General features: G+C 42.3%; 4 protein-coding genes and 2 pseudogenes across 9 annotated transcripts in view; 3 read left to right on the forward strand and 3 right to left on the reverse strand.

Annotated features, from left to right (window-relative positions):
• LOC133884340 (F-box protein SKP2A-like) overlaps positions 1 to 1610 on the forward strand; it is a 5566-nt gene extending 3956 nt beyond the window's left edge. For all 5 annotated transcript variants that reach the window (XM_062323710.1, XM_062323707.1, XM_062323709.1 and 2 more), the window contains 2 exons: positions 47 to 188; positions 1004 to 1610. In XM_062323710.1, the coding sequence (XP_062179694.1) occupies positions 47 to 188; positions 1004 to 1368 (507 nt within the window). In that variant the 3' untranslated portion in view covers positions 1369 to 1610. The remainder of the gene's footprint in view (positions 1 to 46; positions 189 to 1003) is intronic.
• A 3214-nt stretch (positions 1611 to 4824) lies between these two features.
• LOC133884341 (scarecrow-like protein 1) lies at positions 4825 to 8705 on the forward strand. Its single transcript, XM_062323712.1, has 4 exons — positions 4825 to 5116; positions 6181 to 7686; positions 7890 to 8045; positions 8143 to 8705. Exons 2-4 carry the CDS (start codon positions 6293 to 6295, stop codon positions 8339 to 8341), a joined length of 1749 nt encoding a protein of 582 aa, XP_062179696.1. The 5' UTR covers positions 4825 to 5116; positions 6181 to 6292; the 3' UTR covers positions 8342 to 8705.
• Positions 8706 to 33589: 24884 nt separating this feature from the next.
• On the reverse strand, positions 33590 to 36890 carry LOC133885347 (bidirectional sugar transporter SWEET1b). Of its 2 annotated transcripts, none has more exons than XM_062325045.1 (6): positions 36606 to 36850; positions 36487 to 36523; positions 35929 to 36024; positions 35057 to 35339; positions 34836 to 34955; positions 33590 to 34059 (listed from the first exon to the last, which is right to left on the reverse strand). In XM_062325045.1, exons 1-6 carry the CDS (start codon positions 36640 to 36642, stop codon positions 33859 to 33861), a joined length of 774 nt encoding a protein of 257 aa, XP_062181029.1. In that variant the 5' UTR covers positions 36643 to 36850; the 3' UTR covers positions 33590 to 33858. The 2 variants fall into 2 exon arrangements, with proteins under 2 accessions (XP_062181029.1, XP_062181030.1); XM_062325046.1 differs by lacking the exon at positions 33590 to 34059 and adding an exon at positions 34512 to 34715 and having other exon boundaries at positions 36606 to 36890.
• Positions 36891 to 44735: 7845 nt separating this feature from the next.
• Positions 44736 to 46789, forward strand: LOC133884343 (putative clathrin assembly protein At4g02650; annotated as a pseudogene).
• A 326-nt stretch (positions 46790 to 47115) lies between these two features.
• Positions 47116 to 51236, reverse strand: LOC133884342 (NAC domain-containing protein 2-like). The gene is made up of 6 exons (XM_062323713.1): positions 51111 to 51236; positions 49535 to 50309; positions 49105 to 49382; positions 48173 to 48667; positions 47585 to 48055; positions 47116 to 47500 (listed from the first exon to the last, which is right to left on the reverse strand). The coding sequence occupies exons 2-5, from the start codon at positions 49689 to 49691 to the stop codon at positions 47603 to 47605; spliced, it is 1383 nt and encodes a 460-aa protein (XP_062179697.1). The 5' UTR covers positions 49692 to 50309; positions 51111 to 51236; the 3' UTR covers positions 47116 to 47500; positions 47585 to 47602.
• An 8198-nt stretch (positions 51237 to 59434) lies between these two features.
• On the reverse strand, positions 59435 to 60552 carry LOC133884259 (glutathione S-transferase T3-like; annotated as a pseudogene).
• Positions 60553 to 60948: the final 396 nt, after the last annotated feature.

Genomic DNA, 60948 nt, shown 5'->3' on the forward strand with positions numbered 1-60948 from the left:
GTTTTCTAGTATGAACTTCCACTTAGTTTCTATAATCTTGATGCAGGCCATTGCTCAGAATTGTGGGCAGCTGCAATCTTTAAACCTAGGCTGGTGTGAGGATGTCACAGATAAGGGAGTGACCAGCTTAGCATCGGGATGTCCTGATCTCAGAGCTTTAGACTTGTGCGGTTGTGTTCTTATAACAGGTATTTGATCCGATTCTTTAGTAAATTAGTTCTCTTTATTGATTGACAAATATATACAAAGTTCTTTGTATCCTTTTTTTATTGGTGGATACATGGGCAATAGCTATCTTTTGGTGAGCACTGACTTGCAGGTTGGTTTATACTAGAAACATAGAAGCCTTGTTCATTAGCTATCTCTGCGAGATCTTATGTAAGAAGCCTTGTTTTGAACTTGGAAGCTTCTGTACTATTTTGTCTTGTTGGTAGGACCACAGTTTGAGTAATCGGAGTCAGGCATACTGAAACACAGCACATCCCAACTTGATTTTTTTTCCATGTTACTTCAGTGGGTTGGTGATTTTGATTATATAATCAGTTTCTTATGAGAAAACAATACTTCAGTGATTTGATAAAAGAGTATGCATTTTGGTTGGGAACACCGTGTGCAATTAGACTCTTTCTCCAACAATCCATCATATGTCTCCAAGTCCAACACGTCCTTTCTGAAACATCAGTCCTGAGATATTTATCAAATTTATCCACCGAAATGTGATGGGCTATGTGTATGGGACACACACTCGTTACACCTTGACATGTGCAAACATCATAGAACGAGCATATTCATGTCAGTATGCTTGCTTATAGTCTCTGGGAACCTTGCATTTTTGGACATGGCAGTTGATCACTTTATATCACAGTACACTTGTTTGAGATGGCTATGCTTGCTGCCATCGTTTCACCCTTTTAGGTGAAGTCCAATAGGGCCTTTTTTTTCATGTAGCTTCTAGTGTGCCATGAGCATCTAAATCCTAATCTGTTACAATCCTTCATCACAGATGAGAGCGTGGTTGCTCTTGCCAACGGATGTCCTCACCTTCGATCTTTAGGCCTGTACTACTGCCAGAACATCACAGACCGTGCCATGTACTCCCTCGCAAACAGCCGTGTGAAGAGCAAGCGCGAGAGGTGGGATAAGGTGAAGGACGAAGACGGGCTCGCAAACCTCAACATCAGCCAATGCACGGCCCTGACGCCTCCGGCCGTGCAGGCGGTCTGCGACTCCTTCCCGGCGCTCCACACTTGCCCTGGGAGGCACTCCCTCATCATCAGCGGCTGCCTCAGCCTGACGTCCGTCCACTGCGCCTGCGCCCTCTACCGGCACCGTGCTGGAAGAGCCCTGTTGCCCAACCATGCTTACTAGGCGTGTTTGCGCACTTGGTTCTAGTGAGTCCCATTTGTCTGGTGGTGGTGGTGGTGTCGTCTTTCCGGCCTAGAGGAAGCTGTGTACATAATCTCGGGACATGGTGGTGTAATAAGACACTGCTATCTGTAGGACTTTGTGTGATAATCATGGAGTGTCGAGTGCCTGGAGAGTTGCATGTACACTCCCATGCCACCCAGGACATTGACTAGAAATGTTATGTTATAAAGTTGGTTCCTAAAGTGGATCTTGTGCGTATATTGTCATGGTTGGAAAATTGTAGTTGACTGATCAAAGCTCGGGGAAGCTAGAGTTGATGTCCCCATCAGGGTTTGCAAATACATCGGTTACCGCTCGAAAATCTTTGTAACGGAACTTACCGTTTCGCACCGATAATAGAAACCGTTTGGTAATCGAATTTGAAATAAAAAATCAAAAAATGCTGAAAAACTAGAGATAATTTTAGGATCTTATGTGATTTTTTTTCAAAAATAATGTCGTTTGTATCATATTTTATGAAGGAAGTTTGAATTTTTTTTTAAAGCGAGCAGCTCATTTATTAACTTATATTAAGAAAAAGCTTAATATGTAAATACATATTTTTTTACGTATGATATATATTAAGAGGATCTTTAAAATTGGTTTCACATCATTTAGAGTTTTATTAATTTCTCGATAATTTTTACAAAGTTTACGAGCATAAAGTAAATATGTTAAAAAATATCATTGTAATTAACTTTTTCATATCTACCATTATTTTTTCTACATAAAGAATAGTATAAGTAAACTAATAAAAGTGGTTTCACTAATTTTAGAGGTGTGATGGATTAGTTATAAATTAATCTAGTTGCAACACATTTACACAATTCTACATATAACAATAACTATTTTATGAGTTCATGTATTTTTAAAAGACATAGTATCATGTAAGAAGACTAATAAAATTGGTTTTATGATTTTTGGATTAGAAAAGAGTAAACTATGCATGTAACTTGGTTTAGCAAATATATTTTCTCAAAGAAAATATTCAACTTTTTTATAAGTATAAATACTTTTACCATGTAGATCATATTACAAGGAAACCAATAAAATTTGTTTCACTTGATTTGAAGCTTAGATGAATTAGTTATTGATTTTACAAGGTTGAGCTATTTTTTGATTTTTTTTTTGGGTTAAACTTCACTGAAATTCGAGAATACCGTTTGATAAATCGCTAAAACCAAACGGTTATTCAAGAATTCAAACGGTTACTGATAATTTGGAAAATGCGGAAAAATCGATCGATAAATCGCTAAATGCGGTTAGTAACCGTAGCAAACTGATCGGTTACCGTTTGGTCGATTCAGACCAAATTCTCGTCGAATTTCAAATTTAATCGAGTGAATTTTGAGTAAATTCTCTCTGAATTTGTACGGTTATCGTGACATCCGTGATTTTTCGGTAACCGCCGGTGAGCGGTTTTTATTGCCAAAACAAATTTGTGAACTTTGGTCCTCACTGATTGAGGGCAGATGATAAGGTTCCGTTCGGGTCACAACTCAAAAGTTCTTATGAAATCCCAACAAAATCCTTGCATTACAAGCATGCTCTGATTATTGGACTTGTGATCATTTGCAAACTTCGCACACGTCTTTTTTTTAGCAAAAGACTTGGCACACATATTAAACTGTGAAGATGGTCTCTGTTCAGCCCTGCTTGTCGCATTTCCAAGGCGTGCCGAGTTCCGCTTCCGCCGAACTTGGAGATGTCTCCGGTCTGGCAGGCGAACACTCACGCAGGCCCTAGTAATATTGTACAAAAACGCTCCTGCTTTGATGATTTGTTGTCCTACGTACATTTTTGTAGTCGTGATCATCTGAGCCGCAACCCTGGATAGAATCTGTGACCAGAAAATGTGTTTTTGAGGCGTGAGCTATGAGTTCTGGACCCCGTAGTTTGGGGTTCTTGAAATTAAGACTCGAGGAGAAGTTTTTTTTTTTTTTTTTTGAGAAGCGAGGAGAAGCTAGCTGGGTTACGTATACAATTTGCTGCAACCCTCGTCCTTGGTTTCCCGGTCGAACTGGGCTCGCCCAAACGGGAGGCTCTGAGGAGGCCGGGGCGGTCAGCGTATCCGGCCCCTCTGCGCCGGTCGAGCGAGCCAGTGGGGGGGGGGGGGTGCTCTGGACGCTTCTGGGCCAACACCTGAGTCTCCTCTATCGCATTGCGACGGGACATCCATGTGCTTGGAAAACTGCGCAAGCGAGCGGGCCTGTGGTGGACGGCGGCGCGTCCCGCCTGTGCATCCGACACCGCCGTCCGTGCGCTTCGCACCTTCGTCATCGCGCTCGCTGCTGCCGGTGCGCCACGCCACGCGGAGCGGAGCGGAGCCCCGCGCGCCGCGATTCGTGGCACGGCGAACCTGTGGGGTGTGCGTCGACGCGCGGCGGCATGGCACAGTGCAGCTAGCTAGCTATTCAGCGACGCGCCCCGTGCAGCTAGCTAGCTATTCAGCGGCTCGCCGACGTCCCTCCACTGCCCGGCCATCTCCATCCATCCCGCTGTTGGTTGCTACCGCGCCTGCTATTCAGCCAACGTGCGGCCGCTTTGCTGGTGCTGCTTTGTGCCTGACAGATCGGCGGCCGCGCCTGCCGCGCGGCGTCGCTTGTTGGCACGTCCTCCGGTCCGGCCCGACGATCAGCGTCGGGTCTTGGTTGGTGGCTCACCTACTGCCACGAAAAGCAACCCTTTTTCCGTATCAAATACTAGTAGCGTTGCTGTCCCGTGTGATCATAGTCTCCGATCCCCACTGATTGACAATTCCGGATAAGACCAATGCGCCGAACTGCCAACCAAGTCAACGATCAGCACTCGGCAGCACCCGGTTCCCAGGATCATTGTCCCAGGTTCTCTTTGTCTGTAACAGAGCATAACGCTACTATTCTAGTTCTACAGTATAACTAAACAATCAATGAAGGGCCATATCTAGTACTCCCCCATTTCCGTTTACATGGCGTATTAAGATACGAGCCAGTCTTTCAAAGTATTTATTGACGATTAATTTTTTATAATATATTATTAATTATTATGAAACTAATATCTTATCAGAATATATGTGAAACAAGAATTAATTGGTACATTTTTTTTTACACTAAACATGTGTATAATATTCATTTATTTCACGTACAAATTAAAGAATTATATAATTATTATGATACAGCTAAAAGACAATATATTATAGGAATTATCTGTTAAGTTGTCTTAAGACTAAGACAACGTATCAATACATAAGACGATCTATAAGATGATACTAATATATTTATCATAGTACACCCTGTATTTTGAAATGGAGTAGTCAATACGTTTCCTGATCCACTGTTGGGATATGTTCTCATTAAACCACTTCACGGGAATTCGTTTACGATTTAGTAAAGTTTTAGGCGGTTCCTGTTCAAAAGGAAAAGAGTTTGGAGCAATTCTGGGACGTGTTGAGAAGTTCGCCAGGTGGGGGGCGGGCCGCGTTGCACCCGCTCCCAACTAACCCACGCGCGGCGCCCACCGTTTCCTCCATTTCTCCCTCTCTCCCTCCCCTGCCTGCCTCGTCGTCTTCTCTTCTCCTGCCCAGCGCCGCGCCTTCCCCCATCCGCCCGCCCGCTCGCCCGCTCACCCGCCGCAGCTTGCTTATTCGCCTCTCGCCTCGCCCGTCTCCACCGGCTGGACCGCCGGCCGCCGCCGTTCGTCGTGCCCGATACCGGCCGATCTTCGATCGCAGGTACGTTCTCCTTGCCCCTTAGCTCTGCGAAGTCCTCTTGCTGCTTCCGTTGGAATCTCCCCGCTTTCTTGGGCCCCCTTTTAGGCTTCGAGTGTTAGGAGTGGACGGCATGATTGTGCCGCTCTTGGGTGCTCCGGGCGGGGGTGAGTTGCCGCTGCTTCCTGGGAGAGGAATAGTTGGGAGAGTTACGCTGAATCGAAGAAAGAAACTACGGGCGTTGCTAATAAGGATTGGAGAGTTTCAGGGTTCGATTGGTGTTAACGACCGGAGAATTCAGCTACGGGAAAAAATCATCATATTCTCTTTACTCTCTTGCTGCATGCGTGCTTGGTGACCAATTTCGTCAAAGTTAAAGGCTTTGTTTAGCTCTTTGGATTTATTTAGCTGTTTATACTTGTTTAATGCCAGCACATATAGAATTGTTGGAGAATACAAATATCTTGGTGCTCGGTGATCTTGTTTCTCATTTTTTTTTATTAATTATTCGTTATTTACTAGCTGGATTTTTGTTCCTTCTGCATTACTGCCTCAGGTCTGTAGTCTAGGTATGGACATGTATATTCCCAGTAAGATGTAAGCCTAGTTTTAGCCTTTCGGTACACCCCCTAACTTTGGTTTTCCTTGCAAGACCACAAGTTAGTCAACGTTGCAGGTTTGGTAATAAGGTTACCAGGTCTTACAAGCAACTCTTTCTGGGTGGGCTACCCTTTTTATTTGTTAAGAACATGTTGTAGGAAGCATGCTTTTCTTTAATGGACTGATGGATTTGATTAATTGACTTGCTTTACCGTGAAGACTTAGATCTGTGATTGCAACCGTCATACAAAAAGTCAAATGAATAAGACCTTGAGATGACAACGTGCAAGGATGTGTCTTTTGTTGAGCTTGTATGTATCACATACAGGGAGCAAAAAATTATACTTATCTTACTTTTAGTAAAGCATAAAGGATTATGCAGTATGATCTTGAAAATTTTGTGCAAATCATTAGTGCCTTTGTGTACTTCTGAAGAAACGCCAATGGACTTTAGCAAAGTATGCTGATTTGTTGTTCACTAACTGCAGGTGCTAGAAACTGTTCAGGCTGAACTCATCAGTGGAAGCTGCATTGAGTGTTTTATCGCAGACCTAAAAAGTGATTAACTGACCTATCAGGTTGAGAATTGTGAGAGACGTGATGTCTTTCGTTGCGCAAGCAGACCCATCAACTTCCTGTGCCGAGAGTCCTTACATCCATAAATTTGGGCCACAGGGCTCAGGTTTCTCTGCACAAAGATTTGCCTCTGGTACAGAATTGCCTCGTCATGGACCTCAACCATATAATGCTGAGGGCTACAGACAGTCTAGTTTCAATGGAGCACCGCCTCCTGTATTTCAGAACTCATTTTACAACGAACAAGTTGCACCAACTCCATATTGTGTAACTGCTAATGGCCAAACTCTTGCCACAACCCTGGATAGCCATTTTGAATCTCATTTTAATGCAGCAACATGTTCTCCAGCAATCTCTAATATATCTCAGCAGAACTCTCAATCCTTATCAGAGAATCAGAGCTCCGATCTTGAAGTAGAGTTTGATGAAGATGAGATCAGACTAAAGCTTCAGGAGCTTGAGCATGCTTTACTTGATGATGATGATGAGGTCTTTTCTGATTTGTCAGGAAGCATTAACGATGAGTGGAATGATAGCAAGAACAACAATGAATGGTCTAATACCATGAAGAATATCATGCATCTGGACTCTCCAAAAGAGTCATCACCGGAATCAAGCCTTAGTTGTCCAGACAGCAACAATGGAGAAGCGCGGGACCGAAAACAGTTGCTCTTTGACTGTGCTGAAGCAATATCTGAATATAGCATAGATGAAGCACAATCAATCATAAGAGAACTACGACAGAAGGTAGCAATTCAGGGAGATCCTTCTCAGAGAATTGCGGCCTATCTTGTGGAGAGCCTTGCTGCCACAATACAGTCTTCAGGAAAAGGAATCTACAGGGCCCTGAGGTGCAAGGAGGCCCCTACTCTGTACCAGCTTTCAGCGATGCAGATCCTGTTTGAAATCTGCCCATGCTTCAGGCTAGGTTTCATGGCCGCTAACTATGCTATTCTTGAAGCCTGCAAAGAAGATGAGATTGTTCACATCATTGACTTTGACATCAACCAGGGTAGCCAGTACATAACGCTGATACAGTTGCTACAAAATAACAGTAATAAGCCACTCCATTTGAGGATAACTGGTGTTGATGACCCAGAGTCAGTACACAGGACTGTTGGAGGACTGAAGGTTGTGGGGCAGCGACTAGAAAAGCTTGCAGAGGACTGTGAGGTATCATTTGAGTTTAGGGCAGTGGCTGCTGACATTGGGGATGTGACGCCCGGAATGCTGAATTGCCGTCCCGGAGAGGCCCTCATTGTTAACTTTGCATTCCTGCTGCATCACCTTCCCGATGAAAGTGTTTCCATTGTGAACGAAAGGGACCAGCTTCTCCGTTTGGTGAAGGGTCTCCAACCAAAACTAGTGATGTTGGTCGAGCAGGATGCAAATACTAATACTACCCCATTCCTTACAAGGTTGGTTCTCTTGTGAACATTTTTACCATATCTGGTACACAGAATTGTCTAAACCAAGGCTATACATGTTGTTCAATTACCCATTTGAGCAACATGCGTGCTTCAAAGTGCTAGTTTTGTGGAATAAATATGGCCTTTCAGCTTTGTATTTGCTCTACACACTTGTATCTGTGTCGTTCCTCATTTAGCCCTTTGATATGCAGGTTTCGTGAGGTCTACGACTATTACTCGGCACTTTTTGATTCACTGGATTCTACACTTCCAAGGGAAAGCCCAGATAGAATGAATGTGGAGAGGCAGTGCCTCGCACGAGAAATTGTCAACATCTTGGCCTGTGAAGGTCCTGACCGTGTGGAAAGGTAATATTTAAAATAATTCTTCATGGAGTCCTTGTCTCTTGCAGTTTGCAAACTCCGATATTTAAATACCAGCTTAAAAAACCACTGCTCATTGCAGGTATGAAGTGGCTGGGAAATGGAGAGCCAGAATGGCAATGGCCGGCTTTGTGCCCTCTCCTTTTAATAGCAATGTTATTGATGGTATAAGATCTCTACTGAAATCGTACTGTGATAAGTACAGATTCGAGAAGATCCACGATGGACTCCATTTTGGCTGGGGCGACAAGACACTTGTCGTCTCATCGGCATGGCAATAGAAGCTCGATTTAGCACTTCTGCATTTTTGGAGCTCCTGGTGTAAGGGCTGTAAAAAGGTGTCTATCACCGTATTTTTAACCTATGATATATTCATATCTAACATGCTACTTATAGACTTATTGAGATGTACCTAGTTTCTTAGGAGAAATATTTTGTGCTGTACACACTTATGTATTGTCATTGTGGTGTAGTTTTTCCCTTCTTTTAGAGGGGTAGATCACAACATATCGACATTGTTTAATGTATAAAGTTCTGTATGTTTGCTCTAGTAGCAGACAGGATAGGCAACAAAAATTGCGTCACTTTGGGGCATGGCTATGCCAATTGAATTGACGATGTATATGCACACAGAAGTATCAGCTATGAGATGGGAGTATGAATGCTTTTGTGGGTCAACATTTTGACATCTGAGGTTTTTTTTCAATGCAGCAGTTGGTCCATTCCTCTATACTTATGTGATACCTTCCAAAACTGGCATTCAGCCATCTATGCCAGATGTTCAACGAGTCACGAACAAGACTGACAGTTTACAAATTGTGAGATTATGTGATAAAAAATTGGTTTGAATGATGAAATTAGTAGAACAAAGTGATTTAGTATAATGACATTAAGATAATATTCATTAGTTGTTAAGATACTGCTTAGATATGCTTATATGCTGGTGTTAGTATGAAGATGATGCAATATACTCGTTTGCGTTATGTTGCATGAATTAATTTTAAGTCAAGTCGGAAGGACTTGTGTTGTACTAGTTTGTTGTTTGATTCATATGCAGGTGTTGTTTGAAGGAGAATGTGGTCGATAACGGATCGGTGAATTAAGTTTAGGGAGGAACTAAGGTTCGACGACTAGGATCAGGAGGAACTGAAGCCGTAGTGATCGAGGATGTTATACGGGACGTTTGGGCTAGATAACAGTATACGTGAAGACAAGGTTGTAGGTATGCGACTAGGTGCGTTGTGGGAGTGTAGACGAGCGCGAGGTCGTAAGCAACCATATGATGTGTTCGAAAGGTGGAGTCGTTCGAGTACATGGCTAGGTCGGTCTGCGGTCTGACATGTTGGAAAGTCTAGTCCCATAAAGAATCGAGTGAGAGTCGGAGTCTAACTCGAGCACGGGTTGGATTTGATTATGGGTGGACGTGTTTTGGTATGATTTGTGTCTAGGTAGGATACGACCAGGTTGTTTCCAAATCAAGGACGATTTGGAGAGTTATATATTGAGAGGGTCTCGATCAGGGTAAGGAGAACCAAGAACGAGAACATACTCAGAGAACTTAGACTTTGATCTAGGGAGTAAATCTATCTAGGGTTTGTGATTTTGTGAAAATCCTTGTTGAATGTTTTGGAAAGGCATCTTGTAAACTCATATGCAATGAAAATCAAGTTTCGTAAGTTGATGAGTTGCTGATTCAATTTTTTTTTATATTTTGCGTGTTTGGTTTTGGTTTTCGATTAATTTCATGTTTTTATTGAGTTTTATGTTGGTTTAATCCATCTAAAACTTTGCTAAAATATCTAGTGTTTGATTTGAGAAAATTTTGAGTGGATTTGGTTTGATCTCGAGTAGCTTTTTGTCAACTTGACTAGATTTTGATCTACTCGATTCTAGTTGATACAATCTGTTTCAACTAGGCATTATTCTTGATCCACATATTGACTCGATTCTTGTTGGGTTGGTTTTTTTATTTTAATCTAGTTTTAGCTTATCAAATTTGAGGAAAATCGGACCCGCAAATCTTTCTCTACATTATTTTTACTAGAGCATGTACCATCTGTTTTGAGTAGAATACCGAATTTAAATCGATTTTTGATTTGAGTGAATTAATCTTTGAATTTGGTTTCCACAATCATTCGCTCCCATCTGATTGCCTTATTAGAGTATAATCAATCCTACAATTGGTATCAGACTCTTAATACTTTTCTAATTGATCTTACTCGGTAATTATAAACATGACTTCAGATAGACATTTCACAAAATCTTATGTTTTTTATGGAGTTGATTTTCAGTTCTGGGAGACGAAGATTGAGGCCTACATTCAAGCTCAGGGCTTTGCAATTTGGGAAATGATCTACAATTCATAGGTGGTTCCAAAGAACAATGAGTTGATGACGTAGAACATGTCGGTCGTCGAGGCGAATAGTAAGGCAAGGAATCTGATCATCTAAGGATAGGAAGGAGCGACTTTGACCAAGTTGTACATCTCAAGTCAGCGCATGAGGTATGGAAAGCACTTTGTGATTAGCATGAGGTATGGAAAGCACTTTGTGATTAGCATGAGGGCTCAACTACTATATAAGAGAATGTGCGTATGAGGAAGAGAGAAAGTGGAGGTCCTCAAAGATGCTATGAATGTGGTGATCTCAACCATATTCGTTCCAATTATTCTAAGCTTACAGAGAATGCATCAAAAGAGGAGAAGAAGAAAAGAAGTGCTTGATCAATGACAAGAAGAAGAGCTTTCTCAACCGTAAGGTTGTACATCGAGTTCTTTCGACGCTCGAACAAGTCAACTTAAGTGATGTTGATTTGAAGAGTAGCGAGGATGACACAACATCTAAGAGCAAGACATGAATGATTTGATAGGGTTGTGTCTTATGGAAAGCAACAAAGAAAGCTCAACCGAGGATGAATTTGATGGCTGCGGTAATGAGGTATTACCTACTTATGATGATATATCTATTGCTGTTGTTCGTCTTGGTACATTTTTAGAGAAACGTAATAAAAAATTAAGAAACATGGTTCTGAGGAACCGTCCAAATATATTCTAATTAATCACTAGGAGGATCATTATTCATAATCACACCTCGATGATTAAACAGAATATCATCTCGGCACGCGTTTTGTGCCCAAGATCGGAACACATGCCTTTCCAACACAACACATCACAACATAACTTAATAAAGAGCGAGTAATTAACATTTATATTACAAGTCTTTAACATGCAACTATTTGCAACAATTTACATCAAAAGGTAACAACATCTGCGTAGCGAAAACTTAAACCTATACAACTAAAAGAGAGTGGAGCCACATGCCCTTAGGCTCCACCCCAAAAGCATGACCTCCGAGAGTAGGATGAACTACTCTTGCCCGCCATCCTGATCGGCAGGCACGAAGTGGCCAAACACTAGCTCTTTCTCACCAGCAGCACCTAAAAATGCAGGTATGAGTACGAAGGTACTCACAAGACTTAAACCATAAAGAGCACATATACATAGCTCGAGTCTAAGAATTATGCATTGAGTCATTAGTAAGGAAAAGCCATATAGTTAAGTTAAACATAAGCGGTAAACAACCTAGACACATATGTGTGAGCAACTAACTTAACCAACAACAACATAACTCTACCCTGCCATAACCAACTAAATATAAATAACTGGAACCATTATGAACATACATGTAACAAAGACCAACTCAACCATCTCCCACATATCCAATCATCAACCACAAGCGAAAACTCTACGATTGATGCAGATGAACAGAAGCATGCTCATGACCAAGAGCGCGATATTTCAAAATATTTTTACACTCTACAGGGGATACTCCTGGACCCACACGACTTGAGGACCATAGGCTTGCATGACCACACAGATCCATACAAGGGGTACTCATGTCAACCTTTCCCAATAAACCCTAACCATTTGGATCATGCATCGCTCGACGCAAAGGTACTAGAACTAGCACCTCTTACAAGCCCGCTCGCTCATACCGTCAATGTTCACGCCCAAATGATCATAGCTATAGAGGTATTCGGCTCGCCTTACCATTATATCGGTATGTGATGAGTAAGATAAGTGCTAAAGCCGACTACACTGACGATCGGTGCTTAAACGACGCAAGTGGTCTACGGTGTCCAGGTTCCTCTCCCAGCCTGCCCCTAGGACTTTCCTCTGGAGCAGATAACACCCCTACCACCGCCCACATCTCGTCTCATACTCACCACTCATACAACCATCATCAACCCATATCCAACATTGTGATCATTACAAAAGTAAATAACTCCTATGCTCACGAACGATGAAACAGTTCACTGCTCGACTTCTACCGAATGATCTATGCATTGCTAAGTATTTCGATTTAATTGTAATCTAGACATCAACAATATACTCAAGGCGACAAGAAAAGGATGAACAACAATTCAAGGTAGAAGTAATGCATTCAACATAGGATCTACCCATTTGTACCTGATCTCGACTCAACACATGCAAACATACATAGGCATAGTTCATCAATTTTAGACCTCATTCAATTGGACAAAGGTGCAATATGCTTAGTTGCTTGCCTTGCTGCTCTTAGGTTTGCCTGACACTCCCCGCACAAAATTCATAGAAATGCAGGAGCTTGCTAACGCCTTCGCTCACACCCGTGTCATGCTTCAGTTCTTCGTTCACTAAAGAAGAACGCATGCAATGATGAGTATGAATGAAGTGCAAATATGTATACCACAAAAATGCATATGATGAAATACCATTAAATTATGCCTTATAATGTATACAAATATTTTTTCTAGATAGAACAAGTCATAAGAAGACTAGCAAAATTGGTTTCACCCATTTTGGGCTTGCGATGAATTAACGGTGAATTAATGAAGCTTTAACCTAATTAATAAATCTCAGAAATGTAATTGATTATTTAATGTCTAGGGACATTTTTAATAGGTATATTAGGTTATTATGAAACAAAAAAAATTATTTCATAATGTTTGGAGCTACAAAGAATTTATTATGAATTTTACAATTTTCAGCCAACAGTAAACTGTGCTGAAAACGGTTCTGCTGAGTTGACCGCAGTCAAACCGCTGGGAGTCGCGGTCAGACCGCCAGCGAATAGAGAGGTTTGGGTTCTGGTAGTCAGAGCGGCCCAAGGGGCGGTCGGACTCCTGGAACGACGGTCAGACCACCAAGAAATGCGGTCAAACCGTTGTATGCGGCCGGAGGAACTTGGTGAGCTCGTCAGCGACCATTCCGACGATTTTGGTGGATTTTGGGGTGGGGATTTGGACCTAGAGCATCATCTTGACCTCCTCTATCGCATAGGATCACACACATAAGCTGAAATCGACAAAAACTTAGCTATTGCTACCAAAACATCAAGAATTCATGAACTTCAACCCTATCTCTAAATTCTTAAATTTTGACCAACCAATTCATGCATCCATACCATGGGAGCCTGGGAGACTCACCCACGGTGCTTATGGAGTTGGGTGACCATCGGATGACGAAGGAAACAGAGGAAATCGCTCGGGAGACGAAGAAATCTGATGTTCTTCACGTTTCAACCCTAAATACCAAAAGACATCAAATCCGGTCCAAATCCTTCGGGAAAGAGCAAACAAATTAGAGGGATAGGAAGCTTATGAGCTAAGGATCGCGTGATTACCACATGTATACCTCAAATCCTCCTCTTGAGGTCGGATTTTGGGAGAAAGGGAGAGAGGGAGAGAGTGCTTGAGAGGGAGAGAGGGGGCAGCTCCCCTGTGCTTGACCGGTGGAGAGGGAGCACGGGAGAGTGAGGGAGAGGGAGGGATGGTTGGCCAACTCCAGTGGGGCCCACGTGCTAGAGAAACAAAGTATTTTTAATGCGATTTCTATTCTTTTCTCTCTCGGATTAGTTTCTCTCATCCGAATGACTTTAAACGAATTGCTTTATAGTTACAAAACAAAAATCACACAAAATTAAAAATAATGCTTAAGAAGCATATTTATGCTTAATTATGTAATTATGGATTTTGGGACGTGACAATGATGTTTTAATTGAATCACTGAATTATGAAAATGCAAGACTTAATATTTTAATTTCTGATGATGATGCTTTCAAGTCGTGTGACTTAATTGATACTGAGTTCACTTCTCTTAGATATGTTCATGCTTCTACTCTTGAGAAACTCAAAGAAAAAAATTGAGAAGAATGAAAAACTTGTTGTGTTAAATTGCACACAAGTTAAAAATGCTAGTTGTTCAACGTCTGATTTGCTTGATTCAACTTTCTGTTCTGATTGCTCAATTCTAGAAATGAAGTTGCATGATGCTAATGTTAGAGTTTCTCAAATAGCTAATGACATGATTACTCAAGAGGTTCTTTTATGCTCTAATTGTTGTAAATAAAAGAAACCCATGATTAAGTGTCCAGCTCTTTCTAAACAAGTTGATTACTTGAAAAAAATCTAAACCTGATTTTAGATTCATCTAAATCAAACACATGTAAACAAGGTTTAGTTTTGATCCCTATGCTCATTCTAAGATAAATGTACCAAGTATTATCAGAACTCTTGGTAGTGGCAAATTTGAAACACTTGCTGAATCTAAACCTAAGAGGGTTGTTTCTAAGTATGCTGATTTTTTATCTTCTACAATGAATGAAAATGTAGCTTATTCTTCTAATTTTGCACATCAAGTTAAGTACAATTGCACTCATTGTGGTAGAGATAGATATTTAGTAGATTTTTACTTTAGACTAGCTAAACAATAAAGGAAAGAAAAGTTTAAGGCTAGGTTTAATTTTTGAAAGGCACGTGTTATCCCTCGTGAGGTTGTGCTACCTTATTTTGTGCTTCGGTTGAAACAGTCATCACCTTTTGCTACTCGTGTAACTTGTCATGGGCCTACTCGGGCTTCTTGAGTTGAGACTACTCAGGTTGCTTGTACTCGAGTTAAACCTACTCAAACTTCTCAAGTTGAGTCTACTTGGGTTACTTGTATTTTGCCTACTCATTGTTCTAGTTAGCTGACTGAGTATTGGATTTTTAAATGCTTTATTACTAACTTCAGTACTGAGATATCGACATCTTTTGTTGCTTTGTAGGTTTCTTAGCAAGGAAGAACATATGGTTAGTCGATTCCGAATGCTCATGCCATATGTCCGATGATAAAAATTAGTTCTCCTCTCTTGTATGTGCATCTTGTGTTGAGAGTGTTACATTTAGAGATGCTTCTTCTACTTCTGTTGTGGCAAAAGGTACAATGCAGGTTCACTTAGAGCTATTAGAAGTGATAATGGAATTGAATTTAAAAATTCTTCTTTTGATCATTTTTATGCCGAGAAAGGTATTGAACATCATTTTTATAACCTAGAGTACCTCAACAAAATGATATAGTTTAAAGGAAGAACATAACTCTAGTTGAGATGGCTAGAACCATGTTGGATGAGTTTTCTACTCCTAGAAAATTTTGGGCTGAAGCTAGATCTACTGCTTATTATATTTTAAACCGTATTTTCTTGACATTTAAATTGGGTAAAACTTGATATAAGCTACGGTTTGGATATAGGCCTAGTGTATCTCATTTTAGAATTTTTGGTTGTAAGTGCTTTGTGCTGAAATCTGAAAGTTTGGATAAGTTTGAGTCCAGATCAACTGATGAAGTTTCTTCTTGGATATCCTGCTCATGCTCGTGGCTATTGTGTGCTTGTTTTTGAGACTAACAAAATTGTTGAAGCCTATGAGGTTACTTTCGATGAGGCTAGTCCTGGAACTAGATCAAGTGATGCAGGTACATGTACACATATCCAGAGGGAGTTTGAGTGTATATTTGTGGATGATGATGAGGAGGAGGATGATGAAATTTTAATTCCTGTGACACAATTAGTTGAAGATCATTTGATGACTTCGACTACTTTGGCTACAGTTGGATATCCTTAAGCTACTACATCATATGTGTATGTTGTAGGAAAAGAAGAGATTGCTTATGGAGTCAATGCTCCTTTGCACATTCAGTGGAGTCATCCACTTGATCAGATGATTGAAGATTTGCATGAACGAGTCATATGTTCTAGATTTATTAATTCTAATTCTCATGCTCATTCAGCTTTTGTTGATTTTTTTGAACCCAAAAATGTTTCATATGCATTAACTGACGAATCTTGATCAATGCCATGCATGAGAAACTTGAAAATTTTGAACGCAAGAAAGTCTGGAAGCTTATCGCATCTCCTCCGGATCACACACTTATCAGTACTAGATGAGTTTTTAAAAATAAACAAAGTGAAGATGATGTTATTGTTAGAAACAAAGCTAGACTTGTTGTTCAAGATTTTACACAGGTAGAAGGGCTAGATTGAGGAAACTTTTGCTCTGGTTGCTAGACTAGAAGCCATTAGATTTTTTTTAGCTTTTGCAGCATCTAAATGTTATAGATTATATCAAATGGATGTCAAAAGAGCTTTTCTGAATGACTACATCAATGAAGAAATTTATGTTAAGTAGCCATTTGGTTTTGAAAATCCTAAATATCCAAATCATGTATACAAGTTGTCTAAAGCTTTGTATGGTTTTAAAACAAGCCCCTAGAGTACGGTATGATAGGCTTAAAACGTTCTTGCTTAAAAAAGGTTTTCTAATGGGAAAAGTGGACAAGATGTTGTTTGTGCTCAAGCATGGTAATGATCAACTATTTGTTCAAATTTATATAGATGATATCATATTTGGTTATACTTCTTATGCTTTGGTGTCCTAGTTTTAGAAACGATAAGCAGAGAATTTGAGATGAGTATGATATGTGAACTAACATACTTTTTGGGTCTTCAAATCAAACAAACCAAAAAAGGGATTTTTATTCAACAAAGTAAGTATACACAAGACCTGCTATGACGTTTTGAGATAGAAAATAGCAAGCCGATCATGACACCTATTGGAGCAACAACGATGCTTGATCCTGATGAAGATGGTGAGACAGCTGATAAAAAGAATATCTTCGTAGCTTTAAGGCCAGATATACAATTTGTTGTAGGCTTGTGTGCACGATTTCAAGCTTTTTTAGGTGCTTCACATCGACAAGCTGTCAAACCGATTCTCAGGTATCTTCATGGTACTCAGGATTTTGGCATATGGTTTTCTGCTTCTTCTTGTATTAGCTTAAGAGTTTTTTCTGATACTGATTTTAGAGGTTGTAGAATTGATATAAAAAGTTCATCTGATACATATTATTTCTTAGGTAATTCTCTTGTTGCATGATCATCTATGAAATAGTCTTGTGTTGCACAATCTACTGCTGAATCTAAATATGTAGCTGCTGCTAATTGTTGTTCACAAACTCTTTGGATAGTTGCTGCGTTCCACTTTTCTGTGATAACACTAGTGGTATAAATGTTGCTAAAAATCCAGTGTAACATTCTCGGACTAAATACATTGACATCCAATTTCATTTTCTTAGAGACAATATGGAAAAGGGGAATATTGAATTTCTCCATGTGGATACTGAACATCAGTTGACAGATATTTTCACAAAACATTTGGATTTTTCTCGTTTTACTTTTGTTCAGGGAGAACTTGGTGTTATTCATCATATGAGATTATTTTGAGGAGGAGTTTTTATATCTTGGAGCTTGGCAGAGTTTAAAAATGAGAAAATAATGAAATATGAGCATTATATTTGATATATATGTGACTTTTAAAGCCAATAGTTAAGCTATATGAGAGTTTTTGCACCTTCATATCTATATATGTAGGTTGTAGTTTTTATCATGACTTTCTAAATCGAATCACAACTTGAATTAAATCTTGTCATGGTTAAACCCTATTGATTACTTTAATCTTTGATAAAAATGCTATATGTGAAAGACTCAAAGAAATGAAAAAGTAACGAATAATAGTTGACAGGAAAAAAGATCAAGGAAGTATGTATTGTCGCATTTTTTCTTTACGAGACTGACTGCTTATCACTACACTTTGATATGAACTTAGAAGAAATCGTGTATGACCGTAACCATTGTCTTAAACTTACGATTGTCTTTTTGACATAAGCTTGATATGCTTGGATAGAATAATGTTGATGGTGCATATAATTCCTTACAAAATAATACGAGACGTTCTTGATAGCACAATTGGTACCTTATGACATATGATTTTAATCAAAACAATGACATATTTCTTTATCCATGTTTTTGATAGCATATAAATTGAGGATTTGAGTAGTTAAGATTGAGAGACTATGCCTTGCAAATAAATTGTTAATTATACTTGATGAGTTATGCTTATACTATATTTTTACATGTGTAGACGAGTTGGTGCAGATATTCTTGACAGTGCGGCTTGGTCGAGTATCTGTTATATATGTGACTGATCTACGATGCTCATTATTATAAAATATAATTCTCTCTTTAAATTTTTGATGAAATCATTGCCAAAAGGGGAGAGAGTTGTTTATTCGGGAGAAATTTTTGGTTTTTCACAAAAGGGGAGCGATTTTCAGTGTTAGAAATTTTTCTTAATTTTTATTTCACTTTGCATTTGGTTTTAAAATCAAATCATGTCTATTAAGAGGTTACCAATATTCACATGAGAGTTGCTAATATTTTCATCAAGAGGGAGATTGTGAGATTATGTGATGAAAAATTGGCTTGAATGATAAAATTGGTAGAGCAAAGTGATTTAGCATAATGTCATTAGGATAATGTTCATGAGTTTTTAAGATGCTACTTGGATATGCTTATGCGTTGGTGTTAGCGTATAGATGATGCAATATAATCGTTTGTGTCGTGTTGAGTGATTGATTTTGAGCCAAGTCGGAAAAGACTTGTGCTCGTACTAGTTTGTTGTTTGATTTATGTGCATGTGTTGCTCAAAGACAAACATGATCGATGATGGATCGACGGACTAAGTTCAGGTAGCAACAAAAGTTTGATTTAGAAGAAACTGAGGTTATAGTGATCGAGGATGTCATGTGAGGCGTTCCGGCTAGAGAACAGTGTACATAAAGATAAGATTGCAGGTGTGCGACTAGGTGCATTGTGGGAGTGCAGACATGCGCGAGGTCGTGGGCAATCAGATGATGTGTTTGAATGGTGAAGTCGTTCGAGTACATAGCTAGGTCAGGCTGCGGTCTGATAGGTTGGAAAGTCCAGTCCCATAAAGAATCGAGTGAGAGTTGGAGTTGGACTCGAGCACGAGTTAGATTCTGTTATGGGTGGACATGTTTTGATATGATTTGTGTTCAGGTAGGATACGATCAAGTTATTTCCAAACCAATGGCGGTTTGGAGGGCTATATATTGAAAAGGCCTTTATCAGGGTAAGGAGGACCAAGAACGAGAATATACTTAGAGAACTTAGACTTTGATATAGGGAGTAGATCTATCTAGGGTTTGGAATTTCATAGAAATTCTTGTTAGATACTTTTAAGAGGCATTTTGTAAACTCATCTATGCAATGAAAATTAAGTTTTGTAAGTTGATGTGTTACTAATTCAGAATTATTTTTCTATTCTATATTTTGTGTGTTTGGTTTTGATTTTTGATTAATTTTGGGTTTTATCAAGTTTTATCTTGGTTTAATTTATCCAAAACCTTGCTAGATTATCTGATATTTCATATGAGAAAATTTTAAGTGGATTTGGTTTGATCTTAGATAGCTTTTTTATCAACTCGATTAGGTTTTGATTACTCGATTTTGGTTGATACAGTCTGCTTTGACTAAGCATTATTCTTAATCTACGTAGCCGATTGACTCGATTTTTATTGGGTTACTTTCGTATTTGAATCTAGCTTCAGCCGATCAAATTTGAGATTAATCGGATTAGCGGATCTTTTCCTATATTGCTTTTACCAGAATATGAATAATCTGTTTTGAATAGAATATCGAGTTTAAATTGATTTTCGATTTAAGTAAATTAATTTTTGAATTTAGTTTTCACCATCATTCACTCTCTCTCATTGACTTATTAAAGTATAATGGATCCTACACAAGTGTTGGTCATCCATTTTGGAGCTGCGACCTGGCGAACGAGAGAAGCTTCAGCGGAATGCAGCACAGGTACCTACGAACCACTTCTTCCAACGCATGACTTTTTATGTGTTCTCTAGGATTCGAACCATTTCACGCAGAAAATCTTATGCAACTTTGCCTGCATTCACGTTTCTGGCAGGGCAGATTGCAAGCTAAGTAGAAGGGCCGGGACTGACAGGTTTAAAAATAAAAAATGTTGTATTCTCATACTGTTAAAATTTAAAATACTATTTCAAGATGCTGTTCTAGCTCTTCAAAATTTTCAACTCAAACAATTATTTTGCAACTAGAAACAAAAAAGTCAAATATCAGGATCCCTGAAATTTGTTTTTTTTTCATTGTATAAGTTATATTTTTGTCTGAATTTTTTGAAAAGCTATATGATAGCATACTCCGCACCATATATATATTTTTAGAATTTTTCATGATAATTTTGATAGTGTTTTGAATTTTGAAAATACTAGAACGCAATGTTTTTTATTTTAAACTTATCATCTGTAGAAAGGACGATAGGTAAATCTGTAATTTTTAGAAACAGGTGTATATTAAAAAATAAATAAATAAATTCTTTAGTTGTTACCCTCGCAACTAAAAAAAGAAAGAAAAACGCGCCAGCACCCCACGTGTACTAGTTTAGTTGCCCCTCCAGTCTCCACGGTGGCATTGCATCTCGTGGACACTGGATCGAAGAACAGTGGCTGGGAAGACCGAGGGTAGTGAGGCAAAACTGCTATTTGTTTTGTTATTATGATAGTGTTAGACGTATACCAGTGTATGTGCCCGTGGGGGATCTGTATGTATCACGGCAACTAGGATTACTTGCTTCTGTAGCGCAACGGTGATCACTTTCCTTATCTCCCCTAGTGCTAATCAGGCAACGCTAATCACCTTCCTAATCCCAGCCTCTGTTTCTATAACCGGTGAAGGTGATCAGCTATATATGTGTAATCCTTTGGCATATGTTAATCATTGCGTATTTGCCTTAAAAACACATCACGTTTTCATGGTATCAAGATGTGATGATCCTATTACCACGCGCTTTCGCTCACCCTAGTTGCCACCACCATGGCCGGCGCCCCTCCTACCCTTGAGCAGCATACCGCTGCTATTGATGCCCAACGCGCCACCCCAACGGTTGCTGGCGCCTCTGCTACCGATGCCGCTGCTGCCAACGTCCAGCGCACCGCCACAACAGCTTATGAAGATCAGCGCATTGAGGCCCTCATCACTGCTGCTGTCGATCATGCCAGCCGTGACATCCTCGCCACCGTCGTTGTTGAGCGTGCTGTGTCGACCTCCTTCACGACGGATCCTCCTCCTTCCGGCACCCCCACAACGAGCACTGCCATCACAGCCGCCTCCGGCATCAGCGACCCAATCGGCTGCACCTTCGCTAGCCTCCATGCCTACGTCGTCGGTGTCATCAACATCAAAGCCCTCGCCCCGGTGATCCTCAACCTCACGTCCTCCAACTACACCAAGTGGCGTGGGCTCTTCCTCACCACCCTCAGGAAGTATGCTTTGACATAGCACGTCCTCTTCGATGAACCACCATTGATGCATGGCGATTGGGCATACATGGATTGCATGGTGCTCTCCTGGTGCTACAGTACCATCACCCTCGACCTCCTCGAGATTGTCATGTCATCGAGCACCGTAGCCCGCGCTGTGTGGCTAGGTCTCGAGCACCAATTCCTCGGCAACAAAGAAACACGTGCTCTCTACATGGAGGCCGAGTTTCAGAATTTCCTTTAAGGTGACCAGTCCATTAATGATTATTGTCACAAACTCAAATTCATGGTAGATAATCTTGGTGATCTCGGTGAGCCCATCTTTGACCGAACACTCGTATTGTTCGTGCTTCGCGGTCTCAACGAGAAGTTCGCCCATATGGTCTCGATTCTCAAGATGCAACGCCTGTTCCCTGCCCGTTCCCTAGCTTTGTCGAAGTGTGCTCCTGTCTTCTCCTTGAGGAAATCTCCAAGAACCGCGCCGCCAACACACAAACTATCTTCCTCGCCTCCAACCAGGGACCGGCGCTCGGTCCTCGCCCGAACACCTCCACCATTGTCGCTGGGACGAGGGGATCTGGGTGTGGTAACAACAGGCGCCGCTGGCGCAACAAGGGCATACGGTAAAGCTCGAGTAGATCTCCAGGCGCTTCTTCTCCGACCACCGGCGTGCCTGGCAGCTCCCCTGGCGGCGCCCACGGTGTCCCATCGAACAATTGGCCCCTTGTCAATCCATGGTCAGTCACTGTCCAAGTGTGGCCTCACAGCTGCACTCCCGTACCTCCTCCGTCCAGGGCTACACCGCGCCTCGCTCCAATTCCTCAGCCGTTGCATGTGATGACCGCCACCGCACCTCCTGCCTTGGGCAGCACGTACGACCACGGCATGGAGCCCCATGACAGGGGAGCAACTCCGCAGTAGCCGGCCGCATGGAACCCCATGCTTGGCACTGGCTTTTAGGATCAATAACAACTTGCCAACGCTTTCAGCATAGTGACGCTTAACTCACCTCCCTCCAATACCGATTGCTATATGGACTCGGGTGCGTCCTCCCATATGGCTTTGGACACCGGTATCCTCTCCTCCCTCCATTCCCATATGACTCCCTATTCCCATGTCATTGTTGGTAATGGATCCCTTGTACCTGTTACTTTTATCGGTTTTGTCTCCTTTCCCACTTCTTCCCCTCGGTCTTTGCGCCATGCCCTGGTTACTCCTCAAATAATCAAAAACCTTATTTATGTTCGTCAGTTTACAATTGATAATAATTGCTCCATCAAATTTGACCAGTTTGGTTTCTCTGTGAAGGATCTTCGTACCAGGAACGTGGTTGTCAGGTGCATAGCTCCGAGGATCTCTACCCTTTTCATCCTCCAGCTCGACCCGCAGCTCTTGCCATCACTGCCTCCCTAACCCTGTGGCATCGTCATCTCGGGCATCTCGGTCATGATACTTTGTCTAAGCTCATTAGCTCGAATGCCCTCCCGTGCTCTGCTTCAACCACTACCCTTCTTTGTCATGCATGTCAGCTTGGATGACATGTCCATTTACCTTTCGGCACCTCATCAACTCGAGCTAGTCACAACTTTGATTTAACACATTGTGATCTTTGGACTTCACCTGTACCTAGTGTGTCCGGTTACAAATATTATCTCGTACTTTTGGATGACTGCTCGCATATCTTTTCCTTTGTCCATACCCAGTTTGGTGGGACAATCAAGGCTTTCCAATGTGACAATGGCCGTGAGTTCGACAACTCCACCGCCCGTACCTTCTTCCTCACTCACGGCATTGCACTTCGCATGCCGTGCCCATATACGTCCCAACAGAACTACAAGGGAACACATCATTCGCACCACTAACGATATAATGCGTTCTCTCATGTTCCAGGCCGGTCACCCGCCCTCCTTCTGGGTCGAGGCTCTTCATATAGCCACCTACTTGCTGAATCGTCACCCCACCAAACCTCTCAACTCTCAGACTTCGTGCTTTGCTCTCTACGTAGTTTCCCCCACATACTCCCATATGAGAGTCTTTGGATGTAAGTGCTACCCAAATCTCTCCTCTACCACCCATAACAAACTCTCCCAACGGTCTAACTTGTGCGCCTTTCTCGGCTATCCATCCGACCACAAGGGCTATCGTTGTCTCGATCTCTCCACAAACAAAATCATCATCTCCCGCCATGTCTTCTTTGATGAAACTTGTTTTCCCCTTGTCGAGGCTTCCTCTCTACCACCTAACCTTGATTTTTTAACAACTGGTGCTTCTTGTTCACTTGGTTCTCAGTCTTCTGCAGGCAATGATGCACTTGACATCGTCTTACTATAACCTGCGGTTCCTGGACCATGCACCATCGCTCCTGGAATGCCCACGACCGCACCAGCTCCAGGGTCCTCTCTCGGGCGGTCCTCCACATCTGGACCATCGTCTGCCGGGGCTTCTTCCGGGCGTGCACCCACCTTGGGACAATGGCACTTGGGCACGCCATAGACGCCCTCACCGGCTACCGGCTCGCCTGTGGGCACGTCCCCATCGGCCACGCGTTCATCTCCTACCTATTCTGCTGCCCCTGCTAGCCCTGAGCTCCAGGCTACTGCCAGCGGAATTCAGTGGCCCTCACGGCCGGTCACTGCTGTTCTGGTTCCTCCAGTCAACAACGATCACCAGATGGTCACACGAGGGAAAAGGTGGTGTTTGTCTACTGGTTCAGCGTCTCAATATTCAGATAGCAACACTCTCTCCCATTCCAACGTCTTACAGAAGTGCCCTATCTAATCAGAATTGGTGTCATGCCATGACTGATGAGTTTGATGCTCTCCAAAGCAACAACACTTGGGATCTTGTTCCTTGTCCTCCTGGTGTCAATGTGGTTATAGGCAAGTGGGTTTACAGGCACAAGTTCAACTCAGATGGGTATCTTGATCGTTATAACGCACGATGGGTTCTTCGGGGATTCACACAGTGTCCTGGCATTAACTTTGATGAGACCTTTAGTCTAGTCGTTAAACCTGTGACAATTCGCACTGTGCTCACACTGGCTCTCTCTCTCGGAATTGGCCAATTCATCATGGATGTCAAGAATGCATTTCTTCATGGAACTCTCTTCGTGACTGTTTATTGTGCTCAGTCGTCTGGATTCATTGACCCTGCACACTCTGATCACGTCTACCACCTCAACAAGTCACTTTATAGCTTGAAGCAAGCACCGCGGGCTTGGTACAGTAAGTTTGCTTCACATCCCCTCTCTCTCGATTTTGTGGAAGCAAAGACGGACACTTCCCTGTTTGTGTTCCACCGTGGCACCGACATTGTCTACCTGCTGCTGTATGTGGATGATATTGTACTAGTAGCTTCTTCACTAGTACTCCTGCATCAGACCATAGCAGCTCTCCAGCGAGAATTATCCATGAAGGATATTGGCTCCCTCTATCATTTTTTGGGCATGTCCGTACATCACCAGGATGGATCTTTGTTCTTGTTGCAATGCCAGTATACCCTTGACATTCTTGAGCATGCTCGGATGTCTGCGTGCAAACCCTGAAGTACGCCTGTTGATACACAATCCAAGCTCTCCGGTGACGGCAAGCCCGTTGAAGATGCCACACAGTTCTGCATCATTACTGGTGCTCTTCAGTACTTGACTTTTACTCGGCACGATATTGACTACGCCGTGCAACAAGTGTGCCTCTTCATGCATGATCCTCGTGGGCCTCATGTTGCCCTGATGGAGCGCATTTTGCGAGATCTTGAAGGAACCTTGGATCATGGTTTGCTTTTATGTCACACTTCTCCCAGTGAGCTGATTGTTTACACCGATGCTGATTGGGCTGGTTGTCCCGACACGCGAAAGTCCACCTCAGGCTATGGCGTCTTTCTTGGGGACAACCTTATCCCATGGTCTTCCAAGCGCCATCAGACAATTTCCAGATCCAGCGCTGAGTCTGAGTACTGTGTTGTAGCCAATTGCATAGCCGAAGCCTCCTGGTTACGACAGCTTCGTCTCGAACTCCACTGTCCACTCAGTCGTGCCACCCTGGTATATTGTGATAACGTCAGTGCAGTGTACCTCTCCAGCAATCCGGTACAACACCAGCGTACCAAGCATGTTGAGATTGATATGCACTTCGTTCGAGATGGCATTGCACTTGGCCAAGTCCGCGTTCTTCATGTCCCGACTTCGTCGCAGTATGCCGACATCTTCACCAAGGGTTTCCCGACGTCTGTCTTCATGGAATTTCATTCCAGTCTAAACGTCTGTCCTCCTCCCGTTCCAACTGCGGGGGAGTTTTAGACGTATACCAGTGCATGTGCCCGTGTGGGCCCTGCATGTATCACGACAACCAGGATTACTTGCCTCTGTAGCGCAATGGTGATCACTTTCCTTATCTCCCGTAGTGCTAATCAGGCAACACTAATCACCTTCCTAATCCCGGCCTCTGTTTCTAAAAACCGGTGAAGGTGATCATCTATATATGTGTAATCCTTTGGCATATGTTAATCATTGCGTATTTGCCTTAAAAACACATCACGATTTTCAGATAGCAATGTAAAATAGAGAGATAACAATAATTTAAAATTGATTTTCTCATTGATAGTGTTTGTGTCCGTTCGGAATGTATTCCTCTCGAACGGATGTCTATTGCCGAAAGGGTACGAGGAACTATAGGTTCTTGATCACTTTGGTTCGTAACACTTCCCTTATCAATGCCTTTCCATGTATATATCATCTTGAGAACTCCTTTAAAAATTCTATGGGAAAAATATGAGGAGAATGATAGTAATAATATGATGATATGTCATTAAAACTTTTTTAAAACTCGGTGAGAAAATAAGGAGAAAATAATATATCATATATTGATTATTGCCTTATTGTAAACTCATATGATAAAACATTAAAAGGGAAAACCCATAAGCGAGTTTAGAGAACAATAAGTATGATCTGTGAACCAAATATATCTTTGATACCTACTTTAAAAACGCTGGTAGGGAAAATAGGAAATATGACATATATTCTTATGTAGATATTACCTCATTAAAACCTTTTATGAGAAACCTCATGGGTAAAACTCATATAGGAAAAAGAGTATAATATGATGTATGAACATGTTAAAATTTAGGGGAGATTCCCACTGATACTTGCAAATCTCAAAGTCGCCGCATACCAATTCCATGAATGTCATTTTGGAATGTAGAAATTGGTAAGTACTTTGTGAATAAATCTGTGAGGTTATCACAATATTTAATTTGCAAGATATTGATCTCCTCACATTGTTGTAACTCATGAGGATAAAACAATTTAGGGGCAATATTCTTAGTGATATTGCTCTTTATATAATATGTTTGCATCTGAGTAACACAAGTAGTATTATCTTTATAGGTAATGGTTGATGATCCAATGAAACCAATACCACATGACTATTATATGTTATTGATCATTCTGCGAAGTCATATACATGTATATGATGTTTCAGAATGATAAATAGAAGTAGCCATTGGAATTTGTTTTGATAACTCCTATGCGAAAGCTATATCACTATGAAATCAGTATGTGATTTGGTATTATGGGATCATTTATATAGCTAGAATCTGGATATTCCACTATGGTCATATCTTGATTTTTTTGATAGAATAAACCTAGATCTTTAGTGCTATAAAGATATATGTGGATATCCTCTTTGACTCTAGTCTAATGGAGTTATTGGAGCTACGCTGTTTGAGTTAGTAAGTTATTTGCAAATGCAATATCAAACCTGTTACAATTTGCAAGATACATGAATAATTTGATGGCACTAAAATATAGAACTTTAGGGTCAATATCTTTTCATTGTCAACCCAATGTATGAATGGATCTTGAATCATATTTGAGGATTAAATAACCATAAGCGTTTTGATGGATATGATTATCCAATATTATTTGGATATTGGTGTACTGATGAATAAATATTCCTGAAGTAATATGCTTAAGTTCTAGACTTAAGCAAAATTTAGTTTTATCCAAATCATTCATCTCAAATTATGTCTTAAGATGATTTCATACTTTGTCATGTGTGATTTGGAGATGATACAAAATTCAATTGGGATTTCATTATGAACACACATACGCAATCGTCATGGTTGGAGTAACTCGTATGTGAAAGGAACTCATTTAGTCAGTTGTAGCATAATCAACTTAACTGCTTGAAATCATGATGTGATTTAAGTTGTACACAATATATATTGCGATTTGTATTTAGATTCAGGATACGAAGTACATTAGGGACTCATATGTTCGAATCTATCTAATTCATTCGATCTGCCAATGATATTGAATATGGGAACGTAATTTCCATACATATCATGGGGGTATGTAGCATCGTAATTAATGCCAGGTCTCTGTATGAATCATTGTACTACAAACCTCACTATATCACCACCTTATGGAATGGAAATCTATTTTGCTTCCATAGGAAAGATATTGTGTTATTAAGCGAAAGCAATTCTCCTTAATTACCACCTTTGGTTTGACCAAATTTGAGTGTTGAAACACTCTGCCTAGGACTTTTTGGTCTGGATCCAGTTGAAGGTGTACGACAATTTTGAGGAGAAATATATATCAACAATTTGTAGTCTTTGTATTGATTGATTCTTTGGAATCAATATAGTTTGTGAAAATATTATTCTATTTAACTCCGTGTATTTCCCAAAATAATGGAGTTACAGTGTTCCAATGACCTAGTGTCTGAATTTGTGTACACATTTGTGCTGGACATTTGGATGCTAAATATCCATATGCGTTTGGATAATGAATATCAGGTGTCTATCAACTTGATGTTGATTTGCATTTACCCTTGTGACCATACCTCTCCCCCACTTATTTTGATTTGAGAGTTGAGTTGCTTTATTAGATACCTCCACTCTTTCTGTCACATTAATAGCGGGAATCGGCTTTTATGACATATTTATGACTAGTAAACGCATCTAGCAGATTATTTGCAATATGTTGCAAATATAAGATGTTCTAAATAAGAGTTCAGATTTCTGGTACATGGATATGAGGACTGAATATGAATGTGTCTGACATTCTCTTCTGATTCCTGATATTTTTGTGGTATTAATCTCCCCCTAATACCGAGAATTATCCTAAAAATGTTATGAGTATACGAGCAATGAATATGTCCCATATGAGGGACTCGAGGTATTATATAATTGACGGATAATTATACCACATATGAATCTCCAATGCCCTTTGATGTATGATATAGCGTGTAAAACGTAACCGATTTGCAGATGAGAAATATTTGGCTGAAGCCAAATTTTCACATAGTAACTGCAACGGAGGGAGCCGTATGATTGTAGTTGAATAAATTTGGTTTAATGATGCAGTGTGTAAAGCCGCATGTCACCAATAAGATATTGGTGAATTGCAATTCTTTGGTTGCTCATACAAATTATTTGATTCTCTTGATGAGAGATTCAACTATATCATTATGAGTATGGACATAAGATACTTAATGTTGTAGTGCTCAAAACCAAACTACTCTATGTAAATGGACAGAGCAGAGTAGAGCAGTTTGGTAGCTCACGAGGCTTTTGATCCTGCATCCAGGATTATTTGCACTAATTTTGATAATTAGGGCAATGAGTTTGGCATAAGTGTGATGGCTTATGTATAAGGGACACATATGAGACTATTTTAGAGATGCATCAATCAGCATTATAAAATAATTTTTCTCATCATCTTTAAGGTAGAATGATCAAGGCAATCATGCCAAGTCTTGATTTCATCAAGATAGAAAAATTATTTTTGTACGTAATATGTGGTACGAGTTTGATGTATGTATAGTATAATCCAGATGGTATATAGAGAAGCTTGGTATATCCGTTATTTTGATTAAGAGGATAAATTCCTCTTTGTTGTCATCATATGTTTCAATATGGAAACCATTCTGACGAATATCTCTATAACTTCGTAAGGTACGAGTTGAATCGGAATACAACAGAACATCATCGATTATGACTTGTGCACCCATAGAGAGAGTAATTATGGCAATACCGGAGCCAACAATCACTGTATCGTGTCTAGCGATTATCAAAACATTTCTTTGTCTCTTAGTAAGAGTTTAAAAATATTTTGTTTCCTTACGTATATAATTTGTGGTGCAACTATCCACTAGGTACATTTCCTCCTCTATTGGATTGACTCTCGTAGAAATCGATATATAGAAATGAATAATTTAGTATGAAATTCTTTATTAGATATATAGAATATATACAAACTTTATGTAGTACCTTATTGCTGATATAATATTATGACATATAATATATATAATGATGAGAACATATTTATTACAACAACTGATAGGCATGGGTAAGCTAATATCTAAGGAGTTGGAAGACAAGATAAAGTCTTCAAACATATCGTGTGAAGCAATTTGACAATCATGTTCTGCGTGCTCATAGGGTCTTATAGCTGCTATAGATAGAGTATGTTTGTTACTTGGTTCTTGTCGAACTTGTTGTGAACAACTAGCTCCCTTGTTATTATCTAATTAAAGATTGAAGTGTGATTCATATGTTTATCCTTGAGATGGTTAGTTATGTCCCATAGATTGTAAATACATATCAATTAAATATCTTAGGGTGCCACATTGCTTAGTAGAGTGCTTGTAGCATCGACACTTGTGCAAACTTTGGGTTTAGAAATGCCTTTTCCCTGCTTCGGTGCATGTGGCTTCTACTTCCTATTGCGTCTTCGTTTACCTTTAAAGTTTGTTAGTTGGCATCTAAAAGAGCCATTGAACTTGTTGTTATTCTGGATATTAGTATGCACTTCAGGTAAAGAAGCAGCGTCGATTGGACGCTGGTGATAATTCCTTAAAATGAGTTCATCATACTTTTCAGCCTGAACTAATACATGTATTAAGTTAGAATAAACTTGGTATTCTCTTGCATGATATTATTGCTGTAAGATCCTATCAGCGGGAAGTATAGTAGATGAAGTTTTCTCTATATTTTTCGTATCTGTAGGTTCTTTTTTGCAAAAATACAACTTGGAATATATTTATGAATAGCATGATTGTAATCTCCGACGGACTTAAAGTTTTATAGTCGGAGATGTGTTCAGTCATGACTTGCATCGGGCAAAATGATTGTCTTCTGTTGTTCATATCTGGTTTTAAAAGCTAGTCATATAGTGCTTGGATTCTCTTCCATTGGATATTCAGATTTAAGATCTGAATGGATATGGTGCCCTATTATGTATAATGCTCCATATTTTACTTGATCTGTTAACGGTGGATCTCTCTCTTGGGAGGTTCAAGTGCTGCTACTATTCCACTAGACGCAAGGCTGACCTTGACGTCCATTGCCTATGTTAGATAATTATGACCGTCGAGTGCGAGTTCATCGAACTCTTTTCCAGTCATTATGTCCTACATGGATTTGACCATAGATTTGACTAATTTACTATAGGTAAATTAAAAATCATCATGGTAATGTTGTAATAGTGATGCAAAATTTGTAAAGTCAAGTTGAGACTTAAAATACATAGTGTAGACCTTAAATTATGTAGCTAATATGTTAAACATAAACACCAAATATGGTGTAGATCTCGCAGTAGTAGAAGGCATAATCTGACATTTGTCAGTAGATGTCTATGTTCCTATTACCTTGTGTTATGCTAAGTAGAATATCTAGAAGACCACTTTGAAGGTAGTTATTAAGTTAAGTGATAAAATGTAGACCTCACAGTAATGGTGGATAACCTATAAATATACAATAGATTTCATAGTTCAATTACCTTGAGTTTCACAAATATTAAATTGAAGTAATCACTTAATTTGATTTTGCATTTTAATTCTGCTTGAATTAAGTACTTTTGGGTATAAGAGCTCTTTGGGCTTAATTAAGGTGAATTAATATGTAATTCAGCAAGAAAATAATTCTCAATTGCAAAATTAACATGGTCATTAATAAAACTGCATGTTATAGGGATTGCATTAGAGCAAACACATGGAACATTACAAATTTCCCTATTTTAACCGCATGTTATAGGGATTGCATTAGAGCAAACACATGTAATATTACAAATTTCCAGATAAATAGGGTATGAAATGTGAAGTTACAATAGTAAACAACACAATATACAATTACTATAAATACGGAGGGCTTAAACATGAAAAGTACTAGATGCAGAGTACTTTTTAGTTGGGCCATCTTGCAATATATTAGTAACCCGATGGTACATCTACAAAATAAGCATAGGCCTCAGGCACCCGGCTGAATGGCCAAGCCAACCTGGGTTGTGGCCCAGTTATCCTTTCGGCCAATTCGGCCTAGCGCAGGGGGGTCTCCATATAAAATGTGGGGGAGGAGGCAGTTAGGGTTTTCCCCAATGTTCCTCCCACAGGCACCGCTGCCACCAATGGACGCTGCACCGGTCATGGTTGGATGTCACTGCTTCCATCATGAGGCGGCTGGCCGCACCGCCGCGCGTCACCTTGGAGGATCGACATCAGTTGCCTATGCCACCATTTGGGTGGTTGTCGCGGGAGGGTGTGAGCTGGCTGAAGGCCACCGCCGCCGGATAGGTCCCCGCCACTGCCACTGGGTGGCAGCCGTAGAAGGGTGGGCACCGGCTGAGGGCCACTACTTCTGCCGTCTTTTGCGTCGCCACTAGCATCCTGAGGATGTTGACATGCAGAGTCACGGCCTTGGACGAACCACCTTCGTCGCTATCAAGCAAGCTGACAAGCCAAGTGGTCTGGATGCCGCGCCAGATTGGGCGGCCATGTGCTGGGCATCGCGCCGGCTCGGGATGGCCACTTGCGGTGCCACCGTCACCTTGGGTTGATTCGGGAGGGCCATCCAGAGGGGTTGGCCGTCCGACACTCAAAGGACACCAGATCTACGCCAGATAGGCTCGTTGAGAAGATGACCAGCGAGGAAACCACAAGGAAGTTGCCGCTGGAGTTCCGCGCCATGCGTGAGGGAGGGGGGGGGGGGATGGTGCCGGCCTTGCGCCCCGAAGGAGCACCGAATCAGGAAGGGGCAGCCGGCAGGCAGGCGCTGTCGGAGGATGGAGTGCAGCGTTGCTGCTGCCACTAGCTATGGCCGTGCACCTATAAGAGGCGCTGCAATGGGGAGAAATGCTGTCGTAGGGTTGGCAACCATCAGACAAGCATCGATTGACTTCGGTCGAGGGTCGAATCTGCGCGTCCGCTTGGCCAGATGTCACACGCCGTCGTGCACTACAGGAAGATAGCGAAAAACTTCTCCAATTCTGATATGTCGAATTGACGGAGACCATTTGGTACTTAATCCTTCTGTTCTTCTGTTCTACGTTTGCCAGGAAGAGGGACGAGCATCATCGGTGCCGCCAAAGGGGAGGTGAGAGCTTCGTCGATCATCGTGGCTTACTCGTGAGTGCGTACATGTATTGGCCGATTAGCCTCCTTCGGTGTTCGACCACTGTCATCCTCTGTGATCGCCGAGTTCTACGTTGTTCTTCGTCGATTCCTCTCTGTGCTTGTGGTGCCCGGCGTGGCCGAGTAGTCTCAGTAGAGCGAGTTGCTGATAACGTATTACAACTATGATTGCAATGTAAAGGAGAGAGACAACAATGATTTAATAGTTGGTTTTCTCATTGATAAATGTAGGTATTTATACACGGTGAACAGTTGTATTCGTGTCCGTGCTAGAGGTGTCCCTTCTGAACGGATGTCTATTGCCGAAAGGGCATGAGTAACTACATGGTGTTGACCATTTTGGTTCGTAATAGTTATGTAAAGATCAGTACAAGATAGTAGTATGATAGGTACTATTATTGGAAGAGTATGAGTAACTGCAGGACGTTGATCACTTTGATTCGTAATAGTTATGTAAAGACCACGCGTACATGACAATAGTATGATAGGTACTATTGCGAAAAGAGCATGAGTAAGTACAGGACGTTGATTACTTTGATTCGTAATAGTTATGTAAAGACCATGAATACATGACAATAGTATGACAGGTAGTATTGCTGAAAGAGCATGAGTAGCTGCAAGACGTTGATAACTTTGATTCGTAACCATGTAAAGATCACGAGTAAAGGACAGTAGTATTACAGGCACTCTCGTCCACATTGCAGTCCATTCTCAATCACGACACAGGAGGGAACGTTGACTTGCAAGGGGAAAACACATGACACTCACAAACGAAACGAGATAAAGAGAGAGATTGAAACGACATCGAACACACGTGCTAATCTACGTAATCAGATATATACGGTATGCAATTATTCCATCGATCGTTCGATCGATCCGGCTAGACCTGGTGGTCCTCCTTGCTGACTCCGTCGTCGGCGGCGACCTTCTTGCTGCTCCTCGCGTCGGGCATCTCCACGTCGGCGTCGCCCTGCGGCTTGCCGTCCCGCCCCGCGCTGCCGCCGGCCTTGCCGCTGTTCCGGTAGATGGCGTACAGCACGAGCTGCACGGCGCCCAGGAAGCTCCCGCACCCGTTGGGGATCTGCATACCAAAACCAGACGCGCACCAATCGTCAGCACGCTCGCTGCTTGCCAGCCTCTCCCACGAATCCAAGCTTTTGCGTGTTCGCAAAAATATCACTAGGCATGCATGCACAAATTAAGGCGGCCGGCGGCTATGCCGGCGCATGGGCGCTGCTTCGCAGATTCGGCACGAGTTATTTAGAATCTGATAGAGTTTTCCTTTATTTAAATTCTGTGCAAAAAGTGATTTTTTAAAAGAAGTGATTCTGTGGTTAAAAGAGATTCTCTATTGATTTTTTTGAATAAACTATATGAAAGAAGTGATTCTGTATGAGAAGTCAATTAGAGAAAACTTTTTTTTTAGCTCTGTAGCTTCTAGTTCATTTCAGATAATCACTCATATAATTTTTATTCAGAAAAATAAAAACTGAAAGTTACTGTTTAACAAAGGTTTTTTTATTCTAATAAAAAAGCTACTTAAAAACTCTGTGCCGTGTGCAGCGTGCATGCGTGTGGCTGTAGACTGTGCGCGCGCGCGCGTCATTGCACTTGGTTCGATCGGCCCAAACGGGCATGTGTGTGCCGGCAACACAACGGCGTCCGGTAGTCTAGGTAGGCCGAGACAACGAAACGCGCGGCAACCGATCGACGCAGAAACGCCTAGAAGCTGCAAGCCTGCATGCGTCCTTATCGAAATCAATATATTCTTTTTCGGCGCAGTTTCTTGATGAGGGCTCGTAAATCAGGAATATAATCAGGATTATTCTAGCTTTGTTTCGTCGTAGACACGCTTACCGCGACGAAGGGGTCGCGGCCGAGCAGGCCGTAGACGAACCACGAGGTGCCGCACAGGAACACCGCCAGCGACAGCAGGAACGGCATGTACTCCACGCTCTTCGTCTTCACCACCAGCCTCTGCACGCATGCATCGATCGAAACAGTCGAATTCCATTCTCAGATCAAGTCACCACCGCACACGAACTGCAGATCGATCAAGACAGCCGACGAGTTCGTACCATGATGGAGAGCGGCGATGCGTACATGCAGATGGAGCAGATGGTGGCGCCGAGGCCGCACAAGAGCTTCCGCCCCTGCCCGTGCAGCGCCACCATGGACACCAGCGCCACCACCGCGAACACCGCCGCCACCGCCGACGCGAGGCCCAGCATCCGCAGCCGCGTCCGCTGGCTCGACGCGAAGACGAGGAAGATCACCACGTACACGATCTCGATCGCCGCGCCCGCGCCGTTGATCGTCGACACCAGGATGTTGTTCGGGGACACGAACGGGAGGCCGTACCTGCAGCGAATTAGTACGTTGGCCGTGTAAATTAAACTTTGCAACATACAAGGTCAGAAATATCATGCGAAAAAATAACTTGTTTACATAAATTTGAACATATTTTGTTAGTTTGCATCACAAATTCTCTCAAGTTGTATTACAAAATTCTGCATGCATGGTGCACGGTCCACGTGTTGCGGTGTGACCGATAGTTGCACTGAGCAGAGCCACGGCGCAGGACAGGGCCAAATTCATGACAAGAATTCATCTCCACCTCTTGGCGTGGCCCATCTAAACTTGTGGCATGACCTGATGGCTGCCGGATGCGCGACACGACTCATATACGCCGATGGAGATGTTCCTGTCTTGGTTTTGTCACCATCTTGCACTCCAGACAGGCAACAAAACAAACCGCTACCATTTCCATGGTGTCTAGCTCTCTAGCACGCAGGTCCTGGACAATTTTGGATGAGGAGGGTTTCATCTTGAAATCTAAGGCTTTGGACATTTCCATAAAGTTACACTCCCCATGATCGGGAACTGATGGTTTCTGTAGTGCAAGCTAAATTGGCTACTCTGGAAAAATTAGTGTGAGCAGCAATTTTACCAGGCTGACAGGAGGCAGTTGAGGAGAGTCATGCTGTATGGAACTCCTGAGAAGTCCTCTGTTGATTTCCTCCTGATGATCCTCCAGAACGTAGGCCTGCGAACAAAAATATATTTTTCCAGAAATTAGCTTGAAGCTGGAAGCAGCATGACTCAACAGGTGAACCGACAACAGCAGAACTCCACCGTGTTTCGAATAGAAGAACGGAACATCAAATGGACAAAGCAAAAGATGCGTGTCTACTTGAAGGTGGTGAAATCTACATGGAGTAATGGGTGCTAGAGGTTTCCAGTTTAGAATAATAAAATGGATGAAGCAAAATAAGATATGCATGACCCCACAATTATAGTTCTTCATTTCTTATGCATGAACTAACTAGCAGTTCCTTGCGGATATCTTCTTTCTAGCTATTTCTATAGACAAGAAAATTTGTACATGCTTGTGGTTTTGTTTGTATGTACTACAATTTCACTCCAGAGATAACACTTAGCTTTTTTGCCACTACTATGATTTTACTAAAACTGAGCCCAGAAAAGGTGGTGCTACATAAATACTTACACAGGGGATAGGAAGAGAAAGAGAGCAATGACATTTCCTGAAACAAAGAAAACACGGTCAGTGAAAGAAGCCACAAGAACATCACCAAACCGACACATGAGGAGCAGGAACACCCTCACCAAAAATTCCAAAGATGAACTTCACCACATCCTCCATCTCTTCACCCTGTCTCAACCTCTTGCACTGATGAAACGTTCTCCCTCTGAACTACTAGAACAAAACCAGAACAAGGTGAAGTATAGGCTCCAAAACTTGCTCTTCAGAAACAGATGCAAGTGTTGAATGGCTCAACAACTAAATGACAATGCGATGTGAGTGTTTGTGTGGATGGATGGATGAATACAAAGAGGATTGCATGTATATATAGGAAGAGTTGGAGGGAGGAGGGCATCTCTGAGGCCTGCTCCTATTGATTGCGTTCTTATCTTGACCTCTCCCTGAAAACGAGTGCCATGCCTGTAGACGTGGAGTGCCGGGGCAGTAAACACTGAAGCTTCCAGCACCATCAGATGCCGGCCGGTGTTCTTCACCATATAAGTCAGAACTTCGCATCATCAATTGATCTGACATTCAGTCCGCTAGCTCATGGATCGTACTGAGCTATTTAATTTGCCTGCATTTCTTCTTTTAATTTGATCCGGTATCTCTTTTAGCCTTTTTTTTTTGTGGTGTATGTTGCAAGTTTTACATGACGCAGATGATGAATTTGGAAGAGGATATAACATCTAAGCCTTTTGTTCCAGAAAAGGAGGGAAGAGGAATGAAGAATGTACCTAGCGAGCTTTGCCGTGTTCTGTTTCCAGTTGGATCCATGCGAAGCCTCTGAAACTTCTGAAGATGCCGACCACCACTAGCTCCTGAATCCTGACCGAGCAGCAGAGTATTCTGGATGCAGTTTATCGGCACTGACAATTGATGCCGTCCAATCTCAGCCGGTACGATTACTCGTGATAAATGATTCGATAATCTGACAAACTAGCAATTGCATATGTGTTTAATGTAGAATCAATTCAGAATATAATAATATATAAAAGGTAAATATTAAACGTCTAAGTAGGAAAGATAAATAATAAGATGTTGAATATATTTTTAAATACATATAAGATAAATATTGGATGTCTAGATATGAAAAATAATTAATATGAGATTAAGTATATTTTTGGAAGTAGGAACGTAAAGAATATTTGCACTATAACCATATGATCAGTTTAGCTGAACGGTGAAGATCGTTTGATTATACTATAACTTATATATTTTATAGTAGTATAGAAAGATAAGTTTGGGAAATTAATCAGCCATTTCTTAGACAGAGGATCCGTGCACAGGTCAAGGCCGTAACTGGCACACCTATTATACCCAGAGCAGTCTCTTAAGACAGCGATAAGGCTTCTACAACCATTCAACGTACGTCTACGTACGTGGGCGCCTAATTCGCAGTCATATAGCATGGTCTTCGCTCCATGACGCAAAGCTTGCTCGAGAACTTGCATACACACACACATGCGCGTGTGTACATGATCTGCCTGTACAACGAAATGGAATTGCGGCGATTTAATTTGCCTGCAGATATATATAAATCCTGGAACTTTGTTAACGAGCACACACTACACAGTAATGCTGCATGCATGCCCATGTAGAAGTATATCTTTTTTTTAGGTCATGTAGAAGTATATCTGATGTCGCCGTGCTGGCCGACATTGCTGAAGGTCCCAAGATGGAGATGGGGTCAGAATCGACATAAACGGCACACAGATTGCTGTCGACAGTAGAGTAGCCGGCTTTGGCGTTTTGCACTGTCAAATGCGCGAGCTGATCAACGAGGATATACATGCAGTATATGCAGCTCAGACTCAGAGAGCCATGTACGCGTGTGTGTATCAGCAAAGGATATACTTGCTGCAGGCCCGAGACATCAACGGCTACTGATTTGTAGGCACAGCCCTGGTACATGTGGCGATGCTATCCGATCATACATGCTGACTCAGATGGAGTCCAGAATTTCTGCCATTTTTGCCACTTTCTGAGCATATTTTTTCCTTTCTGTTTCCATGGAAGCAAAATAGGGCTCATTGAATTAAATATAAAAAATATTATTATATAAATTATAAAGATAATACTCGGTGTATTAAAAAGGTATTTCTGATAAACATTTTAAGTATACAAAAAAACAACACTCGCCTCAAACACTTTCTAGAGATTATCTTAAACGATTTCTTCTAACATTTTTATATATGAAATCATTGATGATGACATCAATATCAATCTCATCTAGCAATTTCTTCTCAATGTATAAAGTTGTTAAAACATTTAATCTTTCTTGAGATATTATGGGCATCAAATAGTTCTTCAACAATTTTAACTTTAAAAGTCTTCTTTTAACTGACGCCATAGTCACAAGCACAATAAATAAGATTCGATAATTATCACTTAGAACTCGCAAAATTTGCCCATCAATTGATTGCTTACTGCAAATCTTACCAATTATCACCCATTATGGCAAGAGCATGACGCCATGACTGCACAAGATGATAAGATGACGAGTCACCGAGTCACCACATGGATGAGATCGTCACCCTCCGCGCGGCAAAGCGCGACCTGGAGGAGAAGCTCGATGCCTCCACATGAAACAAAATAATGAATGAGAATGAGACGATCTTGTTTGCCTGCATCGAATGACATATGTTCGTGTGTGATAATTTTCTTACCTTGACAGCGGATGTAGACTAGTTATTCGGGAGATTCAGCGTAATGATGTCTTTGGTGGTGTTGCCTACTCGTTTTCAATGCCGCTTCCTATCCTCCGAGTCCCGCCGCCTCAAGTAGATGAGGAGTCGAGGTCCTCGTGTCCCAAACTCTCATGCCAGCGACGAGATCACCAGGCGCCAATGCTAACTGCCTAACCTACTGCGAAGGAACCATTCTTTTGAGCCAACCAAAGGCTACAACCATATGCCACTGATACATGATATGAGAGCCCCTAGGTTTTAGGGGCTCGAGGCAGCCGCCCCGCTTACCTCCCTCCAAGGCCGGCCCTGCAAGTAGCAGAGCCACGAGGTATGTTCTGACAGCCTGAGCAACGCATGCCGATGTGCACCACCTACAACGGTGATGGTAATGGCAAAATATTCCACCGAACATCAACTCCCTAATTCTCCCTTCTTTTTTTATATTCTCTATGTTTCTCCCCCTTTTTTATATATTCTTTCTGTTTCTCCTTGCCGTGGGCACCATCGGGTTGAGGCTTGGAAGTCAGCTAGACCAACACACATGTCAGTTGGATCTGCATTGAGATTCATGCATAGTAAGAAAAAAAAAGGTATCCTGGAGAAAAAAAATTTTTGATAATGAACATTTGTCGTCTCTTATCAGACACGAATCTCAATACATATCTAACAGATATTTCCATAGGAACATGCTCTTAATGATAAAATTTACATTCACTTTCATAGGTGGGTCACCCCGACCCAAAATTTCTACATTGGACTTAGGTCAGTTTGGCATGAAAAATAATATAATACTATTTTTTTTGGGGGGCTTCTGGTTGAGCCATGCCGGGCTGATTTTAGCCTAGGGTTTTCTCATACCCGGCCTGGTATTTGAGCAGGTCTAAGCTCAACTGATCAAAGTATACATGGATGCCAAGCAAACATAATTTTGCCCAGCCGTATCGCTAGATGTAAGGTCAATTCTGACGTGAGAACCCACACCTCTCATATCGCATCATATAGATCCTTCTGAGGACAGTGATGCGAATCTGGTACTGCTAATCAAACAAAGCGTCCTCTCAGTCGCCCGCATCATATCATCGCTTCCCGACCGGGACACGGATGCACGATTGGTGCAAGAGATTCCGGGCGCGGATTCGGCCGCGGCGCGAGACAAAAAGAGGCTGGAAAAGGTGTGGTGTCCACACGAAACGAAACTGGGCACGAAAAAACTTTTGGGATCACAACGAATTTTTGGCACCTGCCTGGGCTGGGAATGGGACATTTTCGCTGCTCTTTTCTTACAAGAATTCTTAGGATATAAGAAGAAAATTTTATAAGATTTGATCTCACAATAAGAGTTTTTCTAATACATGACACGTGTCCTATTTCTTTTTTTCAGCTACACATGTCAGCCGTTGTATAAAAAAAAAACATGGATCGAAGTCTCATAATTTTTTTTAAAAAAAGAGTTAGTAAAATTTCCTTCCTATGATATGGCAATGGATGGCGTCTCCCTCGCGTGCAAGAGTTTTTCCTGTCACCAAGATCGCATGCTGCTTTCGGTACGTCTAGCCATATCGACGTGACTGCACATCATAGGCTCATACCATTGTTAATTCTTTGACTGGTAGTGCACGAGACTACTCGATTTGAGTAGTAACAGGTCTGAATTAATCATGGTTCTCAATATGGTCTACAAGTCGTGGATTGAAGTTGCGGCTAAGTTACAAGTAGTGCTGCATATATGTTAGCAAACTGTGCAATTTATTGTTGGTGTGATGGAGTGATTATTTTAGCTAGGAGGCTCAAGGCCTCAAGTGTGCCGAATTAGGTAAAAATAAAAAGCTTGACCAACTGCATCTCTTGCCCTTCTCTTTTTACAGCTGATAGCACAGAAAGCCATTGTTTCAGAAGATTCCCACATGAATCCTATTTACTCAAGAGACCAGTAGGTCCTGGCTATGAGATGGATTACTTGACTTGATTATATATGCTCAAAGTTTACGCAAGGAGGAAACTACAAGCTAGGGCACGGCAAGTGTTACCCGTTGCATCGATCACCCAAGAATATATATATTTAAAAGAAATGTCACTGATCGCAATGCATGCATTCAAGGTTGTAGTGTATGCAAGACAAGTACAAATCGGTGACTACTTCTGAACTCCACTTGGAAGAAAAATTGCGTGCATATGCACGCACTGGCTACTTCATCCAACAATAAATCTTTTGATTTGATACGACACTCTGGTACACATATGCATGATTAATACATCAGTGGAAAACGAAGCTCGTGCATGTGTAGGCCGATACAGGCCTCTGATAAAAAAAATACCATTCCGAAGCTAGGGTTGGTTCTGTTGGGTCTCGGCAGCCCTCAGGATCACCCGCACGACGAGTCCACACTCATCGACCAGTCGCGCGAGCTTCCAACCATGCGAGCCACCGAGTACGTGCTCGATCATGACCAACCGACTACTACGAGCGACTAGTAACCACACGATCTGTCGAGGTACCCGTGAGTCACTTGGTGAGAATACGAGAGGACGATTCTTCAATCATAACTCGACGATCCGCTTAAACTCGACAAGAACAACACAAGATAGATTGAAACTTTCTGGAGAACGAAAACACAAGTTTTCGAGACCGTGATAACTTAGCTTTTTTTTTTTCTTCGTATTTCCATCGAGTAGACCCGAGCTCGTTGAGTATTTAACTGAATACTTTTGAACTTCTCGACTCGATATCTCAACCCCTATTATATGTACTTGCTTATATAGGCCTGAGTACCTGACCAGCCAAACAAATTATCTCCGACTTGTATCTGAACTTCGTGCACCTACACGCATACTTTGCCAAACAAGCATACAGACTCCGACTGAACTCTACAGACCCTTATCGTACTCAACTTGGATACATGCACGTGCATAAAACTACTCGGACTTGATCGACTGTCGTGTATTCCGTGAACTTATAGACCTTCTATATGAGTACATATACAGCAAATGGTCAACCAAAACTTTTCTAGCTTCTTACGTGCATGCATCGACTTGCCTTTACTATTGATCTTAACTTACCTAGACATACCAAAATAAAATTAATTTCCAAATCTCCCCGTTAATCATGTTTTCTTCACGTTAGAGTAGCGTCGGGTAGTCATCCTTCTCTGCAGTCATAAACAACACCTTCTCCTGTTTCTTTGACTTCTCGCATTCCCATTGGAAGTGCCCATATCATTACATTTTTAACACCTCGCTTTAGCCTTGTCGAATTTTTTATTTTTGTTGCCTCGTTCACTACTATTGGAGGAGCTGTCACCACCACCCTTATACTCCTTAGCCCTCCTTTATTCTTTGGTGAGTAACACATGCTCAACATTGCCACCATCGTCGTCATAGCCGCGGATCCTTTTTTCATACTTGCAAACTTGTCGAGTAGTTCACCGAGTAGTTCTAAGCTTGCTAAGTACTTAATTGAGTATTTCTGAGCTTCTCAACAAATTCTAGCTCTAACATTCCCTAAGCTATGATACCCACTACTAGATACGAATTGTTTGACAAATCCTAGCTCTAATCTCCACCTATGTTTTGTGAAATACCTATCTGAAACTATTTTTCTAATTACCGATTAAGATCAATTAGATAAAGATTAAGGATTCTGAGCTTCTCGACTCGATATCTTAACCCCTATTATATGTCTTTGCTTATATAGGCCCGAGTACCTGACCTACCAGACAAGTTATCTCCGGCTTGTATCTAGATTTTGTGCACATGCACGCATACTTTACCAAACAAGCATACAGACTCTGACTCGAACTCTATGGACCCTTATCGTACTCGACTTGGACACATGCACGTGCATGAAACTACTTGGATTTGATCGGCTGTCGTGTATTCCGCGTACTCGTAGACCTTCTATACGAGTACATATATGACAACTGGCTGACCAAAACTTTTTCAACTTTTTATTATGTGGAATCTAAAGTGTGGTAGAAAGAACTACACGTATCGACTTGCCTATACTATTGATCTTACCTTACGTAGACATATCAAAACGAGATTAATTTCCAACAGGTTCCCTCCCCGTCATGGCGACGAACATGCATGCTTAACTACTGACCTAGACACATAACTGCACCCTGGTTTGAAGAGCTAGCTGACCCACCAGTTCATCTCGGCATTGCACAAGGGTCTCGACTTGATTTGGAGCTGGACACTGCCATGGAAGAAAGGGTTCTAACTCTGGCCATGTAAGTACTGCAAATGCATGCATGTCTCTATTAGGCACGATCCCTAGTTTCTCTCGTACTACCCGCTAGCCGCGTCACTTGATAGAGAACTCTGATGAACAATGGACTTGGAAGGTTGGAGGCTGCCGAATGGCCAACGAGTTGAGCGTGGAAACCGGCAACCCTGCAAATTGCCGCAGCGTTTGGACCGATCGAAAGCGATACCTCGTTTCGTGTCATCTCTTGCTCTCTTTAATTCACGCCAGCTCGCGCACTGATAGCCATTGCCGGATTGCCAAGTTTGCAAGAGTGAGGGCGATGACTAACTACTCCAAGTGCAGATCGAGTTGCAGTTGCATGTGGCATATGTGCATGTCCCTTTCGTGGGCTTCCCTGTTCAGTCGTTGCTTGGGCGCAGAAGGAAACAAGCATGCATGGCGAATCATAAACGGTGGAAGAAGACGGCAGTCGTCGTGTACGTATGGCACGCAGGTGTGACGCTACGCAAGTGCTGGATTCTGCAAGAGACCTAAACGTAAGAGCTGCGAGCGCTGCTCCATTCGGTGATTTTCTACGCAAGATCTTGCTTCTTATGACGACACTGCCGTGCGTAGCTGCTGCACGCAGCAACCGGCCGGCAGCGGTCTGCCTTGGAATGACAGGTGCAGAAGTTGTGCGCCTCTGTTCTGAACTTCTGATTGAGGCCCATGGAAGCTGTCGAAGCGTCAAGCGTCAGAATTCAGCAACAAGGCTGAATTAAGCCCGGACAGGAAGACCATTAAAAGAAGCCCATTTTCCCTTTCGAGGAAACTCTGTTGGACTTCCGTTGAACAATTGCTACACAAGATTCTGAAACGGAAGAGAAAAGGTCAACCCCTATCCGCGGCGTCGTGTCTAAGGTTAAAAACTATCTGCATTGTAAGCTAATTTTATAAGATCTTGTCTTATAAAAGATTCTCATAAAATTTTATCCATACTATTCATCTTATGATCTAATGATTAAATTAAAAATAAAAAAAAGAAATATATATCATCACAAAAGAGAAAATCTTCTATGAAGCAGATCAATTTGCTTCCCTCTACACCGTCCACGGCCTCCTCCTTCCTCGGGCGTCTGCCCTGCCACCGCTTCCCTCTGCGCATTTCCATCACCCGCCGCGCGCTTCGCCTCGAACACAAGCACCACATTTCACCTCTCTCCATTTGCCCGTCGCGCGCGACGTCACGACCAGGCGCAAGAACCGCGAGCGACCAAACCAATCTTGATTCTTGACGCACGTCCTCCCCGCCGGCCGACAGGCCGGACGGACGAACAATGGCGCCGAGCAAGCTGCGCCAGGCGCTGGGCGCGGTGAAGGATCAGACGAGCATCGGCCTCGTTAAGGTCGGCAGCGGCAGCTCCGCGGCGTCGGAGCTCGACGTGGCCCTCGTCAAGGCCACCAGGCACAGCGAGAGCTTCCCCGCCGACGAGCGCCACATCCGGGAGATCCTCGCGCTCACCTGCTACTCCCGTGCCTACGTCGGCACCTGCGTGTCCCCGCTGTCGCGTCGCCTGGGCCGGACGCGGAGCTGGGCGGTCGCGCTCAAGACGCTGATCATCGTGCACCGCCTCCTCGCCGACGGCGAACAGCGTTCGAGCAGGAGTTGTTCTACGCCACGCGCCGCGGCACGCGCATGCTCAACATGTCCGACTTCTGTCTTGGGTCCCGCGCCGACGCCTGGGACTTCTCCGCTTTCGTCCGCACCTACGCCGCCTACCTCGACGACCGCCTCGAGTACCGGATGCAGGCCAGGCAGGGCGGCGCCGCGCGCGGGGGCAGGCCGCTCCGCGACGAGCTGTACATGTCCCCGGGGAACCGATTCACCTGTGATCTCAACGGGAGACACGAGGACGCGGCGGATGCCGAGGCTGAGAAGCCGGTGGCGCTCGTGACCAGGGACACGCCGACGAGCGAGATGACGCTGGAGCAGGTCCTCGCCGAGGCCAACCAGCTGCAGCACCTCCTCGACGGGTTCATCGCTTGCCGCCCAGTAGGTGAGCCCCTGCTCACATAATGTCTTTGCATTCTTGGATCGTGTCGATGCCGTTAACACTGGCGGAGCTTAGTGAAGGACAAGGGGGTCTTGGCCCTTCCTAATAATTTCAAACCCTTAAATATAGTATTGATGTTAGGTGATAAATCATCTAATTATATAAAGATTAGTATATAATTCTTCGAATGGCCCATTCTTAATTTTGGTGCAAGCTCCGCCACTGACCGTTAATACGTGCGTTGACATGAGTGTACGATATCCATTCTCTGCTCACCGCCGGAGGCTCATTGCAGGCGCGGCGAAGGCAAACAGGGTGGTGGCGGTGTCGCTGTACCCGCTGGTGAAGGAGAGCGTGCTGCTACTCATCGAGTAGTTCCCCGAGATGGAGACTGCGGAGTGCGACTGGACGAGCTCGAGGCCTTCTACTCGTGGTGCAAGACCGCCTGCGTCTACCGCCAGTCCGACGTCCCGGAGGTGGAGGTCGTGACTCAGAAGTAGCTGGAGCTCATGGACGAGTTCATCCGCGACAGGCGCGCCGCGGCGTCACAGCAGAGGCTGCCACCGCCATCGCCGCAGCCAGCAAGCCCGGAGGCGGGCCTTGTTCACGAGTGCGATATGAACGCCTCCAAGGCCCTTCTGGCAACCGTGGAGCCGCGCCAGCCGCTGCGCAAGAGGAGGACAATGCCGGCAAGGCGGTGCAAGCCGAACTCGAGCCCCCGCTCATCGCCGCCGACGCGGCCGACGAAGCAGACTTCCTGAACTTGAAGGCGGACGCCATGTCCGGGGAAGAGCACGGGCAGCAGCTGGCGCTGGCTCTGTTCGACGGCAACGCAGCAAGCTCGGCGCCGAGAGGTGACGTTCGATCACTCGTCGGCGGACTGGGAGACCGCGCTGGTCCAGTCAGCAAGCGCGCTTGCGAACCAGCACGCCGAGCTCGGGGGTGGCCTCAACATGATGGTGCTCGACGGGATGTACAGTCATGCGACGGTCACGAACGCGCAGACGTTCTCCGGCAGCGCGAGCAGCGTGGCGATGCGGTCACCTGGGGCACCGATGCTCGCATTACTGACGCCTCCGGGGATCAGCAGCGGCGCGGCAGGCGTGGACCCTTTCGCTGCGTCGATGGTGGTGCCGCCGCCGACGTACGTGCAGATGTCCGACATGCAAACGAAGCAGCAGCTTCTGACGGAGGAGCAGATGGTCTGGTAACAATACGGCAAGAATGGCATTCAAGGGCCAGGGGCCATAGCTATGCTCGAGCAGCGGCCGCACCAGCAGCAACAGAGGCTGCCTTATGGAGGCTACAATTACGCAGGGCATCACAAGACTTCTTAGATTAGTCCGTCACAGATTCTGTTCTATCTTTTCTCCTTCTACCACTGATGTTAATTGTGTTGTGCATTCGAGAAAAAGTTTCAGAGTATCAGATAGTACTACTATCACAGTTTCGCAAGCATCAGAGAAGTGCAACCAATTTGCAAAATCATCCATCCTAGCGACGAGCATTACTAGGTTGCTATGGGCCACGATCTAAGATTGCAACAAGATCTTTATCAAACATAATCTGGCATTACCTGCTTGCACTAAAGACAGCAGAACTACTCTAAGAGCACGCGAGAGCAGATAACTAGCAACAATCCAAAAGTACATAAACTCAAGACTTCAAGACATTAAAAGTACCAGGCATTCCATATTACAATCTAATAGTAATGGCTCGCACATTGCAACACTCGATACACAATAGTTTGACAGAAGTAACTTAAATGGATGGCAACCAGCAAGTAGCGAATACACACAAATAACATAAGCGAAGATTCGCATGCCAAGTACTAATGCCAAGCTTGGCAATCAGCTCAACCAATCGGTTGGGACTTGGGAGCATGCAGCAACCAGGGCAAGCAATTTGATCCAGCACTGTGCTTGCAAGAGAGAACCAGCCAAGTTTGGCTTGGTTTAGAATAGCAGCAGACCATTTCATGAGCGCGACAAGCATCTTTATTTGCCATGACGTCCAGGAAGGTGAAGCATTGTACCAGCATCAGAAAACTATATGTTGCAACACCCAAACCAGTTCAGACAAAAAAAGTTCCACGGAGGCAAACAAACAAAAGGAGGACGACCAATTTTTACCTGTCATCGTTGCAGACCTCATGAGAATGGGTACTGCATGGTTGGGTCCGAGTAGTCGGTTGCCTGGTCTGTGGCGAAGTCACCGTTATTGCCAGGAGGAAAAACATAAGAAATGGTTGGAAGCGAGCCACTTGGTCCAAAAGCAGCTGACAGAGTACCAGCATCATCAAAATGCCCGTTGTATGTGGATGGAGCAAGGGGATACTGCAAAAATTGATTGTTTTGCGCAGGAAATTCACAGGGGAAGCTTGCATCAGGAGCAAGGAGATCATTCAGTTCTATATAATCATCAGTAGAAAGTTCTCTGTCAGCGTGTAGGATAGAGTACTCCGTGGAACCCACATTCCTAGCAAAGTAGTTGTCTGACACATCTCCTAACCCAGCAAGCCCTGACAATTCATTGTAGAGGTCAACAGTGTTCACTTCAAAAGCACGAGCCTCAGCTTCACACATTGGAGGGAGAGCAGAATTCTGCAAAGTGAGAGCTAATTAGACAAGAAAAGAGCACATCTTGTAAGAATTTCTAGAGCAGAAGCATAAAAATAAATGTAATGTCAAGGAACTAGTAAATGAAAGAACTTGATATACCTCTCCAACAGGGCTGTCATGAAGAGGAGAATCATTCAGAAACCTAGACAAATCCTCCAGTGAAAGTCCATCAAAGTCATGAGGATTGCACATATCATTGACCTCATTGGAAATGTTATTGCCAGAAACCACCCCATCAATAGCCTGCTGAGCAGATAGATCTTGGAAAGCAGAGCCAGCAGTAGTATAGCCAAAAGCTAAGTCCTCCTCAATACAAGTAGTAGCAGTTACAAGATCAAATGATGATTCCTCCCCAGCACAAGCAGCAGATGAATGCTGTAGACGTGGTACCTCTACAGCACCAGCAGGGGCGGCGTGCTGGACATGTGGGTCCTCCACTGGGTTCACTACTTCTGAGGAGGGCATCAAATTAAACAAGGAAGCTTCAGCATCCGCATTTTCCCATTCATCTTCATTAAATGGAGCCCCATATTGCTCCCCAATCCTCGGACCAAGGCCACTTTTCTTGAAAATTTTGCAGAGTACATAAGCATCCTGAATGTTCCAGAAAGCAAAGGACCAATCTAGTAAGGACAGTACCTCAAATAGCATATGGAATAGTTCTTCTAAAATTCATAGTAATTTGCTTAAACAAAACCCGAAAAGGCAGTGGCTAAGCAATGGCTACATAATGGACAAGTCATGAAACCAGGTAAAGGCATAAATTAGCTCAAATACTGAAGAATGCAGATTTATTTTCAAGACCTTCACTCAACTTGTTTTATCATATAGAAAACAAAAAAAATAATCATTGAATTGGTATTGCTTGACTTCCCACATGACATACCACTCATCAAGAGTCATCTATTGAACTAATGAGCGCAGGTGCAATTACAGAGTGACACACCAAGCATCTCAACAAGGATTATTTTGAATAAAGAATGTTGGAAAATACCTATGAACTAGAAAGCATTAGAGGCAAATAGCATTACCTTCGAGAAACCAGCAGAAACCAAATCATCGTCTTCCATTTTGTATTCATACATCACCCAATCAGTCCGGTCACCTTTAGGTGCCTTGCCTTCATGAAAAATCAATGTTTTCTTCATCCCAACAGCGCGAGAGTTGAGCACAATAGTTCTATCTTTTCCACTAGTTTTCCAGTAACCATTTGGTGTGGCACGGTTTGTCCTGGACCCATTAGGATACTTCTTATCACGAGGACAAAAGAAGAACCATTCAAGGTCTTTGCTTCGAAGACAGGATTTATCTGCAAAATATATATACGAAGAGCAAAATTCTACATCAAATGATAGTCAAAAACTTAAGTTTGCCTCATTACATGGAAAAAAATGAAAACTACTTGTTTGAACACCAGCTATTAACTACAGAAAGTTTAAAACATCACTGTATAGAAATTACCAGGGAGATCCCAGGGAGCAAACTTGTACAGCTCAACCTCTGATATAGCTTCCACAAGAAGTTTCTTTCCCATAATCTTCCTTTTCAAGTAGTAGGAAACGAGCTCAACGTCTGTTGGGTGGAAACGAAAACCAGGTGGCAGGCTAGTTTGCGCCATCACCTTTAATGTATGTCTTGTCTTCAGGACCAACAAGACAACAGAGAGATCCCAAGACAAAAGCAGAAATACTTCAAGGAGGTCACAAGTTTGACCAGGAAGAGAAAAGTTTCAGTGCACAGTAGAGAGAATCCAGGAGCAATCAACCAAGAGGAGTGGGAGAGCCTGTCAAAAGTTTGAGCACAGAACGCAACAAGGGAGGCCTTCAGAAGACTGTAGTGTAAGCAGAGAGCAGGATGATTCAACGCCAAGACAAGTCTTCTAAAGGGAGGATTAAGAGCTTGACAGGACCAAAAGAGATGTAGGTAGAGTCACAGAATGAGATCAGAGAACGCAATTGATGAGAAACTATGCCTGGCAAGACTCAAGGGAAGCAGGAGACCAAACACTCGACCAACAGATGTTTCTGAACTCAGATGAGAGAACTTGAGTCTTGCCAATATCGCCAGCTACAACTGATTCACATGGTAGGAAGTATTAGCACAAAACTCCAGGTGATCCACCTGTATCAAGTGAAATCACGGAATTTTATGCAGTATATGAACCAGAAGTAGCACGAGAGGAAATAAGATTGTCCCTCGGCGACTTCAGCAGACATGAGTGACGAGGATCAAAATCCTGCACGAAAAGATCATGAAAGGTGAATACACAGAAGAATCATGTATGGAATATGAAATGTTTGCTAACACGTTACTTAAAAAAAACATGTTGTATCAAGAGCAGATACAGTGGCATGCTTAACACCTTCCATCAGACCTAGACAGTACAGTAGCACATATTTAGAGAAGACAAAAACTGCTAGAGTACACGATTGATTCTACGATTTAAGCCACCCACATCAGTGTAACGAGTAGAGTATGAGATTACCGCATTAGTATATACACGCGTGCGATCCACTATCTAATCTAACTTCTACAATCATACATCATAACTATCGGACGGAAATTGACGAAATTCTGGTAAAGCACAGAAGTCAACGATCTAACCGGACCCCCTAGTGGCCTAGTTCATCCCCAAACCGCAATAACCTAGAATACAAGTGTCCGGTACAAATCAACGCTGCACAAACCAACGCCCTGATCAACCAGATCCTAAACTGAGTCAGGACCTACAAGATCCAAGTCAAATTCATACCACACCCCCCAAATCTGCGACCAAATCGATCGAACGCAACCTCTAATCTGCAACCCCAACCGCAAACCTCGATCGATAGAGCAGGAAGCCAATCCGATTCACAATCCGTGAACCCCAATCGCGAAATTGACGGGCCGACGACAAAACCTTCCCAACCCTACCCAGACCCGCGCCGAAATCAAACCCCGGATCGACACAAATCCCGACCTAATCGGCCCAGATCGTCCTGAACCCGTACAGATCGGCGCGACGGACGATGAGGTGAGGGAGATCGGAGGGGCTTACGCGGAGAACGAAGGGAAGCCAGGAGGACGACGGGGAAGACCGAGGAGGAGGTGAGCGTCGCCGTCTGGTCAATGGAGACGAGGTGCGGTTTGTGTTGCGATGGGGAATCGCGTGGCTGTGGAAGGGCTCTTTTATAGGGTGTGGAGGAGTTGGGCCGGGGCACTGGCGAGTGGGCCCACCGAGTTTTATAGTAATATTTTTCCCTTCCAATCCCCACCGCCGTGCCCGTGCAACTTCCAGGAAACTTCGTCTCTCTGCACGCGAGTACGCTACCGGTTTGCCAAATTTCCACCTCGCACAGCGCAGCCGCCGTGTCCTGGGGTTTTATGTTTCCAACCTGCACCACGAGGGGTTAAGGAAAATTTGAAAATAGAGGGTTAAATATGTAATGCTCCATGACTAGCTCGTCGCAGTCTCACTTTGAAGCCCACTCTACTATGCTGTACATGTTGTGCTGATCGAATTGGTTACATTTAGTTAAACATGTTTTGAGGATATACGTTTATAACTATTAAGATTCTAGAATACTACGACATATTAAAAGTGTGTCGTTTATTTAAATTAGTAATAGTACATGTATTTTACGCATGTGAAATTAATCTAATATATAACAATTAAAAGAAGTATGGGAGATAAATAATGAAATATTGAATGTATTTTTAAAATATATGAAAGACGAATATTGAATCTCTACGTATGGAGGATAAATAATAGCAGATTAAATATATTTTTAGAAAGAAAAATAGAATCCAACTTTACACGATAACCATTTGATCAATTTGGTCGGATGATGGAGATCGATCGAGTATGCTATAACTCATATATTTTATAAAAGTATAGATATAGATGTAGCCAATATAGAGATATACTTACCTGATTTTCATTTGCATGATCCTCCAAACAGCCTCTTGTTATTTTTCAACATCGGAGTTCGAGGGTTGTACATTGCATTGGGTAGAGCCATCACCAATTCATTTATCAGCATGCTTCTTAAACAAATGTTTCGTGTGGTTGTAAATGGATGTTATCTCGCGATGTTACACAATGACCAAATCTTACTTTTAAAAAGTTGTTTTCCCTCACGGAAAATATTAGTCAATTAGTCATTGCTATTGACTTGTGTAGTTTGCTCTAGTTTGTACTTTCAAATGAAGGCAAACATATAAACCGAATTTTTCTTTAAAGAAAAGGCATACAAAGGGGAACGATAAAATACTCCTACCGAAGACCGAAGTCGTACGATAGCATGTTTAGGACCAAGATAAGTGAGCTAGAATGGACATACTAGGATAGTGTGTCCAAACTGCTGTTGAATGTTACCTGTGTTATGTTACATTTATTCATTAGTATCATCAATGTCACAGTAAAGATGACTAGTATGGAAGTTTTATATCTTACGGCAAAGATGACTATAGAAACTGGAAAGGCGGTTGTGCGATTGAGAATAAATTTCCACACCATTATAATTGATGAACTATAGTTCATTACGTAAAAAACGGATAAAGGAGACAGACATAAGTCACTAGTTATTAAACGATTCATCATTTACGTCATCTCAGATCGGGACCAGGTATTTATCCGTCACAGATAACAGATAATAGGTGACGGGTCGTAATATTGCCCGTCACCTATAACCTGAGTGACGGATAATAACTAAACCCGTCACTCATGACTTGAACATAAGTGACGGATCTTCCTGCACTAGTCATAAGTGACGGGTCGTAAAGATGACAGGTCTCCCTAGGCCAGTTATAAGTTACGGTGATACTAATAGGTGACGATGATTGCCATATGATGATGACGTCACTGCTTACGGTAGCTATTAGGAACATCCTTCCAATTAAAGTTCGCGAGGCTATCCTAAGCCTATGCTTTTTCTTCAATGCAATTGAATAAAAGGTATTCGATCCATACTCGCTGGAGGAGTTAGAAAAAGACACTTTGAGACTCTATGTATTCTTAAAGTGTATTTCTCATCATCCCTTTTCAGTATCATGGTACATCTCATTGCTTACCTTGTGAAAGAGATACACTATCTTGGTCCTATATTCTTGCATCACATGTTTCTATATAAGAGATATATGAGCATTCTCAAGTCGTACCTAAGGAATCGAGCCTTTCCTGAGAGATGCATCGTGCAGGGTTACGCGACGGAGGAGGCATTGGAGTAGTCTGTTAATTACATTGACCCAAATAACTCAATTGGCGTGCCTAATTCTCGCCATGAGGGGAAGCTCGCAGGTGTAGGGATCCTAGGGAAGATGGCAATAACTCCTTATCAGAAAGCATACGACCAAGCTCATTTTCTCGTACCGCAACAATTGAGCGAAGTGTGCCCATATGTCAATGAGCACAAGCAGATGCTACTTGAAAAGAATACAGGGCATACCGAAGCTTGGGTTGCGAGGTAACATATGCAAAGGTTCACGACTTGGTTCCGAGATCAAATCAGACAATCGAGTACTCCTACAAGTACTCTGATAAAACAAACTGGCATCGAGCTCTATATACACAATTATGACATATCAAGAGTACGATATAAATGGATATATATTTTACACGGTTGCCCAAGATGAGAAGAGTATATACCAGAACAGTGACATCCGTATAGATGCTTATGACAACGACATGCAGAGGGGCACATACTATAGTCAAATAGAGGAGATCTGGGAGCTGAACTACTTAGGATTCAAGGTATGCCTATTTCGGTGCCGTTGGGTACATGGGGCAAATAGCGTCACTAATGGCAAGTATGGATTCACTAGCGTTGATCTCAAACATCTCGGATACAAGTCTGAACCCTTCGTACTCGCTAAAGATGTTCACCAAGTCTTTTTTGTGATTGACACAACAAAGAAGAAACGTCATACGATTCTTGCTGGGAAAAGACGCATCGTCGGAGTTGCAAACGTCGTTGATGAGAAGGAGATCAATCAATTCGATGAAATCCCCCTTTTGCTACTGCAATCGTGCCACACCTTTCGCCGACCGAAAAAACTTCATACCTGCGCTTTGACCATAACGAAGGGATCCATGTCAAGAAAGCATGAAAAATGGCGAATTTGAATTTGAGTGTGAAATATTAATGTCAAATTTCAATTTTTGGTTTCAAGTAATTTGAATTTGTAATATTAATATCAAATTTGAATTTTAGGTTTCAAATTATTTGAATTTGTAATATTAATGTCAAATTTGAATTTTAGGTTTCAAGCTATTTGAAAATTTAATATTAATTTAAAATTTGAACCTGGCAAGGTTGTTGTTGGTGAAGGTGCTGGTGCTGCTTGCATGTGATGGATGTCCAACAAGCAAGAATCGTCGTAGATGCGCGCCCCGTGGGGTGTGCTGTGAGCTCGACCTGCGTCATGTGCTGACCAGAATTGGACAAGCGCCTCCACATGTGTTACCACCATGAACAATTGTACCACCTCAGCGCCATATGAGTTGAAGACCTGGTAGCACCTCCTCAGTCACCAAGTATAGCAAGTAGCTCAATGTGATGCGAAGAACACCAGATTTTGAACCTGGCATCTCAGATACCAATTGTTAAGGTAAACATCCACCGGGAAGATAGTCGAACAGTGTCGGCTACTAAGGGAAGGATTATACTATATATTAGGGAGACTTAGAACCATAGAGAAGACATATGAGAAGAGGACTAGGAACTAGATTTAGGGTGGCAACAGGTCGGGTCGGGGCCAAGATCTTAAACCTAACCTGACCCCGAAATTGTTACCGATTATAAAGAAAGCCCTAGCCCCGTTAGGGACCTGAGACTTGACTTCGAGCGCAGGGCATAGGTGAGGCGGAGCCGGTGACATACTATGGGAGGGCGGCATAGGTGAGGTAGCGGCGGATTGCGTAGACGAGGGGTGGCGATGATGGATTGTGCGTAGGCGAGGCGACAATAGTGTACTGCAGGAGGGCGGTGGAGCCCATGGTGAGAGTTGGGTGGCCAGTGGGGGCGCGAGGTCCCTTGGGCTTGGGCAGTTAGGCTAGGCCCATCCCATGACTATCCTGGGGGCTCAGAGCCCGTGAGGCAGCCACAGGTGTCAAATCAGCCCTAGCTTCGGACCCGCCTTAGGTCGGGGACCCGACCCATTAGCACCCTTAAACTAGATTGATTTCTCTATCTTGACTTGATCTAGGCACAATACCACATATATATAGCCGACTAGTCAGCCTACATAATTCTAATTCAAATCCAACTCTAACTTATCTATAATCTTATCTGATTTAAACTAACAGATCTCCAATCTTATTTCTAACAATCTGATTTAAACTAACAAACCAATATTACTAACCCTATCGCTAACCAACCTAATCTTGTGCTACAGTACCACGAGTGAACACCACCGTGCATGAACAGTGTCATGTGTGAATAGTCATTTCAACGCCTAATAGCTGTTGTTCAAGTGAATCTGTGTCCAACTCAGTGTCTTCTTCACTCTGTTTTGTATGTCACCATTACCCACATCGATATGCTGCATTGCAAAATAAGAAACATTAAATAATATTTTTTTCCTTCAATGCTACCATGAAACAATATGACCACTATCATTGTGAACAATGATATTTCTGAATGTTAACAGATATGCTTTGTTCTAGGTAGTGAAATCGATAGAAATTGCAGACGTATGAATTATTTTATGTCCTCGATATGTCGGTCCATAGATAGTTGCTAGCAAATTGTGATTTTCATCCTTGCCCAACTTGACTGCATTGTGATTTGGCAGAATGAATTTGAAAGGATAAGTGGATTTGGAAGATTCTACTGATTTTTTTCATGTGTGTTTCCCTCCTACTCCCTCTCATGTGTGGTGCATGTCTTGAGACAGAGAAATTAGAAAGGTGTTATGTCATATGTGACTCATCCTTTTGTGAATAAAAAAACTACTATCAATAGCATGCTTATGCCATGTATTGATGATGGTGATGTTACATATTTGATCATGGTTTGGTACAAGTGAACTGAGATTATACGTAAGTTTGCTTTTTTTTTCTTGGCTATTTCAACATTATGACCAGCTACGCTGCCGATAGATGCTCAGTTAGCTGCCCTACTTTATAGCTCGGTGCTATCCTCAAGACAATGTTATTCTTATCTGTAATGGTACTGAACATCTCTAGCAAGTAGAAAAACTACCAATTGAATATTGAGTTCATGAAGCTCACAATATACTTTTTGGATTTTGTGAAGGACAAGATTATAACCTCTTAACCAGCTTCTGTATGGCAATAATTTCTAGAATTTTCAATGCAATATACAGAATGTTCACCTACTTCCTGCTTTTATACTTTAAAAGGATGGACTGCATGTTAGAACTTTAAAGTCAGGCTTAGAATATAGCTGTTGCTTGTAGCCGCACATTGAGATGGAGCCATAAGAGCGGTTTAGAAAAGAAATGCTATAATATTGGCTTAGAAAAGAAATGCTTAATAATCAATTTGTTAGGACCTTATTATTTGTACTCATAAATGCTTTCATCACTGGTATTTTAATTGAGGATTTTAGAGTATGTAAGATTTTTTGAGATACCTCTAAATTTATATGATATTATAATTTACATGATGAACTGAACATTCTGAACTTTAGTTATGCAGGGGAAAAAAGAAGACTTAATGGATAGCTTATCTGCTAGGGAAAATATAGCGGTTGCAGTAGGCACAAGATTGGTCCTCCCAGTGTCATTTATTGTTGGCGAGAGGGATATGAGACGTTGATATATGGATGCTATGACCTTAGTGGAGAAGTATGGTAAATTAGATATCTTTATCACTATGACTTGCAACCCTAACTGGAAGAAATAACCAAAAAGTTTGAACCCGACCAAACATCATAAGACAGTCCTGATCTTGTTATTCGAGTATTTAGAGCCAAACTAGAGGATCTCAAGTTTCAGCTCTTCCATAATCATATGCTTGGTTTCATGGCAGACATGTCCATGTCATCAGTTTCATAACTTCCAAACATTTTTGTATTCATGTTATATTGTTCGATACCAAATAATTTAATATTTTATTTGTAATTATGTTTATAGCAAAACAATCAAAAATATTACTATGATGTATGTTATCTTTGATAAAGGTATATTTGCATATCATATTATTTTTTTAAGTGATATATTATAATAATAATTTAGATACCGTTGCAACATACAAACATTGTACCGATAGATATATATCTATGATCTTACCACTAAAACGCACACATGTATATATACCTATGTCTAACATGAGACCCACACCCACTCCGGCCTTAGGGCAACTCCAATAGACTCTTAAAAAATCACTCCCAAAAGTCCACTATAGTGAGCCTTCCTAAAAAGATTCCTTCCCAATATCACTACACTCTCCAACAGACTCACAATATCTAACTCTCTATATCCCAACGGCTATATTTTTAAATGGCTACAATTCAAACCGCGATATTTTTAACAAATATTTTTAGACATATAAATTATGAACGATTATTTTTAAATGGAAATTTTTCAAACGACTGTTCCCAACGGCTATATTTGGAACGGTCGTGTTGCAACGGCTATGTTTCCAACCGTCATATATCCAAAGGCTATATTTCTCTGAGCCTATATATGTACTCTCCCTGGTGGTTCTTCTATTGCACACCACTGCCCCCTTCAGCCTTCCACATCACAATGAGTCGTCATAGCCTTCTCATGAAACAGGTCATGGATTTGTCGTCGTCTGACGACGATGGCGAATCCATTGTTGCTGCAGCCAACCTAGCATGCAAGCAATATCAAGTTGTCAATGCGCCACGGCCTGGTGGTTCGGTCCCTGATCATCAAATCATCAATCGCGACAGACAAGAAGGGCATTGGAGGCTATTCCGAGACTATTTCTCGGACGATTCTACCTACGACCCGACGTTCTTTAGGCGCAAGTTTGTAAATGAAGCAATATCTTTAGAGTTCTGTTGATGTTGATCGTACCTACGGCTTATTCTTCATCTCCAAACAGGTTTAGAATGAGGCGATATCTCTTTTTGCGCATAATGCATGCTGTAGAGCATCATGATGACAATTTTGTCCAAAGGAGAAATGCAGCTGGACAACTTGGGTTAAGTGCTTTACTTATGGAGCAGCATTCATAATGCTATCTTATGGAGTTCCAGCGGATGTTATTGATGCCCAGGTTCGTATTGAAGAAAGTACCATTATAGAGAGTTTGAGAAGGTTTGTCAAAGCTGTTATTGATGTATTTAGGGATGAGTATTTGAGAGCACCAAATGAGAATGATACTACTAGACTACTTGCAATAGGGGAGGAAAGAGGTTTTTCGGGTATGCTGGGGTGCATAGATTGCATGCATTGGAAGTGGAAGAATTGCCCCACGGCATGGCAATGTATGTATACCGGCCATGTGCGTGAGCCCACAATCATTCTAGAAGCCGTTGCTTCAAAAGATCGATGGATTTGGCATGTTTTTTTTGGTTTACCTGGATCTCACAATGATATCAATGTGCTTCAACGTTCCCCACTCTTTGCGAAGTTAGCAGAAGGGCAAGCTCCAAAGGTGAACTACACCATTAATAGTCATAATTATACAATGGGATATTATCTTGCTGACAGTATCTATCCTCCATGAGCCACCTTTGTGAAGACCATTCAGAAGCCACAAGGCAATAAGAGAAAATATTTTGCCAAAGCACAAGAAGCAGTTAGGAAGGATGTGTAAAGAGCTTTTGGAGTTCTGCAATCTCGTTTCACCATTGTACGTGGTCCTGCTCGTTTTTGGGACCAGGATATACTTGGCCAAATAATGACTGCTTGTGTTATCATGCACAACATGATCATTGAAGATGAGCGAGGTGAAACGCAAGACTTACAATTTGATGGCTTAGGAGAAACTGTGACACTATCCCATAAACGCACACCAGAACTACGTGAGTTCATTCAAACTTATCATGACATTACAGACAAGGAAACTCACTCTCAGCTTCAAGCAGATCTAATCGAGCACCTCTGGCAACGTCATGGAGATCCGTACTAATAATGTTTGAGTCCTAGTCTTCGTTATGTATACATGTACTCTTGTATTCGGTATGCATGTAGTCTTGTGTTCGGTATGCATGTAGTCTTGTATTCGGTATGCATGTAGTCTTGTGTTCGGTATGCATGTAATCTTGTATTCGGTGTGCAACTATGAGTTCAAACATCACAATGTTTCTAAACTTCCCATGGTTCAAAGTTCCCAACATAGGTTCACACACAACATAGTAGTTCAAACATCCCAAATATTACACACAACGAAATGGTTGAACCAACAGGAACATAAAACACAACATAAGGGTCCATACAATATCAACCTGAGCCACTGCATCGGCGAGTCATGATCTCATTCTGCAAACTCCTGTAGTACCGTTGTTGTGTCTCGAACATACCAGTAATGTCAATAGCCATAATTCTCTCTTCTTCTACCATCCTCTTCAATTCTACCTCTTGCTTCTTTACCTCAAGTTGTTCTTTCTCGGTTGCAACCCTCACTTTCTCTAGTGCTAATCTCTCTTGTTCAAGTGCAAATGCTTGTTTGTATCTCTCCTCTTTCTTGAGCTCTTTCTCCGCATCCATCTCTTTCTTCTTTGCCCACATATTATCCATTGCATCCATGAACACAGCATCTCCACCTCGGTGTAATTTTTCTTTCTCTTTTTTCCTCCCCAATGGTCGTGTTGAAACCTCATATTCTGGAGTTGCCGCTCCACTATCATCTGGGGTACTTGGACTAGATGTACCAGACTTGAATTGAGGGTGGTCTTCTGTTTCTTTTAAGAAGATTTCTGAGATGACACTTGAGCCGACCTAGCAACCCACTTTGGTTGGGTTCTTAGGAGGTTCCAGCAATGCATGTACATGAATGACTTATTGTTCTTATCTTCGGACTTGAAGAGAGTACATGCCTGCAAAATCTGTCCAAGAAATATGTCACATTAAACTAACATAAAGTAATTGAGGCATGTATCAAATTAAGGACATTTATTCTAACCTTATCTTCAATTGTAACCCCGCTTTGCCTTCGCCCCTCAATCTGGGAAAGACAGCCAACAAACTTGTTTACATTTTCTTGAATATGAGGCCAACGATGCATTAGGGAACTTTGAGTGCGATCTGAATTGAAGTCTTTGTTGGAGTGGAAGTAGTCATGAATTCGCTTCCAATATGTAGACTGTGATTGGTCGTTGCCTTGAACAGCATCCATACTAATATTTAGCCATACCGACACCAATAATTCATCTTCCTTTTCGCTAAAATTCTTCGACCTTTTCTGGTTTGGTCTCACAGTGGGAGTCAATTCTTCAACTGCTGGTAGCTACTCCTCAGGGGGGCTAACCAATTCATTGTCTTCATCCCAATCTAGTGAATGGTTGTCACTAGACAACAAATTAACATAGAACCCATCCATATTAGAGGCCACCACACCCTGGCTGCTGCACCATAGAAAAGTAGTTGGCTTAGAATGTTTTTCATGACAATAGAAGTACATAAAAAACTGTAGGGTAATATATGCTGTAACTAAAGTGCATACACCCCTAGAAAAAACTTAATGCATACATCATGCAATGCTCTATAATTAGCCATGCAATTAGTTAGCGGCGGACAAATATACATGGCGGACATCACAACTAGCTGCCTTGTGTGACTTCTAAGTCAGAAGTTTAAGCATGTATATTAGCATGGTTCGGTTCAAGTAAAAGGGAGAGTTCAAAAGATCTTTTCAGACAGTTCTTGGGCTTGCTGCCTTGTGCAGTGAATGGTATCATCAGTATGATAATGTCTGGTGTCTGTGCTTTGTTCACGGATTACAGTTTCATCAGCTT

Source organism: Phragmites australis, chromosome 11 (assembly GCF_958298935.1).
Source record: "Phragmites australis chromosome 11, lpPhrAust1.1, whole genome shotgun sequence".
Classification (NCBI taxonomy): domain Eukaryota; kingdom Viridiplantae; phylum Streptophyta; class Magnoliopsida; order Poales; family Poaceae; genus Phragmites; species Phragmites australis.

Coding starts and splice junctions, on each gene's coding strand:
- LOC133884341 (XM_062323712.1), top strand. CDS start 6,293: ATGTCTTTCGTTGCGCAAGCAGACCCATCAACTTCCTGTGCCGAGAGT. Junction 7,687..7,889: donor ACTACCCCATTCCTTACAAG/GTTGGTTCTCTT, acceptor TTTGATATGCAG/GTTTCGTGAGGTCTACGACT. Junction 8,046..8,142: donor GGTCCTGACCGTGTGGAAAG/GTAATATTTAAA, acceptor TGCTCATTGCAG/GTATGAAGTGGCTGGGAAAT.
- LOC133884342 (XM_062323713.1), bottom strand. CDS start 49,691: ATGGCGCAAACTAGCCTGCCACCTGGTTTTCGTTTCCACCCAACAGAC. Junction 48,668..49,104: donor TTTCTGCTGGTTTCTCGAAG/GTAATGCTATTT, acceptor TGGAACATTCAG/GATGCTTATGTACTCTGCAA. Junction 48,056..48,172: donor ATGACAGCCCTGTTGGAGAG/GTATATCAAGTT, acceptor CTCACTTTGCAG/AATTCTGCTCTCCCTCCAAT.
- LOC133885347 (XM_062325045.1), bottom strand. CDS start 36,642: ATGGAGGATGTGGTGAAGTTCATCTTTGGAATTTTTG. Junction 36,524..36,605: donor GTTCATCTTTGGAATTTTTG/GTGAGGGTGTTC, acceptor TCTTTGTTTCAG/GAAATGTCATTGCTCTCTTT. Junction 34,956..35,056: donor CATCGCCGCTCTCCATCATG/GTACGAACTCGT, acceptor GCATGCGTGCAG/AGGCTGGTGGTGAAGACGAA.